The 71,389-nt window shown below is 45.7% G+C and overlaps 2 protein-coding genes across 2 annotated transcripts; both read right to left on the bottom strand.

Annotated features, from left to right (window-relative positions):
- Positions 1 to 475: 475 nt before the first annotated feature.
- LOC137817580 (uncharacterized) lies at positions 476 to 3,821 on the bottom strand. Its single transcript, XM_068620862.1, has 2 exons — positions 2,723 to 3,821; positions 476 to 591 (listed from the first exon to the last, which is right to left on the bottom strand). Exons 1-2 carry the CDS (start codon positions 3,819 to 3,821, stop codon positions 476 to 478), a joined length of 1,215 nt encoding a protein of 404 aa, XP_068476963.1.
- Positions 3,822 to 22,059: 18,238 nt separating this feature from the next.
- Positions 22,060 to 57,644, bottom strand: LOC137817565 (uncharacterized). The gene is made up of 2 exons (XM_068620850.1): positions 57,080 to 57,644; positions 22,060 to 22,451 (listed from the first exon to the last, which is right to left on the bottom strand). Exons 1-2 carry the CDS (start codon positions 57,642 to 57,644, stop codon positions 22,060 to 22,062), a joined length of 957 nt encoding a protein of 318 aa, XP_068476951.1.
- Positions 57,645 to 71,389: the final 13,745 nt, after the last annotated feature.

Raw genomic sequence — 71,389 nt, 5'->3', positions numbered from 1 at the left:
CAGAGTTTCTTGAATAACTTTCCTCTGCCTACCCCCCTTGCTCGAACTGGCGAGCTTGGCTAGCAAGTCAGCTCGGGCATTTTGCTCTCTCGGTACATGCACCACCTCAAACGAGGCAAAGGAACCCTTCAACTCCTGCACATACTCCAAGTAAGCCGCCATTTGTGGATCCTTGTCCTGGAACTCGCCTGTTACTTGTCCCATGACCAACAATGAGTCACTCTTAGCCATCAATACCCTAGCCCCCATCTCCTTGGCCAACAAAATGCCTGCGATCAACGCCTCATATTCTGCTTGATTGTTACTAGCTTTGAAGGCAAACCTCAGGGATTGTTCTATCAGCACGCCGTTGGGCCCTTCTAGAATGACTCCAACACCGCTACCTTGCTGGTTAGACGATCCGTCCACCGAAAGTACCCAACGAAAATCGTCCCCCTCAACTCGTGCTGCTTCCGACGAGAGCTCGACCACAAAATCAGCGAAAATCTGCCCCTTGATCGGTCCTCGGGGTTTGTATTTGTTGTCGAACTCCGACAGCTCCACTGCCCACTTCACCATTCTCCCAGCTACATCGGGCTTCTTTAAGACTTTCTGGATAGGCAAGTCAGTCATCACCAACACTGTAAAACTGTGGAAATAGTGGTGCAACCTCCTCGCCGAGAATACGACCGCCAGTGCAGCTTTCTCGAAGGCCTGATACCTTACTTCTGGGCCTTGTAACACCTTGCTAACGAAGTAGATAGGTTTCTGAGCCTGATCTTGATCTTGGGCGAGCACCGCACTGACCGCCCTGTCAGTTACAGCAAAATACAACCTGAGAGGGGTTCCTACCAAAGGTTTGCACAAAACCGGCGGGCTCGCCAGGTACTCTTTAAGCTTCACGAAAGCTTCTTCACATTCCTTCGACTAGACAAACTTATTGCTTCGCCTTAAGCATTGGAAATACGAATGGCCTTTCTCTCCACTAGCTGACACGAAACGAGATAGGGCGGCCATCCGACCTGTAAGCTGCTGCACCTCCTTCACGGTAGCCGGGCTTCTCATTGCCAAGATGGCAGCACACTTATCAGGATTTGCCTCAATTCCTCTCTCAGTCAAGAGGAAACCCAAGAACTTCCCTGCCTCTACGCCAAAAATGCACTTCTCGGGGTTTAACTTTAATTTGAACTTGGCGATCATGGTGAACAACTCCTCCAGATCTGAGATGTGCTTGTTTTTTTCTAACGAGGTCACAACCATATCATCTACGTATGCTTGCACATTCCTTCCCAGCATCGGTGCAAGTACCTTATCCATCAACCTTTGGTACGTGGCCCCCGCATTCTTCAGCCCAAAAGGCATCACCTTGTAGCAGTAGCACGATCTCTCAGTCATGAAGGCGGTCTTCTCTTCATCCATGGGATGCATCTTTATCTGGTTGTACCCTGAGAAGGCGTCCAGAAAGCTCAGCAACTTGCACCCTGTTGCGCTGTCGACCAGGGCATCTATACTTGGCAAAGGGTATGAATCCTTTGGACAAGCCTTGTTTAGGTTTGTGAAGTCGACGCACATGTGCCACTTCCCGTTGCTCTTCTTTACCAGCACGACATTAACTAACCACTCAGGGTACTGGACCTCCCTGATATGTCCTGCGGCGAGGAGCTTTTGCGTTTCATCCCTAATCGCCTGTCTCCTCTCCTCATTAAACTTTCTTCTTCTCTGTCGCACTGGTCTGACCTGTGTGTCCATTGCTAGGTGGTGACACAGGAAATCGGGGTCGATTCCCGGCATGTCTGAAGCAGACCATGCAAAAGCATCCAGATGTCTTCTATCAGCTTGGCGATCTGGTCTTGGAGCTGACCTTCCAAAGATCTTCCCAACTTGAAGACCTTGCCCCCGATCTCCCTCTCGAGCCACTCCTCGACGGGTTTGGGCCTGGTTTCACTGGCGATCACCGCCTTAGCGATTCCCGATTCCCTAGCCTCCTCTAGGCGGTTTCTCGCTTCTTCTTCCCGACCGGCGTTCTTTCCTTCAACCTCAGCGTCTACCATGATAACATCGCCTTCGGCGGTCACTTCCATCGTCGCATCAACAACTCGCCCTTCTATTGGCCTGGGCTCCACACCGGGTGGCGGCGTCGTGGTGATGTAGCTCACTGACCTCTTATTCTTGAGGCTATTTTCGTAGCACTTCTTTGCCTCCTTTTGGTCAGATCTTATGGTGATCACCACCCCCTCCATTGAGGGCAACTTAACCTTCATGTGCCTGGTTGAGGGCACAACTCCTATTCTGTTGAGGGTCGGCCTTCCCAACAGAATGTTATACGCCGAGGGGGCATTCACGACGAGGTACTTGATCTTTTCCGTCCTCGAGGCCGCCTCGTCTGTGAATGTAGTTCTCAACTCAATGTACCCCCTGACCTCCACCTGGTCACCAGCGAACCCATACAAGCATCCTCCGTAGGGCCTTAACTGGTCAAGGGGTAATTGCAGTTTGGTGAAAGTCGGCCAGAACATGACATCTGCCGAGCTTCCTTGATCCACCAGTACCTGGTGGACCTTCCTTCCCGCCGTGACTAGTGAGACAACTATGGGATCATTGTCATGAGGTACAACGTCCCTGAGATCCTCTTTCGTGAACGTAATGTCCACATCTGGCGAGTGATCTTCGAACAAATCTACTGCCATCACAGACCTTGCATATTTCTTCCGCTGTGATGCAGTGCATCCACCACCTGAGAAACCTCCAGCGATGGTGTGGATCTCGCCGTGAGTGGGCATTTCATGCTGCTGACCCTCACTGCTCGCCGGCTGAGAGCTCGACGCTTGCCTCGTCCTCTTGTCCAACAGGTAGTCATTCAAGAAGCCACTCTTGACCAAATCGCCGAGCTGGTAACCCAGGGCCAAACACGAATCAAGGGTGTGACCAAAACTCTGGTGGAATTCGCACCAGGCGTTTGGTTTTGGCCCTAACACCTTGTCGCCAACTTTCTCAGGTGCCTTAAGCCTGGCCGCTATGTTGGGAATGGCGATCAGGTCCACCAACCCCATGACGAACTTGTACCTGGGTGGGCGATTAAACTCCCTAGGGCGCCCTGGGCCCCTTCCCTTGTTTTTCTTTGGATCGTAAGGATGGCGAGTCCTTTGATCCTTTTTAGCCGTCGCCGTCTCCAGCACCCTCTGCGGCTGAATTCTAGTCTGGGCCCGTGGCCTAGCAGGAGCCACGCTCCCTCTCTTTTCGGCGACCTCACTCTCGTCGGCGATGTGGGCCACAGCAAGTCGCCGAACTTCAGCAAACGTGGCGGGGTGGCCCCTAATTAGCGCCTCACAGAAAGGTCCAGGTAGTACGCCCTTTTTGAAGGCGTATACCAACATCTCCTCGTCTTTGGTAGGCGAGCGGACCATCTGTGCTCCAAAACGATTCAGATATTCCTTGAGAGACTCTCCCTGATACTGCCTCACGTCGAACAAGTCGTAAGACACCCTAGGTGGCGCCTTGTTTACAATGTACTGGTCGACGAAAAGCTTCGAAAACTGTTGGAAATTGGTTATGTGACCTGTAGGCAGGCTAACGAACCATTCCAGCGTTGTTCCCTGAAGCGTGCTCATAAACATCTTGCAATAGACAGCATCTGAGCCTCTTGACAGCATCATCTGCGTGTGGAACGCATTGAGATGTGCTTCAGGATCCTCCACGCTGGTGAAAGAAGCTTTCACAGGTACCACGCTCGCAGGGATCGCCGTGTCCGTGATCGCCTGAGCAAACCTATTCAACGGTTGTGCATCCTCTCTGCTCGTGGAGAGCTTGACGCAATTCCTCAGTGACCTTGCTGAGCTCCTCATTTCTGGCCTGAGAGGCGACCAGGTCTTCGTGCATCTTCACTTGCTCTACGCGCGATGCCTCCACATTTGCTTGCAACGCGCGCATGATCTCCATCATTTGCGCCATGGTCATGGCGCCTTCTCCAGCGGTTGGCACATCAAACTTCTCATCTTTCTCGTGAAATATCAACAAATCAAACTTCAGCGACCAAAACCTTCACCAGCGAAACGATCGATCCAGCAATCAATCGGTCAAAACCTCTTAAAATCCAAAGAACTTCCAAGAACGCAACCACAACAGCACGAGATTGATTCGGATGCCATAACCTCCATAAAAACTTGCAATCTCAACACGAACCTACTGCTTCTCCACCAAAACTCCCGATTCACCGGTCAGAAACACGAACGAACGGTAAAGACTTCAATTTACCGATTGAAACTCGCACAAGCGGTAAGAAACTTCAAACTACCGATCGAAAACCCAAACAAACGGTGGAAAACGCCAAAAATTGTTGCACCAGCACACAACCACACAAAAACTGCAAAAACTTCAAGAAACTCACGCTGTGGATGGGAAACACGCTGTGGTGGGCGCCTAATGATCCTGCCGGTTGACCTGAGTGCAAGAGTGTTGCCACATCAAAGGATGCTCCTCTCGATCAGCTTCGCACCACGTTAGCCTCTGTCCTTCACGCCTCAATTCCTCGCAAGAACCTGAAGAAAACAGAGTGGCGCCGCTGCGACCGATCGCGCTCCGACGCTCAAGTCAGTGACGGAATCACCAAAAACTAAGAGAGAAAATCTAAACTCAAGGAACCGTGCGCAGTGAATCTCTGTGTACTCGAAAGTATTCTCAAAGCGTACTCAAGTGTTCTCAAAAAGCGTACCTCAAAGTCTGTTAAGAGTTCCTTATATACCTGAGCACTTTCTCTCTCCTGACAGTTATACCTCTGGACACGTGGCTCGCATCCAGTTGTACACGTGTTGCCATCTGGAGCCCCCTTCTACTTGAGCGTCACCTCTACTCTTCAAGCTATTCAACTAAGTTACCCATGCAAGGAGTAACTTGGTGCATAGCTTCCTTGGAGCGCGACCCCTTGAAGCGGCGAGTACGGGGTGTCACCATGCACACCTTCTCTGTGGTCTCGCCTGCCGCTATCACGATCTGCTTCACTTGCACATCGTGCATGTTCTGGGAAACTGTTCCCTTGCCTCGACCTCTAGCTAGGGAATGATCATCTGATAACCTCGTCCTTCGTACTTGTACCCCTTGAAAGCCTTAAGCAAGCCTTCCTGATCTTTCGGCGATGTGCCCCTTTAGGCGATCTCTAACCACTTGATCGCCTAAAACTCACATACGGCGACTATGACGCAAGCTTGGTGACCGCCGGTTATACATACTAGAGATCGGAGAACGCCAAGCCAACAATTGGCGACTACACAGACTTTCCGATGTACTTCCCTTCTGTCAGCCAGGTGCCCCGTTCAACACGCCTATATTATCGCTGCTTGCTGCCACGTCCACTTCCGATCACCTGATCGGTACAGTGTGCAGCAATCATCGCCATGCGGAGCCCAACCTCAGTAAAGGAAGTGCAGCAGTTGACGGGGCGCATGGCGGCCTTGTCAAGGTTCGTATCCGCTGGTGGAGATAAAGGCCACCCATATTTTCAGTGCCTGAAAAGGAACCGCTGCTTCGTGTGGACAGAGGAGTGTGAGACAAATTTCCTCAGGCTGAAGGAGTACCTGGCGACGCCTCCCATGCTATGCAAGCCACGGGCAGGTGTGCCCCTCCGCTTGTATTTCGCAGTGACGGAATGGACCATCAACTCTGTGCTAGTTCAAGAGCAGGATCAGGTGCAGAAGCCTATATACTTCGTGAGCAAGGCCTTGCAGGGCCCGGAGACGAGGTATCAATCTTTGGAGAAAGCAGCCTTGGCAGTAGTATTCTCTGCCAGGAGGCTCCGCCACTATTTCCATAGTTTTACGGTGGTGGTGATGACGGATCTCCTCATCCAGAAGGTGTTGCAGAAGCCAGATGTCGCTGGAAGGATGGTTCGCTAGGTGGTGGAGCTTTCAGAGTTTGATATAGTATACGAGCCCAGGGGCTCCATCAAGGGGCAGATTTATGCAGACTTCGTCGCAGACCTCTCACCAGGAGGCGCCCAACAGGAAGTGGAGCTTGATTCCCAGTGGTTGTTATTAGTCGACGGATCCTCGAATTAGCAGGGAAGTGGCGCCGGAATAGTCTTGGAGGGGCCCAATGGGTTGTTGATTGAGCAAGCCCTACGGTTCGCCTTCAAGGCAAGCAACAACTAGGCAGAGTACGAGGCCCTGATCGCAGGAATGCTTTTGGCCAAGGAGATGGGTGCGAGAAGCCTCTTGGCGAAGAGTGACTCGCTATTGGTTATGGGGCATGTGACAGGGGAATATCAAGCAAAAGACCGGCAGATGGCTGCGTATTTGAGGTACGTCCAAGTGCTGAAGGGGGCGTTGGAGGCGTTTGAGTTGGTGCACGTCCCGAGAGAGCAAAACGCTTGTGCTGACCTGCTCGCCAAGCTGGCCAGCTCAGGCAAGGGGGGAAGGCAGAGGACGGTCATCCAAGAGACCCTCAAGGCGCCGCGTAAGTATGTAGCAGATAACAGAGTGGATGTTCTCCAGGTCAGTGTATCCAAGGGAAAGCCAGAGAGGCATCGGTCTTTGACTCAGGGAACGGCGAGGGCCCCTAGCGTAAGTGGATGACTCCTTACAGACGCTACTTTGCAGATGGGATCCTCCCAGCGGAACCAGAAGACGGCAAGAAATTTAAAAGAAATGCCGCAAGGTATACCCTGGTGGACGGGACGTTATTCAGGCACGAGTTTACACACCCAATCCTGACGTGCATAAGTGGAGATGAATGCACTAGGATAATGGCTGAACTCCATGAAGGAATTTGTGAAAGCCACGTGGGGGGGAGATCGTTAGCATCCAAGGTGGTACGTGCAGGCTTTTATTGGCCAACTGTAAGGCAAGATTGTGTAGGGTACGCCCAGCGGTGCAAGCAGTGCCAACAACACGCCGATTGGCACAAGGCGCCGCCAGAGGAGCTGAGGTCAATTTACAGCCCATAGCCTTTCCACACTTGGGGAATTGACATTCTGGGGCCTTTCCCACTGGCGATAAGGCAGAACCAGTTGCACAAATCACTGCACAAATCACTGCACAAATCACTTTGTTTGAAAAAACATTGTGTATCGTTTCGGTGTGCCGAGGCGTCTGGTCTCGGATAATGGTACTCAGTTTGCAAGCCAGCAATTGGGGAAGTTGTGTGCAGAGGTAGGCATCAAACAGGTGTTCGCATCAGTCGAACACCCACAAACGAACGGATAGGTGGAGTCCACAAATAGAATTTTGTTGAGGGCTTTGAAGAGGAGGATTAAGAAAGCCAAAGGAGCGTGGGCGGAGGAAGTACCGAGAATTGTGTGGGCTTACCACACCACGCCCCAGTCTTCCACCATGGAGACGCCGTTCAGCCTAGTGTATGGGTCAGACGCCATGATCCCAGTGGAAATTCATGAGAGCTCGCTGCGTTTCCAAGGCTTTGTGGCAGAGGAGTCTAACGAGGAGAGGAGGGTGAATCTAGACCTTTTGGACGAGGCCAGGGAAGAGGCGAGAATAAAGGCTGAGGCAGTGAAGAGAAAGGTGGAGCACCAGTACAGCTCCAAGGTGAGGCCTCGCCAGTTCCAGGTGGCGGATCTCGTCATGTGCAAGGCTCATCCCTACGAGTTAGAGAACAAGCTGTCTCCCAAGTGGACCGGGCCCTTTAGAGTGACCGAGGCTAAGGGGAATGGATCGTATAAGCTTGAAACCCTGGTGGGAGGCCCCATTGCATGCACCTGGAACGCAGCTAATTTGAAGTTTTACTTTAGTTAAAAACTTTATGTAGTACACAGTTTAAAGGGGACACTCTTTTTCCCTTTCGGGGGTTTTTTAATGAGGTCACCCAAGTAAAAAATCAGTTCAAGTTTACATTGTCTCAAATTTCCTTTTCTCGCAATGTAAAGAAACGCTAAAGGGAAAGGGCGCGGTTCATTAAGAAACGAACCTGCCACCATGGTGTGTAGATACCTCAACAGGAGGGACGCGGATATCTCCTCTAAGCGTGCGAACCAACTTGGACGTGTAGACACCCCAAAGGGAGTGGCAGGAGCGCACTCTTCGGGCGTGGGCGTCAAGTTTGAAAGGTAACATAGTTAAAATCCGGGTGTTTAGTCCCTGGGCAGGGGTTAACGGATTCCTTCGGGACGCCCCCTTCCCAGGTAAGAATGGCTAGCCCTGGTGTCTGATGCCTAGACACCTCGCAAGGAAGTGGCAAGGGGCGTTTCCTTCGAGTGTGGGCATCAGGCAGTGAGGAAGTTTGGAGCAGTGGAGAGCCAGGTGACTTGATGCAGATACACGCCATGTAGGAGAAGCGCCATCCTTCGGGAAACCTTCTCCTTTGCCGTAATCACCAAAGTCCCTGGTCATCTTGGTGTTTAGACACACCGGGGACGATACGGCACTGCTTTCAGCATGCCCCTCCTCGAGCGTGGGCACCAAGAACACTGATCGCCTTGGTGTTTTTAGACACTCCGAGGATGAAACGGCGCTGCTTTCGGGCAGGCCTCTCCTCGGGCGTGGGCACCAAGTGTGCAGAGATAAGGGTTAGTTGCCTCGGTGTTTAGACACCTCGAGGACGATACGGCATTGCTTTAGCAAGCCTCTCCTCGGGTGTGGGCACCAAAATGCAACTTTGTCCTAAGTATTTAGACACGCTGAGGACGAAACGACCTTGCATCCAGCAGGTCTCTCCTCGAGTGTGGGCACCCAGTACAGGTAAGCAGGCTTCGGCCAAGATAAGTCCTCCTTTGCCTTTGCTCGATGTCGAGGCCATAGAAGAGAGAAGTCCTCCTTCGCCCTCGAGCGATGATGAGGTCAGAAGAGCTAAGTCCTCCCTCGCCCTCAAGCGATGTTGAGGCCAGGGAAGAGATGAGTCCTCTTTCATCTTAAGCGATGACGAGGCCATTAACACCTTCGGCGGTAGGCGTTTCGGGGCCACGAAGGATAAAGCAAATATCAAGCCAAAAGTTCATTACGAGTTAAAGAAGTAGAAGGAATTCGAAGAACAAGAGGAAAGTATACATCAAAGCAAGGAGAGTCGATGGTAGATGCGAAGATAAAACACAAACACGATTACCAAGCAGTGAGAAAAGAAAAGAGTAAACAAGAATATGAAGTTAAAATGATCAATTATATTCAAGTGTGGCGATGCAAAGAAATAAGTGTTTACAGAGTTACAAAATAGTAAAAGGAGGCTAATCCTTAGGAACCTCTACAAGCACGATTTTTCCTTCCACGATTTGGTTGAGGGGGCCGCAGCTGGAGACGTCGATCCTCGAGTTTGCGCATGCCGCTTGGGCTAGGGCCTCTGCGAACCCATCGGCAAAGGCACCCGCGACGTCGTCAATGAGCTCCTTCTCCTTCTTCTCGAAGCGCTCAGCTTGGGATGCCAGCTCTTAGTCTTTGGCCGCTAAAGCTTTGACCTGCTCTGCCCGCAATTTTACAAATTCATCTTCCAACAGGTCAAAGACCTTGGTCTTAGCATCAAGCGCTGCCTCCGTCACGCCTAGTTTCACCTCTCGGTCAAGGCATTGATCCTTGAGTTTCTTCATTTTGGCTTCGGAGGCTTTAGCAACATCTTTGAGCTCCGCGACTTCCACGCGAAGAGGCACAACCTGCCCCAAAAGTTCGGCGTAGGTTTGCCCAGCCTCGTGGAGCCTTTTGTTGGAGACATCTTTCTCCTTCTGAGCCTCCTTCAAGGAGTCTTTGTAGGCGTCTTCTTGACGGACCCAGTGACACTCCTGGATCTCCTTTTGTTCCTTCAGTGAAGCCAACTCTTTTTCAAGATCCTGAAGGGTTGAGAGCTCACTGGCCTTGGCTCTAGCCTGATCACGCCAAGAGTTGGCGCAAACAAGGAATGCCCAGAGATAATGGGCCATGGTTTCCTTCTTGGCCTCTTCAGATAGGCCCCCTGGCGTCGCCCGGCGCAAGTAGCCCCTCAGTAGTTCTTGGATTGGTTGGGGAAGCTCTGGGGCCGGCATTGTGGGCTCAGACTCGACCCACCCTCTAAAGCAAGTTGATGGGGCGGTGAAGTAGCGCTAGGAGGGTGTTCCCGCAAGGACTCGGCGCCGTGAGTGGAGGAAGAGGTGGAGGTGACGACCTTGGTAGTCCTCGTCCTCTTGAAGACTTGCCCATCCGCTGAGTCCTCATCCTCGTCGGAAGGAACCACCACCACCCCTTTGGCCTTGTCTAGGGGGGCTGGTGTGGTCGCAGTCTCGACCATAGTGATGGGCACGGCCGCGATTGGAGGTGGAGAGTTAGGGTTGGGAGTGGCATGTGGTAAAGGATAAGGTTGGCTCGGTGCTGCGATGGGGAGAGTTTGAGAAGGGGATGTTGGGAAGGTTGGAGGAATGGGCTCGGTGGCTGGGTGTGGGGAAGCATCAACTCCTTTGGAGGTAGCTTTGCCCCGGGCTGTTAAAGCTTTGACAAGCCTCATCCTCTTGTTCTGGTCCATTTTTGAATCTGCACCAAGAAAGCAAACAGAGCAGAAGTTAGGCACAGGCTAAGTTAAAGCATGAAGCAAATAGACAATTCATATGCAAGCAAGAGCGAAAACTAGCAGAAGCAGAAATCAAAGAAGATAAGTAGGGAGTAGTTCCCATACTAATGTATTGGGTGAGGGCCTCGGAGTTGTATTCGCGTGCTATTAACTCGGCAGTATCCAAGACCCCCACGCTAGCCAAAATCTGGCAAACCTCTCGATCATTCGAGGGTAGTTCATCCAAAGTTTTGGGTTTAGTCAGCTTCACTTTCTTCACCCAGTATAAGGGGAAGCCATCCAGTGCAGTACGGTCGTGTTCAGTGCAACACACCCTGAAGAACTTGCCTCTCCATCCCTTGTAGGATTGTTGGAACAGAGATAGCAGGATCCTCCCGGTGATGCCGCTGAAGCTCACCCAAAGGCTCTTCCCTTGCTTCTTGACTTCGAAGAAGTGGAGAAATATGTCCACAGAGGGGGGTTGGCCGAAATATCCACAAAGAATCCTAAATGCCCTGATGAAGGCTCAGCTATTGGGGTGTAGCTGGGCAGGGGCGACATTGATTTCGGTTAGGAGTTCCGTCTCGAAAACAGAGAAGGGCAAACACAGGCCTATGCATTTGAACACGGTTTGGTAGAGAAAGAAGAAGGCCTCCCCATTGTTTGACCGCTCGTCCACGCAAACGGGCTCCCCAGGTGTGCAAGGACGCACAACTATGTAGATATCATGCCTCTTGGCGAAGGCACTGCCTTGGTAAGCGCCAGGTTCGCCCACATGGTCCCTCCAATGCTTTAGGGAGGTTAGACTTGAGCACTCATTGAGCAACTCATCAAGGGCCCAAGGGTACAGGGCTTTGTAGTTGACGCTGGGTGGTGGAGGGTTGGCGGTCGTTTTAGTACGTGCCATGAGGTAGCAGGGAAACTGAAGAATGAAGAAGAACAAAGGTTCAACAAACGAGGGTTATGGCGCAAAAGAGGAAGAAACCCCAGAAAAATCCTAGCCATGCGAGAAGTTCAGAAAAGGGGGAAACGAAGAAATGAGAAGGAAATGCGCGAATGTGAAAAAAATAAACAAATCCAGGCAGGTAAATCAATACAAAAAGTCAAGAGAAAGAGCCATCGAAGAAGAAAAACCATACCTTTGAATGATCAGATTGACGAAGGTTTGGGGTGTGAAGAGAGAGTGTAGAGAAGGCTTCGAGAAGAAGGTGAATAGTGTGAAGGAATGGGAAAAGTGATGAAACAGTAACTGAAGTGCGCGATTTTTTAAAGATATAACGTAAACTTGAGGAGCGCAAGAGACGTTAAGTGGTGGCCGTGCAATTGGGCCACGTGTCGAGAGATTAAAGCGTGACTTAAAGTGTCATGTCACCAGCACAGAGAGTGTCACGTCACCAGCGCAGAGAATGTCACGTCATCAGAACGCCACGTGGACGGTAGGGCGAGGCCTTAGTCTTTTTGCTGAAAACAATTATCAGCTCAAGACTGGGGGCTTGTGTACCGACCCATACTCGGGCGTTGACAAAAGTCAAACATACGGTGGGACCCACCAAGGGGCTCCAAGGAGGTAAGTTAGTGTGTTGACCGCTTTGAGCATCGCCATGTTTGGGCGTCGCCATGTATGGGCGTCGCCATGTATGGGCGTCGCCATGTATGGGCGTCGCCATGTATGGGCGTCGCCATGTGTGGGCGTTGCCAGGTTTAAGCATCTCCCACCTTAAAGGCGTGACTCGTTGTCCTAAGAGCGCGCTTTGGCCCCGATGGTGCCAACCCCCGAAACCCACGGGTAGGGAAGACCGTGGAGGGGGCGGCACGATAAGAGGCCACGGTAATAAAGAGAAGAGAAAGGTGGCTTCAAGGTCATATTCCCAGTACCAGTAGGGAGTAACCTGACTCGTGAAGTACTCATGTGAGAGGTGTAGGACGTGGCTACCCGCGCCACCTTTGGAGAATCCCTGGGATAGATACGACTCGGGAGAGGGCCACGCCCCAGGGGTAATCCACACGCATGGTACGAGAGGAAGGCTGATATACTCCAAGGCGAGTGACTAGAGGCTGGGGCGCATGAGTTGGCACTCAGGTAGTCACCCCTTGCGCCAGATGCACTTCGAGGAAGGAAGACTTGCGCGCTGGGATTTCCCTAAGTTGTGTTACAGCGTCGTAAGGCCTTCCACGTGGAGTTATGCTTAAGTCAGAGAAGCCACGTGGCAGTAAGCACCGAAACCCAAGGTATATAAGCTTTTCTGGAAGCTTAGTAAGGTACGTTCTAATCATTTGCACGCTTACACACTGTACGCACGTGTGATTTGAGTACCAGAGAGAAGTTCGTTAGAATTCAGTTATGCGCCTTCAGAACATCGCAGTTACTGATGGAAGAAGGCCAAGCACAACCTTCCATGAAAGGCAAGAGCCAAGTCAAGAGCGTCTAAGACAAGCTAGGAGCGTCTAAAGACCAAGCTAGGAGCATCTAAGACAAGCTAGGAGCGTCTAGGACAAGAAGGCCAAGCTAGGAGCATCTAGGACAATGAAGACTTGGATCAAGCTATGAATGGGAGAGTGGCATACTAGCACATATTCCGTGCAGGCCCATCAAGTGTAGTTTAGCTTTAATTGGTGTGTAAATAGCATAGCCATGTGGACAAATGTTTATTTTTCTGCACATTAGAATTAAGGATGAGTTAACCTTGATTAGCTAAAGGTTTCTAGAAGCCTTCACTAATCAAGGGACGGTTTTGTGAAGCCATGTGCACCCATGTGCACCCATGTGCTCCATGTGCCCATGTGCCTCACATTTCCATTTCATTTGGCTTACATTTCATCTTCTCTTAGCTTAACATTTACGGCCTCCTTAGCCTATAAAAGGAGAAACCTATCACTTGTATTTGCAAGATTAATGAGAGTAATGTTATGCTGCCCATATTGTGCCATACATTGCCTTTGCCTAGTTTCTAGGACCTAATCTTCTCTTTACCATCTACCAAGGGGGCTGACTGAACCTCCCTCTTTCCATACAATACATGCACCTTCAAGGACACCACAACTCCTAGGAGGTCCTTGCCCATTTTCACCATTAGCTTCCGCACCATATTCATCAACATCCAATAAGAGCTCCATGAGAATGCCATCATTTGGTATCATGAGCATAGGTTCTTCAAAGATGAGTAGTTCTTGGTCATTTTCATTTTGAGTTCTTCTTTATTTCCTTGTTGTTCATCTTTACATTCCATATTGTCTTGCTGTTTTTTAATTTTTGCTTTGAATTGGTGTGCTGTTTGGAAACCACTGAGAACTCAACACCTGAGCTACATCCAGTCCTAGGAAACCACTGAGAATTCACTATGTAATCAATCACAAATTATAAACAACACAACCACAAAGAGGTGACCTTGAAAACCACAAGACCCACTCACCCTCTTTGCAACCACACACCACTCCAAGAATGTTGATCTTGATCCCCTCAAGAACACACAACACTTCTTTGCAACACCAGTACAGAAATACAATTATTCAGAAGGAAGGGAATAGAAAACACTTGGGTAAATCACAAGATTAAATATCATAATACAAGACCCAATCCTATTCCACACTTGAGATGATCCAAAAGCTCTTTGAAACTTGAAAACTCTCTGTGATTGATCTCTCTCACTTAGTTAATGAATAGAAGCGTAAAACCACCTTTTTATCTTTCAATCAAATGGTTAATGTACCGCCCTGGTAGTCGGAAGTGATGACGTGGCAGCAAGCTATTATGAAGGCGTGCTAAGTAGGGCTCGCGGCTGGCAGAAGGGAAGGAAGTTGGGGGGGCTCGTGTAGTCGCCAGTTATTAAGTTGGCGTGCTCCGATCTCTAGCATACCTAAACCGGCGGTCACCGGGTTTGAGATGAAGTCGCCGGATGCGAACCCAGACGACCTAGTGGTCAGAGATCGCCGAAAGAAGGACATCGTCGAAGGATCAGGGGAAGCTTGTTCCAGGCTTTCGAAGCAGAGGATAAAGTTGTCAGATAGTCACCCCCTAGCTAGCCAGAGGTTGAGGTCGGGGAACAGCTTACCTGAGCATGCACGATGAAGCAAGTAAAGTAGATCATGAAGGCGGCCGGCGAGACCACAGGGAAGGTGTGTATGAAGGCACCCATACTCGCCACGCAGAAGAGATCACGCTCCAAGGCAGCTATGCGCTGAGTTGTTTCATGCGTAAGTAACTTAGCCAAAAGCCTGAAGAATAAGAAGTGGCGCCCAAGTCAAGGATGCTCCAGATGGTGACACGTGTACAGCTGGATGCGAGCCACGTGTCCAGATGTGTAACTGTCAGGAGAGAGAAAGTGCACAGTTATATAAGAGATTCTAACGAACTTCTGAGGTACGCACGTTTAGATTACTTCTTTACGCTTGCGAGAACTTGAGTACGCTGAGAGAGAATTTTGCACGATTCCTGAGAGTTCTTAAGTTTTCTCTTAGTATTTGGTGGTTCAGTCGCTGACTTGGGCGTCGGAGCGTGATCGGCCGCAGCGACGTCGTTCTGTCTTTTGCAGGTTCTTGAGGTGAATCAAGGCGAAGGACCAAAGCTAACACGGCGCAGAAGTCGATCCAGGTTTGATGAGGCAGGGCTCTTGCGTCTTGGTCAACAGGCAGGATCATCAGGCGCCCACCGTGGGGCCGTGTAAAACCTGTTCCAATCCACAGCGTGAATTCATGGAAGTTTCTGCGGTTTCTGTGTGGTTGCGTGCTGGTGCAACCATTTTCCGCCGTTCATTCAAGCTTTGTTCGGTAGATTCGTGTTTTCCACCGTTCGTTTGAGTTCTTGTTCGGTGAGGTGAGGTTTTTCGCTGTTTACGCAAGTTTCAATCGGTGAAATCGAAGCTTCGACGTTCGTTCGGACTTTTCGATCGGTGAATCAGAGGTTTTGGTGGAGAAGCGGTGGTCTGTGGTGAAGTTGCGAGTTTCTGTGAAGGTTTGCTGTTGAGGTTGTGTTCTTGGAATTCTTTGGAGTTTGCGAAGTTCTGACCGATTGATTGCTGGATCGATCGTTGCTGAAGGAGGTGTTGTTCGTCGCTCATTGTGATCTGTCAAGTTTTCATGAGAAAGATGAGAAGCAACCGTTCAAGTCCAGTTGCGCCAGTTGCTGCTGAACGCGCCATGACTATGGCGCAGATGGTGGAGATTATGCGTGCGTTGCAGGCGAATGTGGAGGCCTCGCGCATAGAGCAGGCAAAGATGCATGAGGACCTGGTCGCCTCTCAGGCCAGGAACGAAGAGCTCAGCAGAGTGACTGAGGAATTGCGCCAAGCTCTTCAGGAGCAACGAGGGCGCCCAGTCGCTGAAGAGGTCGCGCCGTCGACGCCGCCTCGCGTTTTCCCCATGCCTTTTGCTCAGGCGATCACAGACACGCCTATCCCTGCGAGTGTGGTACCCGTGAAGGCTGTTTTCACCGGCGTGGAGGATCCTGAGGCACATCTCACCACGTTCCACACGCTGATGATGCTGTCAGGAGGCTCGGATGTTGTGTATTGCAAGATGTTTGTGAGCACGCTCCAGGGAACAGCGCTGGAATGGTTCGTGAGCCTGCCTACCGGTCACATAACCAATTTCCAGCAGTTTTCGAAGCTGTTCGTCGAGCAGTACATAGTGAACAAGGCGCCGCCTCGGGTGTCTTATGACTTGTTCGACATAAGGCAGTACCAGGGAGAGTCCCTCAGGGACTACTTGAATCGTTTTGGGGCGCAGATGGTCCGCTCGCCGGCCAAGGACGAAGAGATGTTGGTCTACGCCTTCAAAAAGAGCGTGCTGCCGGGACCTTTCTGCGAGGCGCTGATCAGGGCTCACCCCGCCACGTTTGCTGAGGTTAGGCGACTTGTGGTGGCCCACATCGCCGATGAGAGCGAGGTCGCCGAGAAGAGAGGGAGCGTGGCCCCCGCTAGGCCACGTGCCTAGACCAGGATCCAGCCACAGAGGGTGCTGGAGATAGCGGCAGCCAAGAGGGATCAAAGGGCCCGCCATCCTTATGATCCAAGGAAAAACAAGGGCAGGGGCCCAGGGCGCCCCAGGGAGTACAATCGCCCGCCGAAGCATAAGTTTGTCATGGGGCTGGCGGACCTGATCGCCATCCCCAATATAGCAGCCAGGCTCAAGGCGCCCGAGAAGGTGGGCGACAAGGTGTTGGGACCAAAGCCAGACACCTGGTGCGAATTCCACCAGGGCTTTGGCCACACCGTTGACTCATGTTTGGCATTAGGATACCAGCTCGACGACCTGGTCAAGAGCGGGTTCCTAAATGATTACCTGTTGGACAGAAGGACGGGGGGCGCGTCGGGCTCCCAGCCGGCGGGTGGTGAGGCTCAGCAGCACGAGATGCCCACTGATGGAGAGATCCACACCATCGCGGGAGGTTTCTCGGGTGGTGGATGCACCGTGTCGTAGAGGAAGAAATATGCGAGGTTCGTGGGTTACGGCGGGAAGGAAGGTCCACAGGGTTCTGGTGGACCAAGGAAGCTCAGCAGATGTGATATTCTGGCCGACTTTCACGCAGTTGCAGTTGCCCCTTGACCAGCTGAGGCCCTATGGAGGGTGTTTGTATGGTTTTGCTGGCGATCAGGTGGAGGTTAGGGGGTATATAGAGTTAAGAACTACATTCACGGATGAGGCGGGCTCGAGAACGGAGAAAATCAAGTACCTCGTCGTGAATGCTCCCTCAGCATATAACATTCTGTTGGGAAGACCAACACTCATTAGAATAGGAGCTGTGCCTTCAACCCGACACATGAAGGTGAAGTTGCCATCGATGGAAGGGGTGGTGATCACCATCAAATCTGACTAGAAGGAAGCGAAGAAGTGCTATGAGAATAGCTTGAAAAACAAGAGGTCAGTGAGTTACATCACAACGACGCCGCCTCCCGGTGTGAAGCCCAAGCCAGCAGAGTGGCGAGTTGTTGGTGCAGCGATGGAGGTGGCCGCCGGAGGCGACGTCGCCATGATGGATGCTGAGGCTGAGGGAGAGAACGCCGAGCGGGAAGAAGAGGCGAGGAACCACCCAGAGGAAGCGAGGGAGCTGGGAATCGCCAGGGCGGTGATCGCCAGGGAAGCTAGACCCAAACCCGTCGAGGAGTGGCACGAAAGGGAGATCGGGGGAAAGGTCTTCAAGTTGGGAAGATCCTTGGAGGCTGAGCTCCAAGACCAAATTGCTAAGGTGATAGAGCGGCATCTAGATGCTTTTGCATGGTCTGCTTCAGACATGCCGGGAATTGACCCCGACTTCTTGTGTCACCATCTAGCAATGGACAACCAGGTCAGACCAGTACGACAGAGAAGAAGGAAATTCAACGAGGAGAGAAGGCAGGCGATCAGGGATGAAACCCAGAAGCTCCTCGCTGCAGGCCATATCAGGGAAGTCCAGTACCCTGAGTGGCTAGCCAATGTCGTGCTGGTGAAGAAAAGCAATGGGAAATGGCGCATGTGCGTCGATTTCACTGATCTGAACAAAGCTTGCCCAAAGGATTCGTATCCTTTGCCAAGCATAGAAGCCCTGGTCGACAGTGCTGCAGGGTGTAAGTTGCTGAGTTTCTTGGACGCCTTCTCGGGGTACAACCAGATAAAGATGCATCCCATGGATGAAGAGAAGACCGCCTTCATGACCGAGAGATCGTGCTACTGCTACAAGGTGATGCCCTTTGGGCTGAAAAACGCGGGGGCCACGTACCAGAGGTTGATGGATCGGGTACTTGCACCTATGCTGGGGAGGAATGTGCAAGCGTACGTAGATGACATGGTCGTGACCTCGCCGGAGAAGAGCAAGCACGTCGCGGACTTGGAGGAGTTGTTCACCACAATCGCCAAGTTCAGGCTAAAGCTGAACCCCGAGAAGTGCATTTTTGGCGTGGAGGCGGGGAAGTTCTTGGGATTTCTCTTAACTGAAAGAGGAATAGAGGCCAATCCTGATAAGTGTGCTGCCATCTTGGCGATGAGGAGCCCGGCTACCGTGAAGGAAGTGCAGCAACTTACAGGTCGGAGGGCCGCCCTGTCTCGTTTCGTATCAGCCAGCGGAGAGAAGGGACATCCGTACTTTCAGTGTTTAAGGCGGAACAACAAGTTTGCCTGGACGAAGGAATGTGAAGAGGCCTTCGTCAAGCTTAAAGAGTACCTGGCGAGCCCGCCGGTTTTGTTCAAACCGTTGGTGGGGACCCCTCTCAGGTTGTATTTTGCTGTGACTGAGAGGGCGGTGAGTGCGGTGCTCGCCCAAGACCAGGACCAGGCTCAGAAGCCTATTTATTTCGTCAGCAAAGTGTTGCAGGGCCCGGAGGTGAGGTATCAGGCCTTGGAGAAAGCCGCGCTGGCTGTGGTATTTTCGGCGAGGAGGTTGCGCCACTATTTTCACAGTTTTACAATACTGGTGATGACCGACTTGCCCATCCAGAAGGTTCTGAAGAAGCCCGATGTAGCTGGGAGGATGGTGAAGTGGGCGGTGGAACTGTCGGAGTTCGATATCAAGTATGAGCCCCGAGGTCCGATCAAGGGGCAGATTTTCGCTGATTTCGTGGTCGAGCTCTCGTCAGAAGCAGCGCGAGTTGAGGGGGATGATTTTTGTTGGGTGCTCTCGGTGGACGGGTCGTCGAATCAGTAGGGTAGCGGTGCTGGAGTCATCTTGGAAGGGCCCAACGGCGTGCTGATTGAGCAGTCCCTGACATTTGCCTTCAAAGCCAGCAACAATCAAGCAGAGTATGAGGCGCTGATCGCCGGAATCTTGCTGGCCAAGGAGATGGGAGCTAGGGTGCTGATGGCTAAGAGTGACTCGCTGTTGGTCACGGGGCAAGAAACAGGCGAGTTCCAGGCCAAGGATCCACAAATGGCGGCTTACCTGGAATATGTGCAGGAGCTGAAGAGTTCCTTTGTCTCCTTTGAAGTAGTGCATGTGCCCAGAGAGCAGAATGCCCGAGCTGACTTGCTAGCTAAGCTCGCCAGTTCGGGCAAGGGGGGTAGGCAGAGGACGGTGATTCAAGAAACTCTGAAGACGCCTAGAGCATTTGTAGCAGATCACCTGGTCCTTCAAATAAGCAAGTCGACGGAGAAAGCGGCGAGGAGTCACAGGTCTTTGACTCAGGAGACCTAGAGATCGCTGAGAATAAGAGCATGTCGGGGAGAGAGGGTGAACATGACGCAGGTCTGCGCTACGCATGAGCCAGACACGTGGATAACACAGTACCAGCGATGCCTGGCAGATGGCTTCTCCCGCTAGATCCGACGGAGGCTAGGAAGATAAAGAAGAATTCTAGCAAGTTCACAATGATTGATGGCGAGTTGTATAGATTTGGGTTCACACATCCACTTCTGGAATGTGTGCACGTAGAGAAATGTACAAGAATCATGGCCGAGCTCCATGAAGGGATATGTGGAAGTCACGTCGGGGGTCGAGCTCTGGCCGCAAGAACCCTCCGTGCAGGTTACTATTGGCCTACGATGAGGGAGGACTGCAAGAAGTATGCACAGTGTTGCAAGCAATGTCAGCGGCACGCCAATTGGCACAAGGCGCCTCCCAAGGAGTTGAAGTCGATTTACAGCCCTTGGCCGTTTCATACATGGGGAATCGACATTCTGGGACCTTTCCCATTGGCGATCAGGCAGATGAAGTACTTGGTGGTGGCGATTGAATATTTCACCAAGTACTTCGTGTGGAACCAGTGGCCCAGATCACCGCACACAAGATCGAGAGCTTCGTGTGGAAGAACATCGTGTGCCGGTTTGGTGTGCCTAAGCGCCTGGTGTCGGACAACAGGACTCAGTTTGCAAGTCACCTGTTGAAGAAGCTGTGCGAAGGGGTGGGAATTCAACAAGTATTTGCATCCGTCGAGCACCCTCAGACAAATGGCCAAGTAGAGTCCGCCAATCGGGTATTGCTAAGAGGTTTGAAGAGAAGGCTAGAGAAAGCCAAGGGATCGTGGGCTGAGGAGGTACCCCGTATAGTTTGGGCGTACCACACCACCGAGCAGTCAGGAACCCATGAGACCCCGTTTAGCTTGGTCTATGGATGTGACGCAATGATTCCAGTGGAAATCCAGGAGAGCTCGCCGAGATTCCAGAAATTTGTAGCGGAAGACTCGAATGAGGAAAGAAGGCTGAATCTGGATTTGCTGGATGAGGTCAGGGAGGAGGCGAGAGTAAAAGCTGAGGCAGTGAAAAGAAGGATTGAACAAAGGTATAACTCGAAGGTGATGCCAAGGCAGTTTAGAGAAGGCGACCTGGTGATGAGGAAGGCCCACCAGTACGAGATGGAGAACAAGTTGTCGCCTAAGTGGACGGGACCTTTCAGGATTACCGAGGCGCTCTGGAACGGCGCCTACCGCTTAGAAACATTGGAAGGAGGGGCGATTCCTCGCACTTGGAACGCCACGCACCTCAAGTTATATTACAATTAAAAGCTTTGTAAGTAAAAACAAACACGAAGAGCTTGCAAGCTTTCTGTTAAAACAGTTTGAAGGGGGCACTCTTTTTTCCCTTAGGAGGGTTTTTAATGAGGCCACCCAATAAAGAAGAGTTTTTCAAAGCTTAAAGTGTTTTAGATTGCATGCTTGTTATTATTACGAAAGTTTTGAAAAAAGACCTTGTCACTCGTATGTGATTTAAGGCGAGTTGAAGTTATGTTGCATGCTTTCTAAAAATTTAAAAGACCCCATCGCTTTTCGGCGATTGGCGGCATCAGTTAAAGTTAAAAGTCCTCATCGTCTTTCGGCGATCAGAGGCACCAGCGACGTTTAAAAGACCTCAACGCCCTCATGCGTCCTGAGGCGAGAAAGAGATAAAAGACCTCCCCGCCGTCGAGCGAGTGCAGGCGAGAAAGAGAAAAAGTCCTCAGTGCCTCCCGGGGAGAGAAGATGTAGCCCTGGGGCAATGTAGAGGCACCAGTAAAAAGTCCTCAGTGCTTCCAGGGGAGAGAAGATGTAGCCCCTGGGGCAATGTAGAGGCACCAGTAAAAAGTCCTCAGTGCCTCCCGGGGAGAGAAGATGTAGCCCCTGGGGCAATGTAGAGGCACGAGATAAAAGACCTTCTCGCCGTCGAGCGAGTTCAGGCGAGTTAAAGACCTTCTCGCCGTCGAGCGAGTTCAGGCAAGATAAAATCCTTCTCGCCGTCGAACGAGTTCAGGTACGGTGTGAAGGGTGGAAGAAGTTTAAAGGATAGCTAAGGTAGGTTCGAAGAGAACGCCTAGCTATCCGGCTTATTATTCTAAAACTCAGAGAAGGTAGAGGAGGATCCGAAAGGCGCCTCTACCCCCAGATGAGGGAAAAATGGTCGAGTTATGAAGGCAAGAGGAAGCTGGTATCGCCAAGACTCTTGGGCGATCAGAAGAAACTCAAACGATGGCAAGAGTAAGGGCCCGTGTTGATGGAGCAGATCAGGTTCACAAGTTATTACATGCTATCATTCGAAAGTTGATAGTTTGATCGAGTTCGAAGCAGTAAGTAAACAGTTGCGCCCACAGAATTGCTAAGTCAATTTCGTTTAAGCGATTTTTACAAGAAAAAGCAAGGCAAACAGAGAGATCATATGAAAAAGTAGAAAGATTTATGATAAAGTGGCATCAGTTCAAATACAAAGAAGTGAAAGTTATTACAAAGTTTGTGCAGAAAAAATAGACAAATAAATGATGGAGGGAAGCAGCTAATCTTCAGAAGGAACGATCCTCCCATCCACCACTTCGTTGCATATTGACACCATGGAGAGGTCCAGATCGGGGTATTGGCAGGCAAATTGCTCCAGGGCAGCGTCAAACCCAGCGGTGAGGACTTGGGCGGAGCTCAGCTCAAGCTCTTCGTTTTGTTGCTTCAGCTCGTCAGCTCGCTTCTTCAGTTCTTCAGTTTCCATGCGAGTCTGAGCGAGGTCTTCGGCCACCTTTTTGTTTTCCTCCCGCGCCTGGGCCAGCTCTGCAGCGATCTTTGCATTCTCCTCTCTGGCTTCGGCGAGCTCAGCCACGGCGTCATCCCTCTCTTTTTCAACTTTTCCTAAGAGAACCTCCCGATCGACTGACCTCTTCTCAAGGTTCTCTACCTTGGCTGCATCCGCTTTTATTAATGCCTCCAGGTCAGCCACCTTGAGACGGTAGGGGACGAGCTTGCTCTTCAGCTCGATTTTCTCTTGAGCTAGGAGGTGCAACTTCTGGCGCAGATCGGTGGCCTCCTTACGCGCCACCCTCAGCTCGGTGCTCATGGCGTCCTCCACCCTCGAGTGTTCGATTTCCGCCATCATAAGGTTGCAAGATAACTTCTCCGCCTCGATTCTTATCAGGCGATTCTCCTCTTCGAGTGTGGAGATATCATCCTGAAGTTTCTTGTTGGAGCTCTCCACAGCTTTTGTTATGATAGAGGGGAGGTCCTCTGCCATCATTTTAAGCCTAGCTGTGAAGGGCCCCCAGATTCCTTTGACCGCGAGGGGAAGGTTTGCAACCGCTGTTGGTGGAGGCGCTGAAGGAGCCTGGTGCTGGCTCTCACCACCGCCCTCTTGGATTGGTTGTTGAGGTTGGGCTTCGTGGCGTGGTGGTGACGTGGGGGATTCGGTGATGATTATTGGCGAGTTATGAGCGCCTTCATCCCCACCTGGCGCAGCTTCGGCGATTGAGGCAGTTGAAGGAGGACCCTCTCCAGCGGATACGAATGGCGTGGAGGCGCTCGGAGGGTTCTCCATGAAGTTGGGCTCGTTAGCCTCAACCGTAGGAAGTGCAGCCGCCAAAGGTACTGCTTGGACTGGCGGTGTTGGAGCTGGAGGAGAAGGCGGTGTTGGTGTTGGAAGAGCAGGTGGAGCAGGTGGTGAAGAAGGTGCCACCCTTCTCCTTTTGGTGATGAGGCCATCCTCAGTTGCCTCGTCGTCCTCTTCTTCATCTTTTTGGACCACTTGAGGAGTTTTCCTCTTTGGTTTCCTCAAGATGAGTTTCTTTCGTTGAGGAGCGGGCAGTGCTTCTGGAGGGGTCGGGCCTTGAGGGGGCGATCTGCCCTGAGCAGCGGCGATCTCCACCACCGAGTTGGGCACAGTTTGGGAACCCGAGGCCAGTTTGTGGGTTCGGGCGAGCGCCCTCAATTCAGCCAACTTGCCTTTGCCCAGCATGAGATCTGCACAGTGCAAAAATATACAAGTAAGCTCAAAGACAAAGGTAAAATATATGAGTACATGTGCAAACGAGACAAACAAATGGTGCAGGAAACAAAACCAGATCTAGTGTGCGACCAGCAGGATGCCCAATAACAGGTAACAGAGATGCAGCACAAGATGAAACCTAAAGGTCGAAGTAAATGCTAACCTATGTGAGCTTCGAGTTGGCTCTCGAGGAACTCGAAGGTGATTATTGAAGAGGTGGGGAAGGTGATGTTAGCAGCTGCCACGCTTTTCCAGAGTTGGGGAAGGTGATTATTGAAGATGTGTTGGCCTTCTGAAGCTTCCCTTGGAGTCCTTATTTCCCTTGTTTACCCAGTACAAGGGAAAGTCATCGAGTAGCGAAGGGTCTCGGTCATTTTGGCGCACTTGGACGAACTTTCCCTTCCAATCTTTGTAAGATTGCTGGAAGATAGAAAGGATCGACCTCCCAGCAATTCCGTTCAGGCTCACCCAAAGGCGATCTCCAGGATTCTTGGCCTCGAACAGGAAAAGGAATACATCTACCGAGGCCGGTAGTCCCAAGTGCGCGCACATAATTTGAAACGCCTGCACGAATGCCCAGCTGTTGGGATGGAGCTAGGCGGCGACGATGTCGAGCTCGGTTAAGAGTTCCCGTTCAAAACGGGTGAGGGGAAACCCGAGTTTCACCTTCTTGAAGAGGGTAGTATACACGAAGCAGAACAACTCGTCGTTGTTCCCCTTGTCATCCGCGCAGATCGGCACGTCAGGGGGGCAAGACAGCACCATCAGTTTGTCATCGTGCTCCTTGTGGAACGAGAGGTTGGGTTCGTCCCCTTTCTTCAACCGAAGCACCGCCAGAGCAGAGTTTACTGAAGAAGTCTCCTTCAGCCAAGTTGAGGTGGCCCTTGGGTATAGCTTCTTGTAGTCTGGAGAGGGGATGGAGGCTCCTCCGGCGACTGGTGGAGTTGCCTGAGCAAGGTTGGGGCGAGAGGTTGCAGGCCTCTCAGCCTGGGAAGAGGGAGCACCAGGTGCTCGCAGTGGGTTATGCGCTTGGGATGGAGGGTTTCGCGACGAAGGAGGAGGATTCGCGGTGGTCTTTGTACGAGCCATCGCGGGAACTGCAAGGGAAAAAGGAAAAGAAAGATGAGCGAAGGACGTAGAGGTCGACTCGATTGTGAACGAAGGATGAAAAACGAACGAACGAAAGTTCGTTGTGATGAAAGTAATGGAAGACGAAGCCCTAAGTTACGAAAAGGGAGAAGAAGAAGAAACAACCCACAGCGTATGCACCAGACAGTTAATGGATGATGCGAATCGGTTAAAATGCAGCAAATATCAACAGAAGAAGTAAAGGAGGTACCTTTCGATGACCAGATAAACGTTGAAGGGAGTTGGGGATTGAGAGAGTCGAAGAGCGTCGTGGGTTTGCAGAGAAAGCTCAGAGCGTTTCGAAGGCAGAAAGATGATGAAACAGTAAAAATGAAAAGGGTTTAAGGGTTTTTCAAACGATTTTGGAAGCGCAAACGACAGCTAAAGATGTCGTTGATGAAGCCACGTGTCGAGCGATTGGAGAGGTGTTTGGTGGAGCGTCAAAAAAGCAGAAGGTACGAATGTTTGGAATTCTGCGCCAGCGCCACGTAGATCGGTAGTGACGTGACCACTTAAGTTTTCTCTTAGTATTTGGTGGTTCAGTCGCTGACTTGGGCATCGGAGCGTGATTGGCTGCAGCGACGCCGTTCTGTCTTTTGCAGGTTCTTGAGGTGAATCAAGGCGAAGGACCGAAGCTAACACGGCGCAGAAGTCGATCCAGGTTTGACGAGGCAAGGCTCTTGCGTCTTGGTCAACAGGCAGGATCAGTTAAAAAAGTTACAACAAAAGCTCAAAAGCAGTTGGAATCATTTAAAACTTAAAAACCACTTAACAGAATTTTGTTAAGGTTTTCAACAAAACAACCAATTGATTTTTCGAAATAACCGGTTGATTTTTCGAAATAACCGGTTGATTTTTCGAAATAACCGATTGATTTTTCGAAATAACCGATTGATTTTTCGAAATAACCGATTGATTTTTATTTGACAGCATTAAAATCCACTAAGTGTCAAAATAACCTATTGTTTCGAAATTTCAACCTGTTGAAATTTGTTTGACAGTAAAGGCAAAGACAAAGCTTTTCCAAATCATTTTTGTTGAACAAGAGTGATCAAGAGCTTTGAAGAATCCAAATCCAAGGTGTTTGATGAAAGGCTGGTGTTGTTGTTGTGTGTGGATGGGATCTAGGTAGATTAAAGTGTAATTCACTCCCTTGTTGAATCTAAAACTGATGTGATTTAAAACCTTTCTGAAAATGGGTGTTTTTCTAACCAAGTGAAAAACAACCTGTTGTTTTGTCGAATCAACTGGTTGTTTTGCTCTTAGAGGTTTTTGAAAAAGGTTGAAAGTTGTTTGACTTGGTTGACTTAACTGTCAAACCAAATCAATTGGTTGTTTCGTGTTTTCAACCGATTGTTTCTTTGAAAATCCTAACATAATTCAGTTTTGATTGGTGAATATGTCTTAAATGATTTCTAATTGAATAGGCTCCTTGCTTTAGATGTTTTTAACCAACCTTTGGAAGTATATATAGTTTGTTATATGCTCCTGGAAGGTAAGAAGCAACTTTGAGAATTCAGTTTGGAAAATTTGATTTCAAGTTTTCAAGATTCACATCAAGCTTTGGATTTTCAAGTGAGAATGGAATAGGATTGCAATTGTATACTTTTCAGTTATGCTTTGATCATATGTAATCCTTCCTCAATCTTCTGTATTTCTGTAGTTGTGTTGCCAAGAGTGTTGTGTGTTCTTGAGGTGTTCAAGATCAATACTCTTGGTGTGGTTTGCCAAAGGTAGTGTGTTTCTTGAGGGATTCAAGGTCACTACTTTGGTGGTGGTGTTTGTAATCTGGTTTTGATTCTATACTGGATTACCTAGTGATTTCTGGGGACTGGATGTAGCTCTTGGTGTAAGAGTGAACCAGTATAAATTTGTTTGTTTGATTCTCTCTTTCCTTGATCTCACATATAAATGTTTTAAGTTGTTTTTATTAACTGCTGATAAAAACAACCGGTTGAATCACAAAAACAACCGGTTGATTTTCTGGAAATAAAGTTTTCAAAAATCTTTTATAAACAATTCAACCCCCCTCTTGTTTAAGGCTCAAAAGTTTTTACAAAGTTTGGTAAAGCTAGAATGGATGCATTGGTGAGTTGAGCTTTCAACCTTTGAAAAGCTTGCTCATGCTTCTCCATCCAACAAAATGGAGTGTCTTTCTTCACTAACTCATTGAGTGGCGAAGCTAGACATGAGAAGTTAGGATCAAATCTCTTATAATAACTTGCTAGACCATGAAAACTCCTAACATCTCCTACATTTTGTGGAGTTGGCCACTCTTGGATGACTTTGATTTTCTTGGGGTAAACATGTACTCCATTTTTGTTAACTATAAAGCCTAAAAACAAACAAGCTATTGTCCCTAAGCATTAAAAGAATCTCCCTAAGGTGACTTAGGTGGAAATCTAGGCTTTGGCTATAAACTAAGATATCATCAAAGTAAACTACTACATATTTACCTATACAATCCCCCTTTAAAGATTCTTTTTTCACTATGCTTGTAGGAGGTGTTGTAAGGTACTCCTCATTCTTTTTAGATTCCTCTTCTTCTTTTTCAAACAACCCCTCACTTGGCTTTTCTATTTCTTTCTTTTTCTTCTCATTTTCTTCACTCTCACTAGTTTCTCCTTCTTGGCTACTATATTCATCTTTGTCCCTTAAGATCATAGTTCTTTCATTGGGACATTGAGATGCTAAATGACCCTTACCACATTTAAAACACTAAATTTCTCTAGCTTGAGTGTATGAGATATGCTCGTATTTGGATAGGTTTTGGGAAGGTTCTAGAGATGTTTCTTTTATATAGTCTTCCCCTCTTTGGAACTTATCCTTGTCATAAGATACAGAGTATGAACTTTGTTTTTGACTTGATTGTTTTATCAAAATTTGTTTTTCAACTTTAATGCTAAGTTGAATCAAGTCATTTAAATCTCTATAAGGTAAAAGTTCAACTTTGTTGCCAATATTCTTCTACACTCAGATTTCTTTGATGAAGTCTTTGGAACTTGTCCATCAACTTCCTATTGTAATGTGAGGGAATATGGCGACATCTCAAGGCTCCCCTAAGGTTATTCCAATATGTAATGGGAGGGTCCTTATGGAGATGTCTCTTTCTTTTTAGGGCAGTCCACCAATACATAACATTACCTTGAAAACTTAAGGTGGCTAAGGGTACTTTCTTTTCTTCACTCACATGGTTGCAAGCAAACAATTGTTCTACCTTCATCTCCCAATCTAAATATGTTTCTACATCTTCTTTTCCATAGAAATGAGGTAGCTCTACCCTAACCTCCTTTGGGCTTTCTTTTCTTTCTTTTCTAGCTCTTCTAGGGGGTGGTTGATAGTACTCATTAATTCTAAAACTTTCTTCCCCAAAAGATTCATGACTTTTAGAACTAGATGCATGTGAATTTTTTTTTTAGATTTATTAGAGTATTCATCCCTTTCTTTAACCATTTTCAGCTCTTTGATTCGTTCCACATGTTCCAATTGTCTATATGAGAGTGATTGAAAGTCCTTTGCTAATTGTTTTAAAAGAGTTTTAATGGACTTTAGATCACTTTCACTAGATTTAGAAGAATGAGCTGACATGATTAAATTTTTGTGTTAAAATTAATTTACCTCAAGAAAGATAGGTGTAGTAATCAAGGTAGATTCCCAGGAAAGGGAGATGAATCACAATGATCACTTATGTACCAAGTCTTTCCTAGCCAGAATCTATCATTCAAGACTTTTTCACAAAACTTTCTCTAAGTAATTCACTTAGATCACAACCAAGAATGAAAACACAACTTTATGCAAGAAGAATGCAAAGCAATTAAACAATACAAAGCAAGTAAACAATGCAAAACAATTAACAAATCACAATTAAAGTTTACTAACTAGAAAGCTTTAAAGCTAGGCATATCCTAAGGTGAGGCTTCTAGACACTTAGAGTCATTGAAGACACACTTACCGTCTAATGCGTAATTAATCCACTAATTAATCTAGGTTTAATGCAATTACAATTCAAAAGAAATACAATGGAAATTGAATTACAAAAAGGAAATTTAGAATTCGTATTCTATGCACTTCTTTTGCTTTTTTGGTACTCCTTCTTGTCGTGGCCCTTGCTATTGGCACCCACTCTTTGTGTATTTTTGTAAACTCACTTGTTGCAGCACTCTTGTTCAACCTCTCAAGGATATTCAAATTAAGTCTTCAAAACAACACCTACTAAGTAAAAATGGACTCACCACAAAGGTTAACTCCAAACTTAACCAAGCATCACTTTTGAAAACTTTCACCAACAATAGAGGTCAACAAATTTAAAGCAAAGAAACAATTCAATTTGGAATTTGGACAACAGCAAATGGATTAATTGTATGACACAAATTGAAAGAGTATTGAATAAATTTGACAAGCAAATAAATAAGGTACTCAATAAAAGGTGGCACACAAATTTAACCTAAAGAATGACACTAGAATTGATTAATAAAACCAAAACAGTACTACTGGAATTTTTTAGGCACAAAATGCGTGACTTCAAAAAATTTATGCTGAGCTGTATATTTTGAATTTGAATTTGAAATTTAAATCACAAGCAGTTCAAGATCTTAGCAAAATTTTGGCGCTGGAATCACACCAAAACAATACACCAATTAATTGTGATAAATTTTTCAAATCTGTTGCCAAATCACCATTTCTGTTCACGCCAGAATGCACACTTTTTGTATTTGATTTATCCTATTTTCTATTTTGAATTTTGACTCACTTTTTTTTTCTTTTTTTTTTCTAACACATCAACCTGTTTAGATCCAGAATTTCATATTTTTTCTCCAACGAATTGTAATTTCATAAGCAAAAAACAGACAACACAAAATAAAAAATAGAGAAATCCTAATTTTGGAATTAAAAACAGTTTTAAGAAACTTCAAAAACACAATAGAAGAGATGTATAAGAACTTGTGTGGATCTAACACTCAAGCATGAACTCAAATCTAAAAATTAAAATGCACCAAAGGATCAAAAACAGAATTATAAATCTGGACTCAAATTTAAAATCAATCAACCAAAATTATCAAAAACAGCACTACATGGAATTGATGACAATTTAGGAGAAACATGACTTGACAAAACACAATTGGATTCAAAAATCAAAATGAATCAAATCAACACAATATGAACTGATTAAAATTGCAATAACGACTCAAATAAACCAAAAACAGAACAACAACATAAAACTATATGAAATCCTACACAAAATTGCACAAGGATTGCTCAAGAACAAATGAACAAGATGCACCGATTGGAATTTCCAAACAGCACACCAATTCAAAAAGAAAATTGAAAAAACAGCAAGACAATATGAAAGTGATGAACAACAAGGAATTAAGAACACAAAATTAAAATCAAGATGAGGACCTTATCTTTTGAAGACCATGGCTCATGATACCAAATGATGGAAGAGTGCCTTCATCCTTGGAGGTTTGTTGGTGGAATTTGCGGAAGCTTAATGGAGGTCTACGGTCAAGGCTCTCCTAGAAGATGTGGATGCCTTGGAGGTGCAGGTTAGGTATGAAATGAGAGTGGTGAGGCCATCTCTCTTCGGTAGAATGGAAATTGAAGATCAATAGTCTAACCTTGAGAGGTTTTTTACAAGTAGTGATATTGACTCAAATTTGGCAGCAATTCACTATTATATTAATCTTACAAAATGAGAGCCAAACACCTAAATTTATAGGAGAGAGGACTGAACATTTTTTAGCCAAAAGTTTAAAATTCAAAATAAAACTCTCCAATGAGAAGGTGTTGTGTGGAGTCATGCTTTCCATGTTTAGCTCACACCTTCCATGCTAAATCCTCTCCACTCCTATGTTGCTATGTGGACGCCCATATGCTCCATGCCAAGGTATTTTCGTTCTCCAATATGCCCTAGACGTTTTAGGGTTACACTGGGCTCAAAGAAGCCCAATTGTTACCCTAACTAGTCACTTTTAACCCTAACTAGTCATATTTTACTATTGGCTTGGCCCAAAAACCTATACTACTTGGCCCAAATATTTGGTCCAACTACTTTATGCTACTAGGCCCAATACATGACCCATGAAATCCTAAACAACTTTATACAATTTATTTAAGCTAAAGCTTGACCCCCAAATAATGTTGACTAGTCAGCATAAACTCAGTCTTCTTGTGTTCTTCTGACCAAAGCTCTAGTTTATGTTTTGATGAGTTGGAGGTCTTCTTGGATATGTTTGTACATTCCTTCACCCTAGAGTTGTCCTCTTGATTGGGCAAACAAAACTAAACAAAAGCCCAATTAGACCCATATTTGCAATTAAATCAATAAACAACCTCTAGGTCTTCATCCTCCTTATTATGGGGTTGTGTGTGGCTGGACGGTTTTCATCACATCCTCATGGGAAGACTTTGTGAGCTAAGTTCTCGAACCTGTTAACAAGTCAGTGTTTCCTCTATTTTTCTTGAATCTTTGATTCCCATTTATATATACCTTTATCTAACCTTTAGACAGTGTTTAGTTTCATTTCTAAATGTTGTTGGATGTAAGTTGAAATGAATACTAGGATGTGAAACACCACATCCTTTTCCCAATAATAATATATAGCAAAACGAGATAAGACTTTTTTTATGAAATAATTAGTTAAAATAAAATGAAACTAGTGGAGGGCACTCGAAAGAGTTTATGGGGAGCTTAGAGTTTATGAAAATGGCATATGACTCTCATACGCTCTTTTATCTCTTTTTAGCTTATTCCAATAATATTCATAGTTTTGAATCTATGAGTAAATTGAATAACACTTTGGCTGTTTAAAATAAACTTCTTCATAAAAGTCTACTCAAATCTATGGCATAAGACCTTGTGTACTTAAAGCTTAGTGAACAATTACTTAGATCTCCCCTTTCTTAACTTGTAATACAGTCTTGACATCTTCATTATTACAAGGACTTCTCCCACTGATGGTGTTCAACGTGTAGTCATCTCCTTAGCCACTAATGCATAAATACCAATCTTAGATATCTCAATTGCCAAATTTTTTTGCATCAGTGCTAAATGAAACTAAACACTATAACTAGTCGGACCTTAGGTAGCCAATCTGCATAAAAGAGAGCAAAGAGTGATGGAAAAATCTTCTTTTTGGCAAGGTGCTGAAAACATAACTGAACCTATGCTTGTTTGGCACTTCCTTTACAAGCAGATTAACTAATCTGCATAAATTTCTGCTGTATAGAATTTAAACCACACTACCTGTATTTCACCAAACATTTCCTTGCTTTTGCAGTCCCAAAACCTTTCCCAGGGAGGGCTCTAGTAAAGCTTAGAGACAGCACACTCTTTTTCCCTCTCCACTAACTACTACTTGGATCCTTGCTGGTCCACGTGCTTGAGACTACTGTGAGTATTACGGCATGCATTGACTAGTTGTGCTCGTGGTCCCTGATTCAAAAACCTCATGCAATATTTCTCTCCAGCAACATGACTTTCTTCTCCTGCATTGACCACATACTCCTGCTACTACAACACTGCACCAATTCAGTTAAGTTAGGCTAGGTGTTGTTCCACTTCCCAACACTTCTATCACAAGTGTCACAAGTATCTATGGAAGACAAGGACTGATCTAGTTATTTACTTATTATGATCATACAATCCAAGATAGATGATGATGTTATAAAAAAGAGGGTCTTGTTCAACTGTTTTAAAATTGTTAAGCCAGGTTGCTTTAAGAATTCCTCGTTTAGAGCAATTTGAGTGTGTCGTAAGTCCTTATATAGATATTTTAGTAATAGCCTTCATGGTTTTGGTAGGATAAATAAGCTAACTTTTTTGTGGCAATGAAAAACCTAAGCTGCTTCTTCAAGCATGGTTCATTTAATTTATCGATTAAAAATTCGAATCATGAATCATTGAGTTATTTAGGTACAATGAAAGATCACTTCAAATATATCATAGATAATATACAGTGTAAACCATAATAGATGAAACAACATAAGCAAAAGTCAAAAATAATAAAACAATTAGTCATACTTAAGTTTGTGAGGTTTGTTTTTTTTAGAAAAATGGAAACAAAAACAATTAAATAGCTAAGTACATGCATTGAATCAGTAAGTGACTTAAAAGAGGAATAACCAAATAGGGTAAGTTCACAAGAGTTTCTTCAAATTCCTTTTCACCTAAAAATTTAAGCTCACGTGACCTTTTTTAATTCTTTCATAAAAATTGGTGAAAAGGTGAAAAAACATTCGATTACACCGATTCTTTAATGTATTGTAAGATACAAAGTCATTTAAGATAATCTTGAGATACAGATCAGTAGATATATCAAATTGTAATTCGTTAGATTCTAATAACAATGAATAGGACCCAAACTCTGACATGTTTAAGGTTTCATTGGCACAGCACTAGATTTAGTGTTACGCAGTCAGCCTTCTTAGCGGGATTTTGTTAACAATGTGTGTGTATTTCTAAGTTGTTAACTGTTTCGTTCTCTCGATTAGGAGGATTCCTTTTCCGTCCCCCTTCCCCATTGTAATTTTTCTTCATCTTATTTTTACTTACATTCGATAAAACAAGAACAACAACAATAGCCTTGTTATCCCACCAAGTGGGAGGACTCTGCGAACCACACATCATCAATCAATGAGCTCAATTAAAAACCAAATTCTGAATGATATTATTATACTAGTTAAAACAGAAGACAAATAAATACATGATTGAGAGTTTAAAGCGTTGTACCTCTACAGGTTGTCCATTGCTACCACCTCTTCTCTCTTCATCCACTTCCTCCTCCTCCTGAATTATGTCATTACCAACTCAGTCTCTTTCCGGCACGCCCATTCTTTGCTGCTCACTAGGGCCGGTGTAGCAAACCCTTTTCTCATTTTCTTTTCGCATATCTCTAACATTCCTTCACTACTTGTCTCTACACCTTCACAAAGTCTGCCCCTGCATTCATGTACTGCTGCTACAGAAGACTGTTAGCTCCCAATTCCACAAGGACAAATTTCCAATTACACATCACCGTGCTAGTGCATCATTTTCCCTCTACGGATATCAAAGGAAAAAGTCTGATATTCCTGCTGTTCTATGTGCAATTTTGTAGCTCTTTCGCCTAGCTATCTTCTTCATATTGCTGTCATAAATGTCTTCTGATTAGGGATTCTGATTAACAAATTGATAACCAGGTCCAGGGAGTTCAACAATAATGCCTATTATTTGTCAATGTGATATCAATTGCTTTAGAAACAGAACAAGATACACAACTGAGGAATAGATGTTCTCTAAATAAAATTAAATTTCACTATTAGGATAATGTACCGCCCTGGTGGTCGGGTGTGATGACGTGGCATCCTCTTACAGTATAGGCGTGTTGACAAGGCGCCAGGTTGGCAGAAGGGAAGGAAGTCGGGGGGCACGTGTGGTCGCCAGTTGTTAAGTTGGCGTGTTCCGATTTCCAGATTACCAGAATAGGCGATCGCCAGGTTGAAGATGAAGTCGCCCGATGTAGATTCAGGCGACCTAGTCATTGGAGATCGCCAGAGAAAGCACAACGCCGAAGATGAAGGAGAAGCAGATTGTGAAGGCGGCCGGCGAGACCACAGGGAAGGTGTATGAAGGCCCTAAACTCGCCAGTTCCAGTAGAGATCGCACTCCCAAAGTTAGCTATGCACTGGGCAGTACCATGCATAAGTAACTTAGTCAAAATGAGAATAGAAGCAGCGCCAAGTCAGGGAGCTCCCAGATGATGGCACGTGTACAGTTGGGTGCGAGCCACGTGTCCAAGTCTGTAACTGCCAGGAGAGAGAAAGCCTATATAAGAGTTCTTAACAAACTTTCTGAGGTACGCACGTTCAGTTCATACACTTTACGCTTGCGAGTGATAGAGCTGACTGTGAGAGAGGATTTGCACGGTTCTTGTTCTTAGTATTTGGTGATACCGTCACTGACTTGAGCGTCGGAGTGCGATCGGCCGCAGCGGCGCCGTGCTGTTTCTTTGCAGGTTCTTGAGGTAGATCCCGAAGAGAAACGGAGGTGAGAAGCGGTGCGCACGTCGATCCTTTGACGAGGCATTCTCCAGCGTTCCGGTCAACAGGCAGGATCATCAGGCGCCCACTGTGGGGCCGTGTAAAACGTGCTCCCATCCACAGCGTGAGTTCTTGGAAGTTTTCGAAGTTTTCTGCGAGGTTGTGTGCTGGTGCAACCGTCGTTCGCTGTTTGCTTGAGTTTCGTCCGGTGAATTTGCGTTTTGTGCCGTTCGTTTGGCTTTTCGATCGGTGAAGTGAGGTTTTCTGTTGCTTACGCGCAATCTGTCTGGTGGAAGTTCAGGTTCTTTCGCTCGTACGGGTGTCCGCGGGGAAAGTTGGTTTTTGGTGAGGTTGTGGTTTTCTTCGAAGGTCTGCGGTGTTCTTGAGTTCTTGCGCAGTTTCTTGAGTTTTCTCCGATTGATCGCTGATTCGATCGTGGTTGAAGTATTGTTTGTTGTATTCCTGTGATTTGCCGAAGTTCATGAGAAAAATGAGAAGCAATCGCTCAAGTCCGGCTGCGCCCGTGGCTCCTGCCGCTGCTGAAGGTGCCGCTGCCATGACCATGGCGCAGATGGCGGAGATGATGCGTGCGTTGCAGGCAACTGGGGAAGCCTCGCGCGTAGAGCAGGCGAGGATGCATGAGGACCTGGTCGCCTCTCGCGCCAGGAACGAGGAGCTCAGCAAGGTGACTGAGGAGCTGCGTCGAGCTCTTCAGGAGCAGCAAGGACGTTCTTCTGCTGAAGAGGTGGCGCCGTCGACGCCACCTCGCATTTTCCCAATGCCTTTTGTTCAGGCGATTACCGACACGCCTATTCCCACGAGCGTGGTTCCGGTTAAGGCTGTCTTTACCGGCGTGGAGGATCCAGAAGCTCATCTGACCACGTTCCACACGCAGATGATGCTGTCGGGAGGGTCAGACGTCGTCTACTGCAAGATGTTCGTGAGTACGCTCCAGGGAACGGCGATGGAGTGGTTTGTGAGCCTACCTAACGGCCACATAACCAATTTTCAACAGTTCTCGAAAATCTTCGTCGAGCAGTACATTGTGAATAAGGCACCGCCCAGGGTGTCTTATGATCTGTTTGATATAAGGCAGTACCATGGGGAGTCCCTCAGAGACTACCTCAATCGCTTCGGAGCGCAGATGGTCAGATCGCCGGCTAAGGATGAAGAAATGCTGGTTTATGCCTTCAGGAAGGGCGTGCAACCAGGGCCATTCTGCGAGGCCTTGATCAGGGCTCATCCAGCGACGTTTGCTGAAGTCAGGCGACTTGCGTTGGCCCACATCGCCGACGAGAGTGAAGTCGCCGAGAAGAGAGGCAGCGTGGCTCCCGCCAGGCCACGCGCCCAGACCAGGATCCAGCCGCAGAGGGTGCTGGAAACGGCGGCGGCGGCCAGAAAAGACCAGAGGACTCGCCATCCTTACGACAGGAGAAACAAGGGAAGAAGCCAAGCGCGCCAGCAACCAGCACGCCGGGAATACAATCGCCCACCTAAGCACAAATTTGTCATGGGACTAGCGGACCTGATCGCCATCCCTAACATATCCGCTAGGTTGAAGGCGCCTGAGAAGGTGGGCGACAAGGTGCTGGGGTCAAAGCCGGACGCCTGGTGCGAGTTCCACCAATGTTTTGGCCACACTTTGGACTCGTGTTTGTCTTTAGGATACCAGCTCGACGATCTGGTTAAGAGCGGGTTCCTCAATGACTATCTGCTGGACAGAAGGACGGGGGGAGCGTCGAGTTCCCAGCCAGTAGGTGGAGAAGCCCAGCAACCCGAGATGTCTATCCACGGGGAGATCCACACCATTGCAGGGGGTTTCTCAGGTGGTGGATGCACCGCATCGCAGAGGAAAAAGTACGCGCGATCGGTGATGACAGTGGACATCAAATAAAGAAGGCTTTTATTAATGGAGGAAGAGGACATCCACCCTCACATTTGAAGTTCTTCCTTCTAGTCTTCTCAAAATTAAAAGAAGACATAAAATAAAGATGAGGCCCAAGCCCAAAGCCCAAGCCCAAGCCCAAGAAGACCAAAGCCCAAAGAGCCCAAGTCCATCCCATGAGGGGCAAGGCCAAGCTTTGAAATACTCTTGTATAGTTTTAGGAGGTGTGGTTATTAAATAAAGGAGTGTGAAAATGTAAAATAAAGTCACATTACCCATGTGACTTAGGAGAGTGGTGTAGGTGTAGTTTTTGGGAGGTGTCATAGTAGAAAAAGGTCACACCTCCCATGTGACTTGTTTTTGGTGGGAATTTCAAATGAGTTTATTTGAAATTTCCCACCTATTTTTCAGCACCTTAGGCTATAAATAGAGGTGCTTCCTTTGTAAAATTCAGATTTGAATTTTATCTAAAGAAACTATACTCAAAATTGGAGTGAGCATTTGGAGAGCTTTGAGCTTCTTCTCTAGTCTTATCTTGAAGGACCATGGTTTCCTCAAGTGGCGGCTTCCACACTCATCTAGGAGCATCCATACTTCTAGTGGCGTGATCATCCAACCATTCTTCCATCTCCATGAGCATTCTCTTCTCCTTCCTTTCTTCTTCTTCAATTTGTTCATGTTGCCTTGTGTTTTGAGTTGTTTTTGTTTCGGTTCTTCTAATTTTCCAGCACCTATATTCTGTTTGTTTCTTAATTCTGTTCGGTCTTTTCTTTTTAAATTCCTTTGTTGATTCAATTTGACAATATTTGGTTCATCCAAATGAGTTTGGGATTTGGTACTTGTTATTGGTGAGTTCTTGACTTAGAACCATGATCCAACTTCTAAGAAAGTGCCTCTATATTTTCCAGCTCAAGGTGATTCCTAAAAATGTCAAGAATCTTGTTCTATGTGGCTATTGGAATCACATCATGTGGTATCATGAGTCTTAGGTTCATTCTTGTTAATTGTTGAGTTGTGTGCACTTTAATTTCAAGAGCTCTTTAATTTCTTGCAATTTAAGTTTCTGTTTTAGAATTTTAATTGAGTTTTCTTGCTGTTTTTCTTTTGCTCCAAGTGTTTGTGGAAAGGTTTATGGCACTCATAATTCTTATGAGTATGGTTGCTCTTTTGGAATGGCATTATCCTTCCTAGAGTTTACCTTAAGCTTCCTTTCACTTGTTACAATTTGTGTTGTGTCTTTTAATTTTTGAATCATGTCAAGTTTTGTCTTAAGTCATGTTATTCCATATATGTCATTACTTCTAGTAGTACTTTTATTGTTTTGATTGTTTCTTGCTTTAGTGTCATATAATTTTCTGAATTGATGTTGATCCTTTGTGCATTTTCTTTTTAGAATTGAGTTCATACTTGTATTCTAGACCTATACAAGTTCCAATACATCTTTTTCTATTATGTCTTTGCTAGTTCATCATCCTGTTTTTTATTCCTATTAGGATTCCTCTGTTTCTGAAAAAAGTGCTTACTGTTTTTCCTTATTGCAATTTATTTACGTACTGTAAAATTCTGAAATTCTGGATTTGAGATATTCAAAGTGTTAGAAAAGAATAGAAAAAAGAATCATTCAAAAATATGAAGTACACAAAAAATGATAAATAAAATAAAAAAGTGTACATTTCTGCCGAAAAAAATACGGTAATCTGGCAGCGATTTTGAAAAATTTATTTCTCTCAATTGGCTTACTGTTTTTAATTGATTCCAGTGCCATTTTTGAGTTAACATCTTGAAGTTTCTGTGGTATAAATTTCATAATCCAGTTCGCTCTACAACGTTCCAGTTAAATCAGTGAATATCAAACACAGTTTGCATTAAAAAAAAATTTCCAGTAGCTAAATTTTTTTGTTTTCTTCATCTACTCTAGTGCTTTTCCTTAGGTATTCTTTTGTGTGCCTACTTTTCTCATTGAGTTCTTTATTTTCTTGATTGTCTTTCATTCTTACTCTTTGAGTTTGTCATACATATAGTATTCCTTTTGCAATTACCTTTTCCTTGCTTATACCTTTTCTTGTTTGTCTTTATTGTTTCTTTGGTTTTGTGGTGGTTTGCTCTTAAGATTGGTGTGCTTGCTTTGACATATTTCATTTGAGGATTCCAAGGCCTCAAGATCAGATTGGAGCAAGAACATTATTTCTTTGAGAGTGATATCTTTTTCAGCCTTAGTTCACTTCGGCAGTTTCATTACAGCTCACTGTTTTTGCTAATTTTTAACTTGTTTGCTGTTTTTGTGTGTTTGCTGTTTTTTATTTGCAAAATGGCTGGCTATTCAAGTGGTGCATCTTACAAACAGCATTCTCCTTCCAAAGCTTCAGTCCTTGGTGAAGAAGAACATAGAAGAAGGAGGCATCACCATCATTCTCATGAAGAGAGCTATAATCGTGACCAAAGATATCACCAAGTGTTCAACATTGCTTGTAAAAAAGTCCCTAGTTTTAATGGTGATAGTGATCCTAATGTGTATTTAGAATGGGAGACTAAGGTTGACCATTATTTTCATGTGTATAAGGTCCAAGATGACCAAAAACTTAGATTAGTTTCTTTATCCTTTTTGGGCTATGCCAAAGAATGGTGGCATAAAATTGTAATGGACATTATATATCGCAAGAAACCTCCCGTGGTTTCTTTGAATGCTTTGAAAGAGTGTATGCGCGCGAGGTTTGTTCCTCCTTCTAGGAAGGAACACTTGTTGAAGTTCCAAAGGCTTCCTCAAGGACATAGGATGGTAGATGAATACTTTCAAGATTTTGAAACAACTTTGACTAAAATGAATATGCATGCTAATGAAGAGTCAAAGATTAAATGGTTTGTACGTGGTTTGAAAAGAGATATTAGAGACTTTGTAGAATTAAAAGAATATTCTTCTTTAAAGAGCGTGTTTCGCAAAGCCATCAAGGTAGAATCATATCTTTTGAACAAAACTTTCAAAAATACTCATGATGATGCTTTCTACAACTCTTCTAGGAAGGATGTCAACAAAATTTCTACTCAAAATTCTCCTTCCAATTATTCCAAACAAACCATGTTTCCAAAAAAAGTTTCTACTACAAATCCTTCTACTCCTAAGTCACCTACCAAAACTTCAAATATCAAATGTTTTAAATGTTTAGGTTTTGGGCACATAGCTCTTCATTGTCCACAAAAGCAAATCTTAAAGATAAACAAGGTCAAACAAGACTTAATTCACCCACCTACCACAAGTAAAAATGAAATAGACAAAGAAGGCCAAATTGACATGGGTCTTATCCTTTCACCTCCAAGGTGTTTTCCTTCCTTATCTTTTTCATTACCCAAGGTTCCTATTTCACCACCATCTTGGTTAAAAAATGTTAGGGATGATTTGTTCATACCTCCTAATGGTTGTCACCATTTAAGAGGTCTTTTTCCAAAACATCACATCATTCCCAAACAAATTTTTCCAACTTGGTCGATTTATAGAACATCCTTTTCTGAAATCCCATTGTTTACAAATGCTAAGTCATGTTTACATTTTTCTTCCACTTTTAATTGTAAAACTAAACTGACTTTGTTATATGCAGGGATTCAGAATTCGTGGACGAATTCTCTCCAACTCGAGGAGTATGATGAGAATCAAATAAAGAAGGCTTTTATTAATGGAGGAAGAGGACATCCACCCTCACATTTGAAGTTCTTCCTTCTAGTCTTCTCAAAATTAAAAGAAGACATAAAATAAAGATGAGGCCCAAGCCCAAAGCCCAAGCCCAAGCCCAAGAAGACCAAAGCCCAAAGAGCCCAAGTCCATCCCATGAGGGGCAAGGCCAAGCTTTGAAATACTCTTGTATAGTTTTAGGAGGTGTGGTTATTAAATAAAGGAGTGTGAAAATGTAAAATAAAGTCACATTACCCATGTGACTTAGGAGAGTGGTGTAGGTGTAGTTTTTGGGAGGTGTCATAGTAGAAAAAGGTCACACCTCCCATGTGACTTGTTTTTGGTGGGAATTTCAAATGAGTTTATTTGAAATTTCCCACCTATTTTTCAGCACCTTAGGCTATAAATAGAGGTGCTTCCTTTGTAAAATTCAGATTTGAATTTTATCTAAAGAAACTATACTCAAAATTGGAGTGAGCATTTGGAGAGCTTTGAGCTTCTTCTCTAGTCTTATCTTGAAGGACCATGGTTTCCTCAAGTGGCGGCTTCCACACTCATCTAGGAGCATCCATACTTCTAGTGGCGTGATCATCCAACCATTCTTCCATCTCCATGAGCATTCTCTTCTCCTTCCTTTCTTCTTCTTCAATTTGTTCATGTTGCCTTGTGTTTTGAGTTGTTTTTGTTTCGGTTCTTCTAATTTTCCAGCACCTATATTCTGTTTGTTTCTTAATTCTGTTCGGTCTTTTCTTTTTAAATTCCTTTGTTGATTCAATTTGACAATATTTGGTTCATCCAAATGAGTTTGGGATTTGGTACTTGTTATTGGTGAGTTCTTGACTTAGAACCATGATCCAACTTCTAAGAAAGTGCCTCTATATTTTCCAGCTCAAGGTGATTCCTAAAAATGTCAAGAATCTTGTTCTATGTGGCTATTGGAATCACATCAAGATCACTCGCCGGAAGTGGACATTACGTTCACAAAGCAGGATCTTCGGGACGTTGTGCCTCATGACAACGATCCCATAGTTATTTCTTTGGTTACAGCGGGAAGGAAGGTCCACAGGGTTCTGGTGGACCAAGGAAGCTCGGCAGATGTGATGTTCTGGCCGACTTTCACGCAGCTGGAATTGCCCCTTGACCAGCTAAGGCCCTATGGAGGGTGCTTATATGGGTTCGCTGGCGACCAGGTGGAGGTCAGGGGGTACATTGAGCTGAGAACCACGTTTACAGATGAGGCTGGGTCGAGGACGGAGAAAATCAAGTACCTCATAGTAAACGCTCCTTCAGCATATAACATCCTGTTGGGAAGGCCCACGCTTAACAGGATAGGCGCCATTCCATCGACTCGGCACATGAAGGTAAAGTTGCCATCCATGGAAGGGGTGGTGATCACGATTAAGTCTGATCAGAAAGAAGCGAAAAGGTGCTATGAGACTAGCCTGAAAAACAAAAGATCAGTGAGTTATGTAACAACCACCCCACCTCCCGGTGTGAAGTCCAGACCGCCGGTATCAGAGGAGGCTGCCGGAAGGGATGTAGAGATGGTAGACGCTGAGCTGGGGGAGAGGAATGCTGGCCTGGAGGAGGAAGAGGCGCGAAATCGCCCCGAGGAAGCAAGGGAACAGGGAATCGCCAGGGCGGTGATCGCTAGAGAATCCAGGCCTAAACCTGTCGAGCAGTGGCTCGAAAAGGAGATCGGGGGAAAAATCTTCAAGCTGGGAAGATCTCTGGAGGTCGATCTCCAGGACCAGATCGCCAAGGTGATTGAGCGGCATCTGGACGCGTTTGCATGGTCCGCTTCGAACATGCCTGGGATTGATCCCGACTTCTTGTGCCATCATTTGGCGATGGACAACATGGTGAGACCGGTGCGACAGAGAAGAAGAAAGTTCAACGAGGAGAGGAGGCAGGCGATTAGAGACGAAACACAGAAACTCCTCGCTGCAGGCCACATCAGGGAAGTCCAGTACCCTGAATGGCTGGCAAATGTCGTGCTGGTGAAGAAGAGTAACGGGAAATGGCGCATGTGCGTCGACTTCACCGACCTGAACAAAGCTTGCCCAAAGGATTCGTATCCTTTGCCAAGCATTGATGCCCTGGTTGATAGTGCTGCAGGGTGCAAGCTGCTGAGTTTCCTGGATGCCTTCTCGGGATATAATCAGATCAAGATGCATCCCATGGATGAAGAGAAAACAGCCTTCACGACGGAGAGATCGTGCTATTGCTATAAGGTGATGCCGTTTGGGCTGAAGAACGCGGGGGCCACGTACTAAAGACTGATGGATCGAGTACTTGCACCAATGCTGGGAAGGAACGTGCAAGCCTACGTCGATGACATGGTCGTGACCTCGCAGGAGAAAAGCAAGCACGTTGCAGACTTGGAAGAATTGTTCACGACGATCGCCAAGTTCAAGTTAAAACTCAACCCGGAGAAATGCATTTTCGGCGTGGAGGCTGGAAAGTTTTTGGGTTTCCTCTTGACTGAAAGAGGAATAGAAGCCAACCCAGACAAGTGTGCCGCCATCTTGGCGATGAGGAGCCCAGCTACGGTGAAAGAAGTCCAGCAGCTAACAGGTCGGATGGCAGCCCTATCTCGCTTCGTGTCAGCTAGCGGAGAAAAGGGGCATCCCTATTTTCAATGTCTGCGGCGCAATAATAAGTTTGTTTGGACGAAAGAGTGCGAGGAAGCTTTCGTCAAACTGAAGGAATATCTGGCGAGCCCGCCGGTTCTATGCAAACCGCTGGTGGGAATCCCTCTCAGGCTGTATTTTGCTGTGACTGAGAGGGCGGTGAGTGCGGTGCTCGCCCAGGATCAAGATCAGGCTCAGAAGCCTATTTATTTTGTGAGCAAGGTGTTGCAGGGCCCAGAAACGAGATATCAGGCCCTGGAGAAGGCTGCGCTGGCTGTGGTGTTTTCGGCGAGGAGGTTGCGCCACTACTTCCACAGTTTCACAATACTGGTGATGACTGACCTGCCCATCCAGAAGGTCTTGAAGAAGCCTGACGTTGCGGGAAGGATGGTGAAGTGGGCGGTAGAGTTGTCAGAGTTTGATATTAAGTACGAGCCCCGAGGCCCGATCAAGGGGCAAATCTTTGCAGATTTCGTGGTTGAGCTCTCATCAGAGGCGACGCGGGTTGAAGGAGACGATTTCCGTTGGGTACTTTCGGTGGATGGATCGTCGAACCAGCAGGGCAGCGGTGCTGGAGTCATATTGGAAGGACCCAACGGCGTGCTGATCGAACAATCGTTGAGATTTGCCTTCAAAGCCAGCAACAATCAAGCAGAGTATGAGGCGCTGATCGCCGGGATTTTACTGGCCAAGGAGATGGGAGCTAGGGTGCTGATGGCTAAGAGTGACTCGCTGCTAGTCATGAGGCAAGTAACAGGCGAGTTCCAGGCTAAAGATCCACAAATGGCGGCTTACTTGGCGTATGTGCAGGAATTGAAGAGTTCCTTTGCCTCTTTTGAAGTAGTACATGTTCCCCGAGAGCAGAATGCCCGAGCTGACTTGCTTGCCAAGCTCGCCAGCTCAGGCAAGGGGGGTAGGCAGAGGACGGTGATTCAAGAAACTCTGAAGACGCCAAGGGCATTTGTAGCAGATCACCTGGTCCTTCGAATAAGCAAGTCGACGGAGAGAGCAGCGAGAAGCCATAAGTCCCTGACGCAAGAAACTCTGAGATCGCCGAGAATTAGAGCATGTCGAGGAGAGGAGGTGGACGTGATGCAGGTTTGCACCACCCATGAGCCAGACACTTGGATAATACAGTACAAGCGATGCCTGGCAGATGGTCTCCTCCCGCTTGACCCGACAGAAGCTAGGAAGGTAAAGAAAAATTCCAGCAAGTATACGTTGATTGATGGCGATCTGTACAGGTTTGGGTTCACTCACCCGCTCCTGGAATGTATACACGGCGAGAAGTGCACGAGGATCATGGCAGAGCTCCACGAGGGTATATGCGGAAGCCACGTCGGGGGTCGAGCTCTGGCCGCGAGGACTCTCCGTGCAGGCTACTACTGGCCATCCATGAGAGAAGATTGCAAGAAATATGCCCAAAGTTGTAAACAATGCCAGCAGCACGCCGATTGGCATAAGGCACCTCCCGAGGAGTTGAAGTCGATCTATAGCCCTTGGCCGTTTCATACTTGGGGAATCGACATCCTGGGACCTTTCCCGCTGGCGATCAGGCAGATGAAGTACTTGGTGGTGGCGATTGAGTATTTCACCAAGTGGATTGAAGCAGAACCAGTGGCCCAGATCACCGCACACAAAATCGAAGGTTTTGTATGGAAGAACATCGTGTGTCGATTTGGAGTGCCTAAACGCCTGGTGTCAGATAATGGGACGCAGTTTGCAAGCCACCTGTTGAAGAAGCTTTGCGAAGGGGTGGGAATTCAACAAGTGTTTGCATCCGTCGAGCACCCTCAGACAAATGGCCAGGTAGAGTCAGCTAATCGGGTGTTGTTGAGAGGTTTGAAGAGAAGGCTTGAGAAAGCCAAGGGAGGTTGGGCCGAGGAGGTGCCCCGTATAGTCTGGGCATATCACACCACCGAGCAGTCAGGAACCCATGAGACCCCGTTCAGCTTGGTCTATGGGTGTGATGCCATGATTCCGGTGGAGATCCAGGAGAGCTCGCCGAGATTCCAGAACTTCGTAGAGGAAGACTCGAATGAAGAGAGAAGGCTGAACCTGGATCTACTGGATGAGGTCAGGGAAGAGGCGAGGCTGAAGGCTGAGGCGGTGAAGAGGAGGATCGAGCGAAGATACAACTCAAAGGTGAGGCCAAGGCAGTTTAGAGAAGGCGATCTGGTGATGAGGAAGGCCCACCAGTATGAGATGGAGAATAAACTATCACCCAAGTGGACCGGACCGTTCAGAATAACCGAGGCGCTCGGGAACGGAGCCTACCGCTTAGAAACGCTGGAAGGAGGGGCGATTCCTCGCACCTGGAATGCCACACACCTGAAGTTGTACTATAGTTAAGAGCTTTGTAAGTAAAGACAAACACAAAGGTTATATTACAATGTTTCTGTTAAAACAGTTTGAAGGGGGCACTCTTTTTTCCCTAAGGAGGGTTTTTAATGAGGCCACCCAATAAAAGAAGAGTTTTCGAAGTATAAGACGTTTTCAGATTGCATGTGTGCTATTTTCAAAAGTTTTGAAGAAAGACCTTGTCATTTGTACATGATTTAAGGCAAGTAAAGATATATCGTGTGCTTTCTAAAAAGTCTTTAAGTCCTCATCGTTTTTCGGCGATTGGAGGCATCAGTTAAAGCTTTTAAGTCCTCATCGTTTTTCGGCGATTGGAGGCATCAGTTAAAGTTTTTAAGTTCTCATCGTTTTTCGGCGATTGGAGGCACCAGTTAAGTTTTTAAAGTCCTCATCGTCTTTCGGCGATCGGAGGCACCAGATGAAAGACCTCAACGCCCTCGCGCGTTTTGAGGCAAGTAAAGACCTCCTCGCCGTTGAGCGAGTGCAGGCGAGAAAGAGTAAAAGTCCTCCGTGTTTCTGGGGCGAGAAGATGTAACCCCTGGGGCAATGTAGAGGCAAGATAAAGACCTCCTCGCCGTCGAGCGAGTGCAGGCGAGAAAGAGAAAGGTCCTCAGTGCATCCAGGGGGGAGGAGATGTACACCCTGGGCAAGTTGAGGCACCAGATAAAGTCCTTCTCGCCGTCGAGCGAGTTAAGGCCAGTTAAAGACCTCCTCGCCGTCGAGCGAGCGCAGGCGAGAAAGAGAAAGGTCCTCAGTGCATCCAGGGGGGAGGAGATGTACACCCTGGGCAAGTTGAGGCACCAGATAAAGACCTTCTCGCCGATGAGCGAGTTCAGGCGAGTTAAAGACCTTCTCGCTTACATGCGAGCTTAGGCAAGATAAAATCCTTCTCGTCTCGAACGAGTTCAGGTATGGCGCAGAGGGTGGAAGAAGTTTGGAAGGTGGCTAAGGTAGGTTCGAAGAGAACACCTAGTCAGCCGGTCTTTGTTCTGAAGTCCAGGAGGGTAGAGAGAGATCCCTAAAGGTGTCTCTGCCCCCATGCAAAGAAACGATTGCCAAAGCATGAGGCTAGGAAAAGCTAACGTTACCAAGAATTCTTGGCGATCGGGAAAAGTTCAAACAGCGGCGAGAAGGTTAAAAGACTTGTTTGATGAAGCTGGTCGAGTGGGACGGTGTTTGAGCCAATAATTGAGTTACAGTTCGTTGCTTGGAAGGTATTCTTATGATAAGGTTAGTGCCTTAAGAGTACAAGTTGTTTAAAGTGATTATTGCTTAAGTTTGAAGTGGCTCGAAGCAGTTGAGTCAAAAGTCGCGTTTGCAAAATCACTAAGTTAAATCCGACAAAGTTAAACATGCAAAGAAGGTTAAAGCGCTTAAAGAAGTCAAGAGAAAGAATATTCAGACTTTGTCATTGAGTTAAGTATCTGTTAAAAGCACATATGCACGAGTTTATTACAAGGTATATACAAGGGAAATCATAAAGTAGCAGATGAGGTGGAGTTGATTAGTCTTCAGCAGGAACGACCTTTCCATCTACTACTTCGTTGTTCAGCGACACCATGCTGAGGTCGAGATCGGGGAATAGGCATGCGAATTGTTCCCGAGCGGCTTCGAATCCAGCAGCCAGAATCTGAGCAGAGTTTAGCTTAAGTTCTTCAATTTGCCCTTGAAGTTCTTCAACCTGCTTCTTGAGCTTTTTGTTCTGCTGCTCCAGCTCTTCAACCTGTTTTCTGAGTTGTTTGTTGGTCTCTTGAGCATGGAGAAGGTCTTCAGTAACCTTCTTGGATTCCGATTGAGCTTGGGCCAACTCAGCAGCCATCTTTCCTTTCTCCTTGTTTGCCTCGGCGAGATCAGCCATGGCGTCGTCCCTCGCCTTTTCTACTTGCCCAAGTAGTTTCTCGCGGTCGATCGACCTCTGCTCCAGTTTTTGCACCTTGGCGGCGTCAGCTTTCATGAGAGCCTCCAGGTCGACTGCCTTGGCGCGAAGAGGCACAATTTTGCTTTCCAGCTCGATCTTCTCTTGGGCAAGCTGGTGAACTTTGTGGCGAAGGTCAGCAGCTTCCTTGCGCGCCAGCCTGAGCTCGGTATTCATGGCATCCTCCACTCGGAAGTGTTCGATTTCTGCGAGCGTCAGGCTGAATGACAATTTCTCCACCTCGACCTTCATAGTGCTATTTTCAGTCTTGAGGTTGAAGAGATCGTCTTGAAGCCTCCTGGTGGAGCTCTCCACAGCCCTCGTTATAAGGTTTGCTGCTTGGAGAGGCGTCAGGGGGGCTTGTTGAGGGTTCTCGCCGCCACCTTCCTTAGCAATATCTTCAGCGGTTGCTTCCTGACGTGGCGACGCAATCGGGGATTCGGTAATCAGGATTGGAGAGGTATGAGCCACCTCATCCCCGATTGGAGCATTTTCTGCAGCTGAAGCGTTTGAAGGGGGGGCCCCTCCAGCTGACATGTATGGCGTAGAGGCGCTTGGGGGGTCCTCCAGGAAGTTTGGCTCTTGGGCCTCAGCTGCAGGTGGCGCAGTGGCTAGTGGAACCGCTTGGACTGGAGAGGGAGGGGCCTGCGGCGTTGGCGATGATGGAGGAGGAGCAGGCGTCGATGGTGGTGTTGAGGTTGGAAGAGGGGGTGGAGCAGGTGGAGAAGAAGGTGCCACCCTCTTCCTTTTCGTAACGAGGCCATCCTCTGTGACCTCGTCATCCTCTTCTTCCTCCTCATGGACGATTTGAGGGGCTTTTCGCTTAGGTCTCTTAAGGACCAGTTTCTTGCGCTGGGTGGGTTCCTTGGGCGGTGATCGCCCATGAACGATGGCCTTCTCGACCGCCGAGTTGGGCACCGTTTGGGAACTGGTCGCCAACCCGTGGTTTCGGGCGAGCGCCTTCAATTCGGCGAGCATGCCTCTGCCCAACATGTTGTCTGCATGAAACGAGAATGCATGGGTTAGCTCAAAGAAGAAAAAGATAAGTGTATAAGGTAATAAGCAGCAGAGCAGATGGTATGTGCAGGAAAGGTAAAACCAAAGTCTTGTGCATATCGCACAAGACGCCCAGAACAATTAAACAGAAGCAGTATCAAAGCAATAGTTCAGATGTCCTAACCTATTTGGAATTCTAGCTGATCCTCAAAGAATTCGAAGGAGATCAAGGTGGTGGTCAGGAATGTTATATTGGCGTCCGCCACCCTCTTCCAGAAAAGACAGAGGTCTCTGTCCAATGCTCCCATGCTATCAGGACTTCTGGGCCTCCTGAAGCAGCTCTTGGACTCCTTTTTCCCCTTGTCCACCCAGTACAAGGGGAAGCCATCAAGAAGGGAGGTGTCCTTGTCGTTTGCACGTACTTGGACGAATTTCCCCTTCCAGTCTTTGTACGATTGCTGGAAGATGGTAAAGATGGATCTCCCAGCAATCGCATTCAATCTGACCCACAGGCGGTCTCCTGGGTGCTTGGCTTCGAAAAGGAACAAAAACACGTCCACCGACGCGGGCAACCCCAGGTGGTCGCATGTTATTTGAAAGGCTCGAACAAACGCCCAGCTGTTGGGGTGAAGCTGGGCGGCAGCAATGTTGAGCTCGGTCAGAAGTTCCCTCTCGAATCGGGTGAGAGGGAACCTGAGCTTGACCTTCTTGAAGAAAGTCGTATAGACAAAGCAGAAGGGCCCGTCGGCGCTTACTTTGTCATCAGCACACACGGGCAGATCGGCGGGGCAAGGCAGCACCATCATCTTCTCGTCGTGCTCCTTGTGAAACGATTGGTGGATCTCGTCCCCCTTAGTCAGCCGCAAAACTGCTCCCGCAGTGTTTACCGACGAGGTCTCCTTCAGAAGGGTTGAGTTAGCCCAGGGGTATAAAGTTTTGAAGTCTGGCAGAGGGACGGGGGCTCCTCCAGCGTTAGGTGGAGTCGCCTGGGCCAGGACAGGTTGGGAAGACGCAGGCCTCACAGCCTGCGAAGACGAAGCGCCACGAACTTGTGTTGGGTCGTGTGCTTGTGAAGGAAGGTTTCGTGCTGAAGGAGGTGGGTTCGGGGTAATCTTTGTGCGAGTCATGATAGCAGCTGCAAAGGAAGAAGAAAGGAAAAATGGTCAGGGGGTTACAAAGGCTGACTCGATCATAGAAGGAAGGAGAAGAACGAACGAATGAAGGTTCGTGGCGACGACTGACGAAGCCCTAAGTTGCGAAGAATGAGAAATGGAAAGAACAACCCACAGCGTATGCACCAGGCAGTTACAGGATGATGCAAATCGGTGAAAATGCTAGGGAACCCAGCAGATGAAGGAAAGTAGTTACCTTTCGATGATCAGGAAGACGGTGGAGGGAGATGGTGATCTAGAGCGTTGAAGAGCGTCGAGAGTTTTCGCAGAAGGAAGTGAGAGCGTTTGCAAGCGCGAAGAAAGTGATGGAACAGTGGAGCGTAATGGGTTTAAGGGTTTTCGAGATGATTTTAGGAAGCGCTAACGGCAGATGAAGAGAGCCGTTGATGAAGCCACGTGTCGAACGATGAGTGAAGGGTTTGGTGGAGCGTCAGAGCAGCAGAAGGTACAACCGCTTGGAATTCTGCGTCAGTGCCACGTAGATCGGTGTTAACGAAGGCTCTTTCCGTCTTTTCGCTAGACAAGTCTTCGCTTAAGACTGGGGGGCTTGTGTACTGCCCTGGTGGTCGGGTGTGATGACGTGGCATCCTCTTACAGTATAGGCGTGTTGACAAGGCGCCAGGTTGGCAGAAGGGAAGGAAGTCGGGGGGCACGTGTGGTCGCCAGTTGTTAAGTTGGCGTGTTCCGATTTCCAGATTACCAGAATAGGCGATCGCCAGGTTGAAGATGAAGTCGCCCGATGTAGATTCAGGCGACCTAGTCATTGGAGATCGCCAGAGAAAGCACAACGCCGAAGATGAAGGAGAAGCAGATTGTGAAGGCGACCGGCGAGACCACAGGGAAGGTGTATGAAGGCCCTAAACTCGCCAGTTCCAGTAGAGATCGCACTCCCAAAGTTAGCTATGCACTGGGCAGTACCATGCATAAGTAACTTAGTCAAAATGAGAATAGAAGCAGCGCCAAGTCAGGGAGCTCCCAGATGATGGCACGTGTACAGTTGGGTGCGAGCCACGTGTCCAAGTCTGTAACTGCCAGGAGAGAGAAAGCCACCAGGTATATAAGAGTTCTTAACAAACTTTCTGAGGTACGCACGTTCAATTCATACACTTTACGCTTGCGAGTGATAGAGCTGACTGTGAGAGAGGATTTGCACGGTTCTTGTTCTTAGTATTTGGTGATACCGTCACTGACTTGAGCGTCGGAGTGCGATCGGCCGCAGCGGCGCCGTGCTGTTTCTTTGCAGGTTCTTGAGGTAGATCCCGAAGAGAAACGGAGGTGAGAAGCGGTGCGCACGTCGATCCTTTGACGAGGCATTCTCCAGCGTTCCGGTCAACAGGCAGGATCAGATAAAAAGACACTAAGGCTCATAAATCCTAACTCCCACCAATTTGACACAGTTTTAATTGAAAATAGTAATCAAAGTGAAAATAGTTTCAAAATACAATTTCTAAGCAAACAAACACTTCCACTTTTGTTATTCAATCAGACAACTCTTATCCCAAATACAACAACAAAATAATTAGTATCTATCTTTCTCATCCTCTCCCCTCAAATTTCTCACTACTGTAGGCTCCTTAATTTCTTCTACAATCAGAGTGAAAAGGGAAGAAAAAACGGAAAAAAATAGTGAAAATTTATTATATTTGAGTAAAAGTTTAAATAAAATGATTGATGTAATTGAAATGTAAAATAAAATTAATTGTATAATTAATTAATTTATTAAAATATTTATTAATTACTACTTTATAATCTATGCATGAAAAAATTCATGATCAAATTTTTTAATTACTCTATTCAAATTAGTACAAATAAACTAAACCATTTTGAATATTTAATAAAAAATATAAGAAAAGTATTCTTTCATCATAACTTTGTGGATTCATTTATTTGCACTTGGGTTATCAATTATGTTTTTTTTTCATGTATAATATGTGGCTTAAATGTTTTGTCTCATTCACAAGCACAGAGCAAAGATCCATCAATATGAGAAACACGAGGCAAGGATCTGTCGCACCAAACGAAGGGGAAAACATCACCATGCAGCAGATCATGGAGACGATGCGTGCCCTTCAGGAAACGGTGGCGGCATCAAGAATGGATCAAGAACGCATCTAGGTTGACCTGCCTGCATCGCAAGTGAGGAATGAAGAACTGCGCAGGACCAACGAGGAACTGTGCAAGAATTTGCAGTAGTAGGCAGGGGAACGTGTGGTGGATGAGCGAGCACCGCCCACACCACCCAAGGCTTTCCCAATGCCATTTTCGAAGCCGATCATGGACGGCGTGATACCCACACCACCCAGGGCTTTCCAAACTCAAATGATGTTGACTAGGGGCTTTGATGCAGTGCATTACAAGCTGTTCATGAGCTCGCTGACAGGCATAGCGCTAGATTGGTTCGTCAGCCTCCCTGACGGGCATGTGACATCGTTCGCGTAGTTTTCTACTTTGTTCAGGGAGCAATACATAGCCAAACGGGCTCCCCCGCCAGTCTCTTACGATCTTTTCGATGTAACGTAGTACCAAGGAGTGTCTTTGAAGTTGTACCTCAACCGATTCGGGGCACAGGTGGTGAGGTTGCACACCAAAGATGAGGATATGATGGTGCACACCTTCAGGAAGGAAATCATGCCGAAACCCTTCAGTGAGTCACTCATCAAGAGTCACCCCAAATCTTTCGACGAGATCAGGCGCCGAGCGGTGGCCCATATCGTCGCGGAAGGGTCAAGTCAACCTCAAGCCATGAGAGTACATGAGGCGACGACAGAGAAGAAGGCCCCAGCGAAGCAGCAGCCCTACGAGCCCAGGAAGCCCTAAACCAGGGGGCGCGCAAGGGAGGATGTGATGAGAATCAAATAAAGGAGGCTTTTATTAATGGAGGAAGAGGACATCCACCCTCACATTTGAAGTTCTTCCTTCTAGTCTTCTCAAAATTAAAAGAAGACATAAAATAAAGATGAGGCCCAAGCCCAAAGCCCAAGCCCAAGCCCAAGAAGGCCAAAGCCCAAAGAGCCCAAGTCCATCCCATGAGGGGCAAGGCCAAGCTTTGAAATACTCTTGTATAGTTTTAGGAGGTGTGGTTATTAAATAAAGGAGTGTGAAAATGTAAAATAAAGTCACATTGTCCATGTGACTTAGGAGAGTGGTGTAGGTGTAGTTTTTACAAGGTGTCATAGTAGAAAAAGGTCACACCTCCCACGTGACTTGTTTTTGGTGGGAATTTCAAATGAGTTTATTTGAATTTTCCCACCTATTTTTCAGCACCTCTAGGCTATAAATAAAGGTGCTTAGCTTGTACAATTCAGATTTGAATTTTAATTAGAGAAACTATACTCAAATTTTGAGAGAGCATTGGAGAGCTTTGAGCCTTCTTCTCTAGTCTTATCTTGATGGTTCCATGGTTACCTCAAGTGGCGGCTTGCACACTCATCTAGGAGCATCCATCCTTCTAGTGGCGTGATCATTCAACCATACATCCATCTTCATGAGCTTTCTCCTCTCTTTCCTTCCTTCTCTTTTAAAATTCATGTGTTTGAGCTTTTGTTCTTGTTTTGGTTCGGCTATTTCTGTTTTCCAGCAGCTGTTCTTCTTCTTTTCTATGTTTTGGTTCGGTGCTTTTAAAATTCCAGCACTCTTATTCAGTTTTCTTGCCTTTTAATTCATTTTGTTCGGTTCATTGTTGTTCTTTTTCAATTCTATTCGGTGCATTTGCTTCTTCTTTCACTTTAATCGGTTCAATTTGACTATAATTGGAACTTCCATATGAGTTTGGATTTGGTGCTAGTTTTGGTGAGTTCTTGACTTAGAAAATTGATCCAATTCTAAGAAAAAGTGCCTAACTATTGTCCAACTCAAGAATCTTTCTCTTCTTTGCTATTGGAATCATATCATGTGGTATGCACAACTTCCTGGTGTTATTGATGGAGCTGATCGCTATTCCCAACATAGCGGAGAGGCTGAAGATTTCGCGAAAACTAACAAGAGATTAAGGCCCAACAAGAACGCTTGTAGTGAGTTCCACCAAGCGTATGGCCTTCCCATACATAACAGCTTGTCACTCGGACACCAGTTGGACGAACTGGTGAAGAATGGCTTCCTAAAGGACTACTTGCAGGAACCGCATGGAGCCCAGACGTTGGCAGCGCCAGGGTGTGATTAGGGGCACGGGATGTTCGTTCATGGTGAAATTCACACCATTTCAAGAGGTTTCTCGGGCGGAGGATGCACCGCTACTCAGCGGAAGAAGTATGCACGAGCGATGATGACGGTAGAGGTGCAAGAGGCAGACCAGGCCCTTAACATCACCCTCGTCTTCACCAAGGCCAACCTCCGAGATGTCGTCCCCCACGACAATGACCTAGTGGTGATCTCGGTAGTGACAGCAGAGAGGAAGGTGCATGTGTCCTGGTGGACCAGGGAAGCTCGGCAGACGTGATGTTCTGATCGACTTTCAACAAGTTACAGTTGTCTCCCGACTAGTTGAGGCCTTACACCGGCTGCCTTTATGGGTTTGCTGGAGACCAGGTAGAAGTGCGTGGGTACATAGAGCTGAGAACTACCTTCACGGATGGTGTAGCTTCCCACACAGAGAACATCAGGTACCTTGTTGTTAACGCTTCCTCAACTTACAACATACTGTTGGGAAGACCTGCCCTGAACAGGCTGAGAGCGGTAGCATAGACAAGACATATGAAGATGAAACTACCTTCCTTGGGTGGAAGAGTGATCACCATCAGATCATACCAAAAGGAGGCTAAGAGGTGCTACGAGAATAGCCTCAAAACAAAAAGAGGGGTGTTCACTGTCACCACCCGGGCCCCTAGCGAAGAAGGGGTCGCCCATGCGGAGGTCGCCCGGGAAAGGCGATCCAAACCAGCTAGAGACGTCCTAGAGAAGGAGATCGACGATAGGATGTTCAGACTTGCCAAGTCTCTAGGCCAAGGAATGCAGGACCAGATTGCCGAGGTCATAGCACGACACATGAATGCTTTCGCATGGTCCGCCTCAGACATGCCTGGCATAGACCCCGACTTCTTATGCCATCGCCTTACAAAGGACCCCCAGGTCCGACCTGTTCGCCAGAAGAGGAGAAAATTCAATGAGGAGAGGCGACAGGTCATCAAAGAAGAGACACTGAAGTTGCTGAGTGCCGGCCACATCAGGGAGATCAGTACCCAGAGTGGTTGGCAAACGTGGTGTTGGTGATATGATTCCAATAGCAAGATATAGATGATTCTTTGACATTTTATGGAATCAACTTGAGTTGGAAAGGTAATAGGCACTTTTCTAGAATTGGATCAATGTTCTTTGATTCAAGAACTCACCAAAACTTGAGCCACCACACCAAAACTCATATGGAAGTCCATTTCTTGTCAATTGAACCGATTAAAAGGCATAAGAACTCAAATGAACCGTTTAAAATGCCTAACAAATGAATTACACCGAAAAAAAGCAAGAAGAAAGAAGATGAACCGATTAAATTCAGCAAAGAAGAAGATGAACTGAACAAAACAAGAAATAAAGCTAAAACACCAAATAGAAACGCAAGAAAGGACCTAAGACATGTTTTAAGAGTTCATATGGACATGGAGATGAAAGAAATGGATGGAAAAGAGAGAAGACTTATGTGGTTGAAGAACTTGGTTGATGAACACGCCACTTGAAGTGTGATTGCTCCAAGATAAGTGTGAATTGCTCCAAGATAAGTGTGAATTGCCGCCACTTGAGGAACCAAGGCACTCAAGATGAGACTAGGAAGAGGAGAAGACAAATCTCACTCACTCAATCACTAATTTGGGAGAGTTTCATTACTTCAAAAATCAATTCTATTATTTGAAGGACCTAAGCCCTCCTTTTATAGGGGGAGAACCGGTCATGAAACTTACAAAGCAAGCTAACCAAAAGTCCCTTGCATGTTACCCACTTCTAGCACCTAAAGTGAGACATGAAGAGTCACCTTCTAGAAAATTCTAAACTAATGCCTAAAGATGCTTTACAAAAGAGGTATCTAAGGTTTCCCTCTAAGCACCATCCTAAAAACTATATATTTAAAACATTCTACTTTTTATACAAAAGAAACTATAAAGAGAGATATTAATTGAAGCCCAATCTTGAAAGCTTGTAGACTTCTTTGGCTTTAGGCTTGGTCCTCTCTTTATTTTATGTCTTCTTTAAATTTTGAGAAGACTAGAAGGAAGAACTTCAAATGTGTGGGTGAATGACCTCTTCCTTCATTAATAAAAGCCTCTCCTATTTGATCTCCATCATACTCCTCGAGTTGGAGAGAATTCGACCACGAATTCTGAATCCCTGCATATAACAAAGTCAGTTTATTTTTACAATTAAAAGTGCAAAAAAAAGGCAAACATGACTTAGCATTAGTAAATAGTGGGAGTTCAGAAAAGGAGGTTCTATAAACAAACCAAGTTGGAAAAATTTGTTTGGGAATTATGATATGTTTTGGAAAAAGACCTCTTAAATGGTGAAACCCATTAGGAGGTATGAAAAAATCATCCCTAACATTTTTTAACCAAGTTGGTGTTGAAATAGGAACCTTGGAAAATGAAAAAGATAAAGAAGAAGAAGACCTTGGAGGTTCCATGTGAGGCATAGCACGAGTCAACATGATGGATTTTGTGGATTAAGTGGTGTGACTCGGTTTAGTACTTACTTCTTTTTCTTTCTCATTTTCTCTTTTAGTTTTCATTTTTATTTGGTCCTCATGAACCTCTTTGGGAGATAGAGGTTTTAAGATAACCTTGCATCCTTGGAAGGAAAAAGACATTGTATTGGATAGGCCATCATGTAAAACATGTCTATCAAATTGCCAAGGCCTTCCTAAAAGAAGATGAGTTGCTTCCATGGGTACAACACCACATAAAACCTCATCTTTATACTTTCCTATTGCAAAGTTAATGAGGACTTGTTTGTTAACCATTATTTCACCATTGGTACTTAACCATTGCAATTTATAAGGCTTGGTATGAGAGATAGTGGGTAAGGCTAACTTCTCCACAACTCTTGTACTAGCCACATTAGTGCAACTACCCCATCAATAATCAAGGAACATAACTTGTTGTTGATAAGACAGCGGGTGTGAAAAATATTTTCCCTTTGGATATCATTCAAAGATTTTGGAATTGTGCCCAACATACGCCTTATCATCAATAAGTCACCTTCACAAGGACTTTCGCTCTCAATCTCACTTGATGGCTTAGAAGGTGAAGAATGCCTAGATGAATTGGAATCATGCTCACTAACTACTACCCCATTATGCATAAACATATTCCTTTTAGAAGGGCAATTAGAAGCTATGTGACCATATCCTAAACATTTAAAACATTTTTTACTAGACGATTTGATGGGTGATATATGAGTAGAAGTAGAAGGCTTAGACTCTTTAGGTGTGAAAGAATAATCCTTAGAAGGAAGGTTTGAAAAAGACTTTTTTATTTTTCCAAGAGTTGTTGTAGTAACCATCATTGGGAGAGTTTTTAAAAGCATTTCTCTTAGCAATTTGAGCTTCAACCTTCATTGCAAGGTGAATCAAAGATCTCAAAGATGAATACTCTTGAAGTTCAACAACATCTTGAATATCCCTTCTTAGGCCACTTACAAACCTAGCTATCATAGCTTCCTCACTTTCTTTCAAATTAACTTTAAGTAAAAGCATTTCTAACTCCTTAAAATAGGCATCCACACTTAGCGTGTCTTGTTGAAACCGTTGGAGCTGCAACATGAGGTCTTTCCTAAAGTGTGGTGGCACGAATATAAAGCGCATACACTCAACCAAATCGTTCCAAGAGACCACGGGAGGTCTCTTGTTATAACAAATGTTCGTTACATAGCTATGCCACCATTTCATGGCATAATCAACAAATTCTAGGACGACTAACGTCACCTTTTGGTCCTCCTCAACCTCATAGGTGTTAAAGATTTGTTCACATTTAACCTCCCAATCTAGATATACATTAGGATCACTATCCCCATTAAAACTAGGAACTTTGACAAAAGGAACTTGAGGCTTGGACTCATGGTGAGGTCTTTGGTCACAGTGATGATTTCTCTCATTGGAATGATGATGATGCCTCCTTCGTCTAGGATCATCTCTATAGCCGTGAGCAGATGCAGAACCCTTTGAAGAATGCCTAGGAGAAGGTTGTCTCTCATGCAAAGAATGGACAACTCCTTCTTGCTGCAATTCAATCTTGGCCAAATGTGCTTCTAATCTTTGCAATTCTTCATCCTTTTGAGCAAGAGCCTTCCTTGCTTCTTTCAATTCATTAAGTACATAAGCTCTATGAATAGAGCGTGGCTTTGAAGATTCAGCACTTGAATAGGTATCCATTAGAAAAGAAAAACAGCAAACACAAGAACAAAGAATGTTAAGAAAACAAAGTTAGCAACAGCAATTAGAACAAAATGCCGAAGGTAGAAGTCACTCAAAGCACTCCAAAGAAAGAATACTTCCTTTTACCAATCTGATCTTGAGGCATTTAGTAACCTCAAATGAAAGATGTCAAAGCAATAGCACACAATCTCAAAGCTAAGCACCACAAAACCAAAGAACCAATGAAAGACAAACAAGAAAAGGTATAAACAAGAAAAGGCTATAACAAAAGGAATACAAGATATATGACAAACTCAAAGATTAGTGAATAATATACAAGCAAGAAAATAAGGTACTCAATGAAAAGAAGGCACACAAAAGAGACCTAAAGAAAAGCACTAGAGTAGATGAAGAAAACAAAAACAGAACTATTGGAAAATATTTTTGTGCAAACTGTGCGTGATGCTTACAGATTTATCTGGAATGATATAAAGTGAACTGGATTATGAAATTGTAACCACAGAAAGTTCAAGATCTTATCTCAATAATGGCACTGGAATTACTCAAAAACAGTAAGCCAATTAATTGTGATAAATTTTCTAAACTCACTGCCAGATTACCGTATTTTTTTCGGCAGAATTACACACTGTTTGTATTTCATTTATCATTTTTTTTGTACTTTGAATTTTAAAGTACTTCTTTTTTTTACTATTTTATAACACTTTGACGAACTCAAATCCAGAATTTCAGAAATTTCCAGTAAGCAAATCAATTGCAATAAATCGAAACAGTTAGCACGTTTTCAGGAAAACAAAGGAATCCTAACAAGAATGAAAAACAGAATTAAGAACTAGCAAAGACATAATAGAAATGATGTTTGAGAACTTGTATAGGTCTAAAATACAAGTATGAACTCAACACTAAAAAGAAAATGCATCAAAGGATCAAGAAACAAACTTAGAAAACTGCACCACACAAAATCAAGAAACAAAAAATTACAACAAAAGGACCACAAAGAATTGATAACATTGTTGGAAGAAACATGACTTGACAAAACTTTATAAGGATTCACAAATCAAAAAGACACAAAAACAATGTAATATCAAAAAGAAAACAGCAAGAAAACTCAAAAATAACCTAAAACAGAAAGGAAACAACAAGAATAGGAAGTTCTTTAATTAAAGAGCCTACAAACAACTCAAAACACAAACAAGAATAAACCTAAACTCTAGATACCACATGATATGATTCCAATAACAAGATATAGATGATTCTTGGACATTTTATGGAATCAACTTGAGTTGGAAAGGTAATAGGCACTTTTCTAGAATTGGATCAATGTTCTTTGATTCAAGAACTCACCAAAACTTGAGCCACCACACCAAAACTCATATGGAAGTCCATTTCTTGTCAATTGAACCGATTAAAAGGCATAAGAATTCAAATGAACCGTTTAAAATGCCTAACAAATGAATTGCACCGAATAAAAGCAAGAAGAAAGAAGATGAACCGATTAAATTCAGCAAAGAAGAAGATGAACTGAACAAAACAAGAAATAAAGCTAAAACACCAAATAGAAACACAAGAAAGGACCTAAGACATGTTTTATGAGTTCATATGGACATGGAGATGAAAGAAATGGATGGAAAAGAGAGAAGACTTATGTGGTTGAAGAACTTGGGTTGATGAACACGCCACTTGAAGTGTGATTGCTCCAACATAAGTGTGAATTGCTGCCACTTGAGAAACCAAGGCACTCAAGATGAGACTAGGAAGAGGAGAAGACAAATCTCACTCACTCAATCACCAATTTAGGAGAGTTTCATTACTTCAAAAATCAATTCTATTATTTGAAGGACCTAAGCCCTCCTTTTATAGGGGGAGAACCGGTCATGAAACTTACAAAGCAAGCTAACCAAAAGTCCCTTGCATGCTACCCACTTCTAGCGCCTAAAGTGAGACATGAAGAGTCACCTTCTAGAAAATTCTAAACTAATGCCTAAAGATGCTTTACAAAAGAGGTATCTAAGGTTTCCCTCTAAGCACCATCCTAAAAACTATATATTTAAAACATTCTACTATTTATACAAAAGAAACTATAAAGAGAGATATTAATTGAAGCCCATTCTTTGAAGCTTGTAGACTTCTTTGGCTTTAGGCTTGGTGCTCTCTTTATTTTATGTCTTCTTTAAATTTTTAGAAGACTAGAAGGAAGAACTTCAAATGTGTGGGTGAATGACCTCTTCCTTCATTAATAAAAGCCTCTCCTATTTGATCTCCATCAGTTGGTGAAGAAGGCCAACGGGAAGTGGAGGATGTGCGTAGACTTCACAGACCTCAACAAGGCCTGCCCGAAGGACTCCTACGCCTTGCCAAGCATTGATGCTTTGGTAGACAGCACCTCGGGTTGCAGGTTGCTCAGCTTCCTGGACGCCTTTTTTGGGTACAACCAGATCAAGATGCATCCTAGGAACGAGTGCAAGAAGGCGTTCATGACAAAGCTATCTTGCTACTGTTACACAGTGATGCCCTTTGGGCTGAAAAGCGCGGGTGCCACCTACCAAAGGCTGATGGACAGCGTACTCGTTCCCATGATAGGGCGAAATGTACAGGCCTATGTGGACGATATGGTGGTGACCTTGCAGGTGAAGGATCAGCACGTCGCTGATTTGGAAGAGTTATTTACTACAAGAAGTGTGTGTTCAGGGTGGAAGCGGGCAAGTTCTTAGGCTTCCTACTCACCGAGCGTGGGATAAAGGCGAACCGTGAGAAGTGCGCCACAATCCTCGCGATGAGAAGCCCAATCTCAGTCAAGAAGGTGCAACAATTGACAGGGCGGATGACCGCTCTGTCTAGATTCGTATCAGCTGAAGGGGACAAGGGTCACCCTTATTTCCAGTGCCTGAGGAGGAACAATAGGTTTATCTAGACCAGAGAGCGTGAAGAGGCATTCCTCAAGCTAAAGGAGTACCTGTCCAGTCGCCCGGTGTTATGCAAATCGCAGCTGGGTACACCGCTTCGCCTATACTTTGTGATCACCAATCGGGCGATCAGTTCGGTCCTCGTGCATGAACAAGACCAAGTACAGAAGCCAATATACTTTGTGAGCAAAGTATTGCAGGGGCCTGAGGTGAGGTACCAGGCCCTAGAGAAGGCAGCCCTGGCAGTGGTGTTCTCAGCAAGGAGACTCCATCACTACTTCCAGAGTTTTACTGTGGTGGTGATGACAGACCTTCCTATCCGCAAGGACTTACAAAAGTCGGACGTTGGGGGAAGAATGGTACGTTGGGCAATAGAGCTATCAGAGTTCGACGTACAGTACGAGCCCAAAGGCCCTATCAAAGGCCAAGTTTATGCTGACTTCGTGCTAGAGCTCTCCTCGGCAGACGCACACCATGAAGAACCCAACTTCCGATGGGTGCTCTTTGTAGATGGGTCCTCTAACCAACAAGGGCGCAAAGCGGGCGCCATCCTAGAAGGGCCGAATGGACTGTTGATCGAGTAGGCGCTACGGTTCGCCTTCAAGGCCAGCAACAACCAGGCATAGTATGAAGCCCTGATCGCCGACATATTGTTAGCCAAGGAGATGGGTGCGTAGAGTCTGCTGGCGAAGAGTGACTCCTGCTAGTTACAGGTCAAGTAACAGGGGAATACCAGGCCAAGGATCCGCAGATGGTAGCTTATCTATAATATGTCCAAGTTTTGAAGAAGTCATTTGCGATATTCAAGTTGGTACATGTCCCTATAGAGCAGAATGCCCAAGCTGACTTGCTAGCTATGCTCGCCAGTTTAGGCAAGGGGGGCAGACAGAGGACCTTCATCCAGGAAACCCTGAAGACACCTCGAACCTTCACCACAGATAATTCGGTGGGGGTCCATCAGGTTAGAACCTCGGGAAGAGGGAAGAGGAGTCATCGGTCATTGTCTCAGGACACACTGAGAACGCCCAGGATAAGCACATACCCAGTTCTTGGGGAAGAGTCATTACAGGTCTGCCTGGTTGAAGGAGGAGAAACCTAGATGACGCCCTACAAGCGGTACCTGGCAGATGGGATACTCCCGCTGGAACCCATAGAGGCCAGGAAAATAAAGAAAAATTCGACTAAGTACACCCTCATTGACGGAGAGTTGTTCAAACACGGGTTCACCCACCCTATTTTGGTATGTGTAAGTGGCGAGCAGTGCGCACAAATAATGGCAGAACTCCATGAAGGGATATGCGGGAGTCATATCGGTGGTCGATCTCTAGCATCGAAGGCCATTCGTGCGGGATACTATTGGCCAACCATAAGGGAAGACTGCACGAGGTACGCACAACAGTGCAAGAAATGTCAGCAACACGCTGACTGGCACAAGGCACCACCAGAAGAGCTCATATCGATTTATAGCCCTTGGCCGTTCCATACCTGGGGAATCGATATACTGGGACCTTTCCCTTTGGTGATACGACAGATGAAGTACTTCGTGGTCGCCATATAGTATTTCACGAAGTGGATAGAGACCGAGTCAGTGGCGCAGATCACGGCCCACAAGATCCAGCACTTCGTGTGGAAGAATATAGTATGTCGCTTTGGAGTACCGAAACGCTTAGTGTCTGATAATAGCACCCAGTTCGCGAGCCAACAGCTGGGAAAGCTATGTACGAAAATTGGGACAAAGTAGGTGTTCGCATCAATCGAGCACCCCCAGACAAATGGGCAGGTTGAGTCTGCCAACCGAGTCCTGCTGAGAGATTTGTAGAGAAGGTTGGAGAAGGCCAAAGGGACCTGGGCAGAAGAAGTCCCTAGGATTGTGTGGGCTTACCACACCACTCCCCAGTCCACCACCAGAGAAACACCCTTCAGCTTGGTGTACAGCTCGGACGCGATGATTCCCGTAGCGATCCAAGAGAGCTCGCCACACTTCTAGAGAGAAAGGTGAACCTTGATCTACTGGATGAGGTAAGGGAGGAAGCAAGAATCAAAGCTGAAGCCTTGAAGAGAAGGGTGGAGTATAAGTACGACTCCAAGCTGAGACCTCGCCAGTTCTAGGTCGCCGACCTGGTGATGCGACAGGCCCACCCGTACCAGCTAGAGAACAAGTTGTCCCCCAAGTGGACTGGTCCTTTCAGGGTGATAGAGGCCCTTAGGAACGGGGCATATAAGCTTGAGACATTAGATAACGGCGCGATTCCTCGTACATGGAATGCGACCCACCTCAAATTTTACTTCAGTTGAACTATTAGCATTGTACGCAGTTTTTAGGGGATAGTCTTTTTCTCTTCCAATTGTTTTTTACGGAGGTCACCCAATAAAGTTTCGATTGAAGTATATTCTCGAATAGTTTGTACAATGCAGTTACGAACTATTCCCTTGGGTTAGAAGTCTCGAGATCGGGAAAGGTAGGTTCGTAGAGAACACCTCCCCCTCAAGTGAAAACGCCAAGGTTGAATAGCATGGTTCACTAGTAAAATCCTCTCTCGCCCTTGTGCGAGGATGAGGTATGTTCCCGCCGGTTGACTGGGAACATCTTCATGCATGGCTTCTACTCGCGAGCTAGGGCACCTTCGTCTTCAACTCGGATCTCCGCCTTCCTCCGCCGTGAGCACCTGAAAAGAAGTGAACAAAGGGGCGCCCTCGCGGCCGTTTGCACTCCGACGATCAAGTCAGCAACCGAGAAATATCAAAAGAACATACCTCCGTATCGGAGCACCGTGAATGGATGCTCTGAAGGTGGTTGAATGACTGAGTAACTAATTTCTCTCTAATTGCCTGTGCGTACAGTGCGTCCGCGAGCAAGCAACTAGAGTGTGTGTGAAAAACTGAGTCTGGATCCCTGTCTCAAACGTCTAAAGCCCCTTTTAAACGTCTCAAGCATTTAAAGCGTCTTAAAGCGCATTTAAAGCGTTTAAAAACATTCAACGCATTTAAAACGTTCAAAGCATTTAAAGCGTTTAAAGTGCTTTAAAGCGTTCAAAACGTAAACTGGATAAAAACGTACCTTAGCAAACTTTCAGGGAAACTTATACACCTTGATGTTTCAGCACTTACTGTCATGTGTTCTTCTGACTTGATCGTTATTTTACGTGGAGGGCCTTACAGCGCCGTAACCCAACTTAGGGATATTCCATCGTGTAAGTCCTCCTTCCTCGAAGTGCATCTGGCGCAAGGGGTGACTTTCTGGGTGCCAATTCATGTGCCCCAGCCTCTAGTCACTCGCCCTGGGAGCGTACCTACCTTCCTCTCGTACTACGCACATGGTTCGCCCCTAGGCGTGGCCCTCTCATGGGTCGTATCTATCCCGGGGGTCTCCCAGAGGTGGCGTGGGTACTTCACGAGTCAGGTTACCCCCTGCTGGTACTAAAACCATGGCCTTGGAGCCACCTTTCTGTTACTGTTCTGAGGTACCGGGGCCCGAGGCCTCCTCGTCCGTACCGTGGCCCCTTGTGGTGTCGCCCCTTCCACGGTCTTTCCTACCCGTGGGTATCGAGGGCTGACACCGTCAATGCCTTAACCTGGCGACGCCTCATCCTGGCGATGCCTTAACCTGGCGACGCCTCATCTTGGCGACGCCTTAACCTGGCGACGCCTCATCCTGGCAACACCTTAACCTGGCGACGCCTCATCCTGGTGACGCCTTAAGCGGTCAACCTGTTGACTTTCCTCCCTGGGCTCCCTGGATGGGTCCCACCATATGTTTGACTTTGGCTTTGACTTCGACTTTGGTCAACGCCTGAGGACGGGACGGTACAAGGTCAGCTACGAACCATTCACCTGGGTTAGATATCTTGAGAACGGGAAAGGAAGGTTCGCAGAGAACACCTCCCCCCATCCTCGAGTGAAAACACTAAGGCTGAACCGTATGGTTCACCAGTTAAATCCTCCTTTGACTTCATACAGCAAGGACGAGGTCAGTTACGAGCCTTCCCCATGGGTTACAAGTCTCAAGGGTGGGCAGGACGGTTCGTAGAGAACGCCTCCCCCCTTTGAGTAAGAACACCAGGGGTGAAGAGTACGGCTCACCAGTAAAACCCTCCCTTGACTTCATACAGGAAGGACGAGGTAAGTTATGAACCTTCGCCATGGGTTAGAAGTCTCAAGGGTGGGCAGGACGGTTCGTAGTGAACGTCGGGATTAAACAGTACGGTTCACCAGTTAAAATCCTCGTCTGCCCCTATGGGGTAAGTGCAACGCCAGTTACGAGTTTCTCCTTGGGCTAGAAGTCTTGAGACTGGGTAGGATGGTTCGCAGGGAACGCCTCCCTCTTGAGTGAGAGCACCGAGATGGAGACAATATAGTCCAACAGTTGAACCCTTCACTACCCCAGTGTGGTCAGATCGAGGTCAGATACAAACTTCGCCTTGGGTTAGAAGACTTAGAGTTGGGATATGATGATGAGCAAAGAGCGCCTCCCTCTTGAGTGAGAACACCAAGGCGAAGACAGCACGGTCCACCAGCGGCATCGGCAAGACATCTCCCTACTCAGTAAAGTAGGAGCGAAGTCAGTCAGCGGATCTCTCTCTCTCTTGTCTAGTAAGGCGGGTTTGGAGAGCGGTGATAAAGAATTCCCTTATCTTTTTGCAACCAAGGTAAGGCCAGTTAAGGGTTCGTGTGCACGTCACCGCCCTAGAGTATGAATGTTCATTAGACACGTTGTTAGGAATGTTACTATGAGACATTGCGGTTAGCAACCAAGACAAAGAAAGCAATCTAAGGCAAGCAAGTTCATAAATAAGACAAAATATATGTATACATATTTGTCCCGACCAACCCTCGGTGATTGACCCAGAAACTGACCTCAGACATCACGCACCAACGCTTGGTAATGGAAGGGGGCCACGTGAGGTGGGCTCCAGACTCAAATACTAGAGAATTGGTTAGTCTTTGATATTTTTATCCTAAACCTCGATGTTGGAGATCGATATCGAACCTCACCAGTAGAGGGAGAAGATCGGACATCGGTCGTCAAGACAATGTAGAGGGCCACGTAAGGTGGGCCCTAGAGTTTTGCTAAGATAACAGTTAAAGACAAGAGATATGTGGGAAGCCTAAGTCACGAGGGATCCATGCATGTGGTGTGTATGATGCATGAAGGTGCAACACGTGAGGATAATCCTGGGAGGCATTAAAACCCACTAGGGTTAGGGTTCCTAAGGAAGCTGCATGCATGGCATGTACACACTTAGGGCACCCACGAAGCAGATGACGCTAGAGAATAGGTGCACAAGTTGGTACCCAAGCAGCCACTCTGATTATACATTGCACTCCAGTTAAGGAAGGTTCCATGTGCCAGATACGCTAAGATTACCTAAATAGCGGCGTAGAGACATTTTCCAAGGAACCCTATATAAGGGTAATATCACAAAGGTAAACCTTAGTTTCATCCTATATAAAAGGTGCCAAGAACCCTAGTAAGGTATGCAGTTTCTAAGATTGAAGCTAATATACACACTTGGTGTTTCCTTGCCTTAATACTGACTTAAGCGTCGAAGTGCAAACGGCCGCTAGGGCGCACCTTTGTCTTTGCAGGTGAGAGGTTTCTTGATCAAGAAGGAACGTTTCCCAGGCAAGATCGAAGGGCCGTAGCAGTTGTTAGGGTCAGCCGGCAAAGCGAGTCAACCAGCAAGAACATTTGGCGCCCACTGTGGGGCTTTTTAAATCAAGGTCCCACTAGCAATCACGTTAAGAGTCTTTACTAGCAATATGAGGAGTACGAGGTAAGCAGCTTCTGGATCCGCAGGAAGGGTACCCTCCGGAGGGGACAACGTTACCACGCAGCAAATCTTGGACATGATGTGTGCCCTCCAAGCAGAAGTAGCGGCATCACAAGCGGACAACGCAGAATTTTGCAGAGCCAATGAAGAACTGCGTAGAGATCTGCAACAGGTAGGGGAGCGCGCAGCGGACAAACGTGCACCCCTGGTACCACTTAGAGCCCGTCCCATGTCGTTCTCACGAGCGATCATGAATACGGCGTTACCGACAATGTCTCTAGGCCCGAAAGTCTCCTTCACCGAAGTAGAGGACCCAGAGGCCCATCTCACGACGTTTCACACCCAAATGATGCTCATAGGAGGATCTGATGTTGTGTACTGCAAGATGCTCATGAGTACGTTGACAGGCGCAGCGTTGGAATGGTTTGTTAGCCTTCCTGACGAGCACATCACCAACTTCGACCATTTTGCGACACTGTTCAGGGAGTAGTACCTCGTTAACAAGGACCCCATCCGACTTTTTTATGATGTTTTCGATGTCAAACAATACCAAGGGGAGTCCATGAAGGACTACCTAAATAGATTTGGGGTCCAAGTAGTGAGATTGAAAGCCACTTATGAGGCCATGATGGTGCATGCCTTTGTCAACGGAATGCTACCTGGGCCTTTCAGTGAATCACTGCTAAGGTTCTACCCGAAGACGTTCACGGAGATTAGGCGTCGAGCGTTAGCACACATTATCGCAGATGATCGAGTGACGTAGAAGCAAGATCTCGTCGGTCCTGTCCGACCTCGAGCAGCTGCACGACCTCAGCCTATAAGGGTTCACAAGGCGACCACAGAGAAAAAGGGGGCGGAAAAACCCTATGAATGGGTCCAAGCCGGGACACACTCACGAAGGGACCCACCCCCAAAACATAATTTCTGAGTGGAGCTCAATGAGTTGATTGATATCCCAAACATAGCAGCAAGATTGAAGGTACCGACAAAGACCAATAGGAAAATTGGGCCCAATAAGAAAGCTTGGTGTGAGTTCCACCAGGCGAATGGCCACTACATACGCAATTGCTTGGCCTTGGCGCACCAACTAGATGAACTGGTGAAGCGTGATTTCTTAAAGGATTATCTCCAAGAACCGCAGGACAACCTAACATTGGTAGGTGCATAGGCAGATCAGGGGCACGAGGTGCCTATTCACGAGGAGGTAAACACTATCTCTGGGGGGTTTTCAGGGGGAGGGTGCACTGCCTCCCAACGAAAAAAGTACGCACGAGCCGTAATGGAAGTGGAGGTACAACAGGTAGATCAAAAACTCGACGTCGACCTCGTATTCACGAAGGCTGATCTCCAGGATGTCATACCCCACGATAATGACCCGGTGGTAATTTCGCTAGTTACAGCATGAAGGAACGTGCACCGCGTCCTCGTGGACAAAGGAAGTTCAGCCGACGTGATATTCTTGACGACCTTCAACCAGTATCGGCTGTCCACGGACCAATTAAGGCCCTACACCAGATGTTTGTATGGTTTTGCAGGGAACCAGGTTGATGGAGATCAAGAAGAACAAGAGAATGAGGTTGAAGTTCAAGATTCTCAAAGACACATTAGCTCATCATCCTTTATACCTCAAAGGATTACAAGGAGCAAAGCTAAGGATTTAGGTAGTAGACTTCAAATGTTTTCTCTTTTTATAATTACTTAAATATAAAATTGTAAAACATATAGAGTAGTGTTTAGGAAGGTGCTAAAGAGGGAAACCTAAGACACCTCCATTGTATAGCACCTTTAGGCGCTAGTTTTTAGGAAAGATCTAGAAAGGTGTCCCTTCACACTCCTTTAGGCGCTAGAATAGGAAGAGTTAGAAGGTAACCTTTCAAAGCTTCTCTTGTACTTGTGACCGGTTCTCCTCATTATAAAAGGAAGGCTTAGGTCTTTGAAATAATAAGATTGATTTTGTGAGTATTGAACCTCTACCAAATTGGTGAGTGATTGAGAGAGACTTGTGTCTTCTTCTCTTCTAGTCTTATCTTGAGTGAATTCTTGGTCTCTCAAGTGGCGGCAATAACACTCATCTTGAAGCCAACCATCCTTCAAGTGGCGTGCACATTTCCAAGAGCTCCAACCACATAAGTTTCCTTGTCCTTTTCATCTTCTTCTTCCATTTCCATTCCAAAACAAACTCTAAAACATGTCTTTGTTGTTTCTTGTTGATTTAATTAGTAGAACTTGTTTAGTTTGTGTTTTTGTTCAGTAGTTTGCTTTAGTTTGTTGTTCTTATGGTTTTAATTGTGTTTCTTGGAGTTTCAATCGGTGCTTTTATGTTCTTCCTTGTTTCAAACGGTTCAAATGTCCAAAAATGGGTTTCTATGTGAGTTTGGCTTGGTTACTTGTGTTTTGGCGAGTTCTTGGATGATTAAGAACATTTATCTAATTCTTAAAAAGTGCCTACTCATATTCAAACTCTTATTGAATCCATAATATGTTCATATCATATCCCTATCATGTTATTGGAATCATATCATGTGGTATCATGAGTCTTAGGTTTGTTCTTGTGTGTGTTTGAGTTGTTTTGGCACTTTTAATTCAAGAACTTTACATTCTTGTCTTTACCTTTCTGTTTTAGGTTTATTTTTGGGTATTTCTTGCTGTTTTCTTGTTCTTGATACATTGTGTTTGTGTCATTTTGATTTTTGAATCTCTATAAGTTTTGTCAAAGTCATGTTTCTCCAAATATGCTATCAATTCTATGTAGTCCTTTTGTTGATAATTTTGGTTTCTTGATTTTTAATTGAATGCAGTTTTATGTGTTTGTTTTCTTGATCCTTTGGTCCTTTTTCTCTTTAGATTTGAGTTCTTACTTGTACTTTAGATCTATACAAGTTCTTGAAACATCAATTCTATTACGTCTTTTCAAGTTCTTAATTCTGTTTCTCATTCCAATTAGGTTTCCTCTGTTTTCTTGAAATTGTGCTGACTGTTTCGATTTATTGCAATTGTTGTGATTACTGGAAAATTATGAAATTCTGGATTTGAGTTCTTTAGAGTGTTACAAAAACATAGAAAATAGAATTAAATAAAAATTCCAAGTACAAAAAATATGATAAATCAAATACGTCCAGTGTGTAATTCTGGCACAAAAAATACAGTAAAGTGGCAGTAATTTTGCAAAATTTATCAAAATTAATTGGCACAATATTTTTGTGTGATTCCAGTTCCATTGCTGATATAAGATCTTGAAATTTAATTGGTTTAAATTTCATAATCCAGTTTTGATGAGAATCAAATAAAGGAGGCTTTTATTAATGAAGGAAGAGGGCATTCACCATCACATTTGAAGTTCTTCCTTCTAGTCTTCTCAAAATTAAAACAAGACATAAAGAGAGGATAAAGCCCAACGCCAAAGAAGTCTACAAGCTTTCAAGAATGAGCTTCAAATTAAATATCTCTCTTTAGTTTCTTTTAAATTGTAAATAATAGAGAATATTGTTTAGAAAGGTGCTTAGAGGGAAACATTAGACACCTCTTTTGTAAAAGCATCTTTAGGCTTTAGTTTAGGAAAATTATAGGAAGCTTGGTGGGTGTGAGCTTAGTAAAGGAGTGTAGACGTAATAGGGAGGTGCCAAACTAAGAAAGGAAGTCACACCTTCCTCATGCTCTAAGTTGGCGCCACTTTTATGTCATTTGGGGGGAATTTTGAATTTAATTAGCTTCTCATTTCAGCACCTCTTAGGCTATAAATAAAGGTGCTTGCCTTTGTAAAATTCAGATTGGAAATTAGTATTAGAGAAACTCTACTCAATTTGAGAGAGAATTTGTGAGAGCTTGCTTCTCCTTCACCTTGTCTTATCTTGAGTGTGTTTGGTTCTCTCAAGTGGCGGCATTAGCTCACTCATCTTGGAGTCTTCATCCTCTAAGTGGCGTGAACAACAAACCAAAGCATCCATCTCCATAAGTTCTTCTTTCTTTCATCTCCATATTCATATGCAATTCCTAAAACACGCTTAGCTTCCTTTTTGGTTCGGCATTTCAGCCTATCTTCTAGTTTTGTTTCGGTTCGTATTTCTTTTGCTGTTCTTAGTTGTTTCTTCTTCATTTCTAGCTTATTTGTTCGGTGCCTTTCTGTTTTTGAGCATTTCAATCGGTGCAATTGCATTTTTACTTAGTTTGTTCGGTTCAATTGAAAAAAGATGGCTTCTCCATATGATTTTGGTGTTTGGTGCAAGTCTTGGTGAGTTCTTGAAACATAAAACTTTGATCCAATTCTAATATAAGTGCCTAAGCTATCTCCAACTCAATTTGAGTCCATAGAATGTCAAAGAATCATCTCTTCTTTGCTAGTGGATTCATATCATGTGGTATCTAGAGTTTAGGTGTGTTCTTGTTTAATTTTGAGTTGTGTTGCACTTTTAATTCAAGAGCTCTATAATTCTTGTTGTTTATCTTTCTATTTTTAGGCTTATTTTGAGTTTTATTGTTGTTTTCTTAATTGTGCCTATCATGTGTTTGTGTTTTTTCCTTTTTGAATCCATACAAGTTTTGTCATAGTCATGTTTTTCCAAGAATGTCATCACTTCTTGTAGTACTTTTATTGAATTTTTTGTTTCTTGCTTTGGTGTAATACAGTTTTCTGAGTTTGATGCTTGATCCTTTGTGCATTTTCTGTTTTAGTATTGAGTTCATACTTGTATTTTAGATCTATACAAGTTCCTATACATCATTTCCATTATGTCTTTGCTAGTTCTTAATTCTGTTTTTCATTCCTGTTAGGATTCCTCTGTTTTTCTGAAAACGTGCTTACTGTTTCGATTTATTGCAATTGATTTACTCACTGGAAATTTCTGAAATTCTGGATTTGTGTTCTTTAAAGTGTTATAAAAGATTAGAAAAAAGAAGTACTCAAAAATTCAAAGTACAAAAAAAATGATAAATCAAAAACAAAAAGTGTGCAATTCTGCCGAAAAAAATACAGTAATCTGGCAGCGATTTTGAAAAATTTATCTCAATTAATTGGATTACTGTTTTTGAATAATTCCAGTGCCATTGTTGAGCTAAGATCTTGAAGTTTCTGTGG

Source organism: Phaseolus vulgaris, chromosome 10, assembly GCF_000499845.2.
Source record: "Phaseolus vulgaris cultivar G19833 chromosome 10, P. vulgaris v2.0, whole genome shotgun sequence".
Lineage (NCBI taxonomy): Eukaryota > Viridiplantae > Streptophyta > Magnoliopsida > Fabales > Fabaceae > Phaseolus > Phaseolus vulgaris.
This window is presented reverse-complemented; position numbering and strand designations above follow the sequence as displayed.

Coding starts and splice junctions, on each gene's coding strand:
- LOC137817580 (XM_068620862.1), bottom strand. CDS start 3,821: ATGAGGAGCTCAGCAAGGTCACTGAGGAATTGCGTCAAGCTCTCCACG. Junction 592..2,722: donor GATCCACACCATCGCTGGAG/GTTTCTCAGGTG, acceptor TTGCCTATCCAG/AAAGTCTTAAAGAAGCCCGA.
- LOC137817565 (XM_068620850.1), bottom strand. CDS start 57,644: ATGGATACCTATTCAAGTGCTGAATCTTCAAAGCCACGCTCTATTCAT. Junction 22,452..57,079: donor TTGGAACGATTTGGTTGAGT/GTATGCGCTTTA, acceptor AAGCGGATGCAG/CCAAGGTAGAGAACCTTGAG.